Source organism: Cajanus cajan, chromosome 4 (assembly GCF_000230855.2).
Source record: "Cajanus cajan strain Asha chromosome 4, NIPB_CcT2T_4, whole genome shotgun sequence".
Classification (NCBI taxonomy): domain Eukaryota; kingdom Viridiplantae; phylum Streptophyta; class Magnoliopsida; order Fabales; family Fabaceae; genus Cajanus; species Cajanus cajan.
Window position 1 is genome coordinate 63,867,263 of NC_138520.1, and position 72,089 is coordinate 63,939,351.

At 30.6% G+C, this 72,089-nt stretch overlaps 3 protein-coding genes across 3 annotated transcripts; 1 reads left to right on the forward strand and 2 right to left on the reverse strand.

Moving 5' to 3' along the window:
* Positions 1–11,866: 11,866 nt before the first annotated feature.
* On the reverse strand, positions 11,867–17,267 carry LOC109815711 (sulfoquinovosyl transferase SQD2). Its single transcript, XM_020380504.3, has 11 exons — positions 16,683–17,267; positions 15,774–15,840; positions 15,507–15,577; positions 14,130–14,247; positions 13,943–14,016; positions 13,731–13,786; positions 13,569–13,652; positions 13,343–13,430; positions 13,175–13,252; positions 12,953–13,009; positions 11,867–12,628 (listed from the first exon to the last, which is right to left on the reverse strand). The coding sequence occupies exons 1-11, from the start codon at positions 17,027–17,029 to the stop codon at positions 12,133–12,135; spliced, it is 1,536 nt and encodes a 511-aa protein (XP_020236093.1). The 5' UTR covers positions 17,030–17,267; the 3' UTR covers positions 11,867–12,132.
* Positions 17,268–31,685: 14,418 nt separating this feature from the next.
* LOC109815703 (uncharacterized) lies at positions 31,686–32,069 on the forward strand. The gene has a single exon (XM_020380494.1). It carries the CDS (start codon positions 31,686–31,688, stop codon positions 32,067–32,069), a length of 384 nt encoding a protein of 127 aa, XP_020236083.1.
* A 9,992-nt stretch (positions 32,070–42,061) lies between these two features.
* On the reverse strand, positions 42,062–47,639 carry LOC109815704 (proton-dependent oligopeptide transport (POT) family protein). The gene is made up of 4 exons (XM_083072785.1): positions 47,174–47,639; positions 46,855–47,069; positions 45,265–45,821; positions 42,062–44,322 (listed from the first exon to the last, which is right to left on the reverse strand). Exons 1-4 carry the CDS (start codon positions 47,217–47,219, stop codon positions 43,428–43,430), a joined length of 1,713 nt encoding a protein of 570 aa, XP_082928911.1. The 5' UTR covers positions 47,220–47,639; the 3' UTR covers positions 42,062–43,427.
* Positions 47,640–72,089: the final 24,450 nt, after the last annotated feature.

A 72,089-nucleotide genomic window follows, 5' to 3' on the forward strand; every position in this document is an offset into this window, starting at 1 on the left:
TGCAATCAATGTGTAAAGAAATGAGGGAGAACTTTAAAAAATCAAGAATTGTGAGGAGTGATGATCACAACTTCCAAGCTAATATAACCCAAAACTTTGATGATGATGTCTATCGGGCAACTACCAAGGAAGTTGCTAAATCAAAATAGGTAATGAATTATATTGTCTCAAAACACATTTGTATAAACCAAATGTTGTTTCACACTTTAAAAACTAATGATAAGTTTGGTTAGTTCAAGTTAGAAAATAGTGAAAAATTGAATGTTAAAGGCATTGGGATTGTGAGAATGAACCTTTTATTGTGTCCAATATAATTTTAGAAGAAATAACATTAGAAGGTCATAAATATGTTAGTTCAAAATGGGAATGCAAAATGTACAAAAGGAGACACTTGATATTACAAGGGAAAACGAATGAGAAAAACTTTTATTACTTGGAAGGACAAATTTTGAGAAGACAAATGTTTTGATCAACTAGTTATTTAGAAATTTTAATTAAGGGAGGATTTGTTAAGAAAATAATTCAAATTTCAAATACTCTGAGTGTGTGAAAATTCAAAGAGTTATTTAAAGAATTTGTAATCTTTAAGATATTTATAGTTTTCAAATTTTATATTACAATTTTGTTTTATGTATAAAATCAAGAAATAAAATCATGGTATGTATTCTGTTTAAGATCATTAGATATGTGAATAATCTTATTATGTGAGGAGAAGCTTTTTCATTGTACATATAGTCATGGATTTTGTTGCCAGGGAAAACTCATATATCACTTTACTTTAAAAATATATTTTGAGACATTATTTCAAAGAACTTTGAGGACATTCTTAATCATAAAAATAGGGATAAGCAGTTAAATTAAAAAATTAATCAAAATTGCTAATACAGATGGTAATGTGTGAAGAAGACTCGTGAAGAACCAAGAATTTTCAAAGGTTTCAATGATTTCTTTTATTATAAGTTCTACTTGGATCAGTCTAGTCTTCATTTGTTGCACTTGAGACTAACAAAGGTGCACACAGCCTACCTACGAATTAAACTAAAAAAAAAGGGCCTAATAATAGCTTACACGCAAACGAATGAAAGTTTCTTTCTAAAAGTCAATAATTAGAGAATTGGTGCCAAAGAAGTAGCCAAGGCAAGGGATGTATAGACATCTTGAGTTTCTCCCTCCAACAATTCCAAAACAAACAAACATGTTTGATTCAAAATGACTTCATACTACAGCATGATGTTTTGGCATCATAATAAAGCTCATTCATGTAGTTTGATGCTAAGGAACCCTAGAATTGAGGCTAATCTTTGTTCAAGAGGAATTAGAACCATGATACTTGTACGGTATAAATCATTGATTCTCACTTTCTCAGCACCCGTTTTTAATGAGATTCTTAGATTTTATGATTTATGACTTTTTGCTGTTAAAATGTTTCTATAAATGGCTTGAAATTGAGCTTGATTATTATGAAGGTTACACCCCCTTTCATGTTTTGTGGCAACGAAATTCAGATTAAAAAAAATTAAACGGATTGTTTTATATTAAGATACTCCGACAATATTGAAACTAGATTAAGTTCATCATAAATTGTTAAGATGAAAAGCATAAAATTGGGCATATATATATATATATATATATATATATATATATATATATATATACTTTTTTTTATTGCAAAACATACAATAGTTACTATTCACACTCCCATATTTCTATTTAAACATTTCACCTTATAATTTTTTTCTTACAAAAATATCTTTACAACACAATGGTAAAATATGCCCGTTCTTTATTTTAATCACATATGCAATAAAAACATGAGTTTATGTTGTGACACGAGTGTTGTTCAATGTTGAAGCATTGTCCTAAGAGATTAGGAATTTAAAATTTTAAATAGTAATCTAGGGCTTTTTGACCCCACTAAATTAAAAAAAAATAAAAAATACATGAAATAAATTTAAAAAAAAATTATTTACTGAAATAGGTGATTTTGGACACATAAGCAGACACGTGGCATAGAAAACGCATAGGGGTAGGCGTTTGTCAGAAAAAGTCTCCCCCAGGCGCCTTATGTTGCTGATGTGGCAGCGTAGACACTTGGAGAAGAAAGAGCAGAGGGGAGGCGTTTTTCAGAAAGAGCCTCCCCCTAAACGCCTTCTATTTACTTAATGTCACGTGGCAAGTTTGAAAAGAAAGAGTAGGAGGAAAGGCGCCATCTGTTGCAGATGTTACACGTATACGTTGCAATGCGCCTCTCCCCCAGGCGCTATGTATTTTATAAATTCGTATATAAGTCATTTATAAGAGTATTTGGTCATATAAAAATATATTAATATTTTTATATATTTTAATTTTTTAAATAATACCCGTGTTCAAAAATAAAGTTTCTTATTTCAATACTAAATATATTACAAGAAATTAATCTTTTACATTTTCAATAAAAATATATTCTAAAAAATCGCACAGAAACTTTGTATAGTAGTTCAAAAATTAAAGCTACCACGTTGTTCGATAATTACTTAATTTTAAAATTATTTAAAAAAATTAATTACTTTTTATCACAATTTAAATTATTATCATAAATTTAAAATATAATTTACATTATAAAAATATTTACTTTTACAACTTAGTTATAATATAATATATATTTAAAAAAATTTATTTATTATAAATTTTAGTTTTATAAAATAAAAAAATTATTATATTTCTTACCCAAGCTATAAATTATATATATATATATATATATATATATATATATATATATATAATTTTAGAATTGTACTGGGCAATTATATCGCATAAATTCAAAAACTCATTGTCCTAACTTATGTTGATAAGTGTTCGGTTACCTTCAAAAGAACTTAAAATGCTTGATCATTACAATTTACAAGTCATTAAACTGTTAAGAGAATTAAAAAAAATATCATTATTTCACTTCAATGTGTAGTAACATATATTTTTATTAGTATAAATATATCATTCCTTTCCAATTGAAAAGGAGAAAAAGATTATTATATGCTTGTTATACACTTCGTCCGATTACTCTAGACGTACTTATCCTCAGCAAGAATAAACCATTATTTTTGTCTCTGGAAATAATAAATATTATTATATTAGTCTTTAAAATTTTAAAGTATCAAACAAATATCCAGAATATCATATAAGTCTTTGAACTTAATTAACTTATTATTATTTTAGTACTTGAATATATATTTTCATTGTTCATCAATATATGGAAGTAGATATCGTATTAATATTTTTAGGCGCTAATTGCCACTTATCAATGAATTACTATGTATTTTATTAATAAATTTTTAAACACAAAATGCATGAAGTACAAAACGAAACCGTGGAGGAAAAGATTCCTTCGCTTCTCTTCTCTTCTCGTGTTGGGCGTTCACATCACTTCCTTCTCTGCAAGCCAAGAATATATACTCTTGCATCGCATCGCCTATTTCTTCTTCCCTTGCTTCTGTTCCGAGATCTGCGCATTATTCCAGGAATTTGTTTGCTGTATTGTAAGGACGTGAGAGGTTCAGCTTGATGCTTGAATAACAATAAAACGGTGACGTATGATTGCTGTATTCTTCATAGTTCAAACAGAGAGGTTGCGCACCAGGTGTTTGATCAAATGACACTTTGAACAAAGTCTTTCTGTCTTATCGGTTTTGGTGTTGGAATCTTTTGCAGTTTTTCCTCATATTTGTTTCCTCAAGCTCTGGACATGCAGGATGCCATTCTAGGATGTAAGGGAGAGGCTGCGCACCATATGTTTGATCAAATGTCTTACTAAACAAGGCTTTTCTGTCTTAATCGGAGTGGTTATGGTTGCGTGATTCAGATTGCAGAACGGGAAAATGATCACGAAAAGGTCTCTAAGGGGAATGGAGGGAGCTCACGAAAATTTTGGAGGACACTTAAGAAAGATTCTGAATAATTCTACATCGTTTTTCTTCACCAATGTGGCAGATAATCAAGAGATCTCGGTGCTGTGGAAAATTTTCCAAAAATGGGGAAAGGTAGTAGATGTGTTTATTCCCAAAAAACGGGATAATTATGGACGAAGGTTTGGGTTTGTACGATTCTCTGGTGTCTACGATGTGAAAGGTTTGGAGAGGAGTCTTAATTCTATTGTCATTGGAGCACGGAGGCTAAAGGTCAACCTCACTCGTCATTCTCGAAATGTGAGGAGTAACAGTCATGTTGGTACGCGGATGCAAGTTAGTAGACAATGTGACTCTGGCAGGGAAATGCGTAGCCATAGTGACTCATATGCGGACAAATTAAAAGGACAAACCAGGTTCAACGCTAGGGATTCAAAGGGAAATACGGTGGTATCCGCTAAGAGGGGTACTGAATGGGTGAGGAAAAAGGAGCCTTGGGCTCATCTTCATTTCTCGGTGGATGATAAGGTAATAGAGGATTGTCAGCGATCTTTGGTGGGTCGGCGCCATCGTCATATCCAGTTAGATACGATACGTCAAGAGCTATTACAAGAGGGTCTCCTGGATATTAAGGTGACAACGATGGGTGATGATATGGTTTTAGTAGAATCTGATGCTTGTGTTAATCTTAAGGATACAGTGTCACTATATAAACAACTTTGGGAGAGGTGGTTTTATGAGATAATTGAATGGCATCCGAGGATGGTCTGTGTACGACGTCAAACATGGGTACGTTGTTATGGCATTCCCCTTCATGCATGGTCAGAGAAATTTTTCATTAAAATGGTATCTTCAATGGGGGATTTCATCCAAGTAGACGATGATACACGACAGAGAAGGCGTCTTGATTATGCCCGAATTCAAATGAGTACGACGTATAAGGCATTGATCAATGAGGAAACACGGGTATTGGTGAATGATTTAGGTTTCTCAGTGCGCTTGGTGGAGGAACATGGAGGACAATTTCTGACAACAGAATGGTCCAGTGATGATAGCAACTCTGAGGATGCTTCCGTCGATCAGTCACTTAATTTGGAGGATGTGGAAAATTATTCCTCTGAGGATGATAGAGGAATAGAGGAACAACCACCAGAGATGATGGACAAAGCAAGTAGCAGCGGTGAGGTCTCATTGGGAATTGCCAATGATGATTATGGTCAGAATGGCATTGAGGGGGTTACGAAAAGGGTGGAACACATAGTGGAAGGGGTCAACGAAACTGCTATGGAAGATGGTAAAAGTACTGAGTCGGCCATGGAAGGTAATAACGTAATTGTAGGGGTTAGTAACAAAGGCACTAAGAATAATCATTGTGGGGCAGTGGGGAATAAGAAGAATCATATGGTGAGACCGATGAGGGAGGTATGCGTTGACCAACATGTCGCAGTAGTTGATAATGGTTTGATTACCAATATGAGCAGGGTGATTCGTGAAAAAGAAGATGTGTCTAGTAGAGGGGGTGTTGTGGAGTGTCATGAGCCAACTATAAGAAATAATGTGAGACACGCACTAACCAGAGCCAGAAAGAAAATGCAGATCCAAGGAGCACCTCAAGATTCATCATCATTGCCAAAAAGTTCTTTGGCTCCAGAGACTAGTGTAGGTGGGGGAAACTCTAAGGTGGTCCATTCAAATGATATTAATGGGGCCAATTCAGCTGCTAATGCAGAACGATGTTGTGATGAAGCCATGGCAAATCGTATTCTATCTATTTGCAAGAGTATTGGAATGGAGGTGCGTGGAAATGAAGATGAAGTGCGACAGAAGATTATATCCATGGAGCAGAGGGATCGTATGGCATCGGTTGATATAAGGGGAGCCTCATATATGCAATGAAAGTTGGTACATTCAATTGTCGGGGATTAGGGGGTAAAGTGAAAAGTCATCGCATATCAGAGCTTATTCGATCTGAGGAGCTAGATTTTATTGCTATACAGGAGACTAAATTGGAGATGTGTGATACTGCTCGTTGTGCTCAATTATGGGGATCTACAAAGTTTGAGTGGTTTGCTTCCCCTTCTCACGGTAGGAGTGGAGGTCTACTTTCAATTTGGAACTCTGATAGAGGTAAATTATTATTTTCGTTTTCTGGTTCTGGTTTTCATGGTGTTTGCTTGGAATGGGGTGTGGATGCGTATAAGTGTGTAGTGGTCAATGTATACTCTTCTTGTCACCTTGTGGATAAGCGGCGGTTATGGGGAGATATAATAATGTCTAAGAGAGGTTTTGGGAGTTGTTTATGGTGTATAGTGGGGGATTTCAATACGGTGAGAAGACTAGAAGAGAGAAAAGGGGGGTTTGGTGACCATGGTGCACGGGATATGGAGGAATTCAATTCATTTATAACTGAGATGGAGTTGATTGATGTACCACTGGTTGGCAAGCGATTTACTTGGTTTAGGAGTGATGGATCTATAATGAGCAGGTTGGATAGGGTGTTGGTATCAGAAAGTTGGAGTGCTCACTGGGGTGCAGGATTTGTGAAGGTGATCCCGCGAGATGTATCTGATCATTGTCCTTTGATTTTGAACCATAAGGTGCTAAATTGGGGTCCTAAACCGTTTCGCTTTAATAATTGTTGGCTTTCTCATTGTGGTATTGAGGGTGTGGTAAGGTCTGCATGGGAGAAACAGGTCCAAGGTCCGTGGGCTGCTCAAAGATTACGATCAAAGCTCTTGAATGTTAAAAATGCTCTAAAGAAGTGGAATATTGAGGTGTTTGGTAATGTGGATATCATGATAAAAAGTCTGACAAATGAATTAAAGGAGCTTGACGCGAAGAACGAGGAACAGGTTCTTATACAATCAGAAAGAAATAGGCAAAAGGAGTTAGTAGCTGGGATTTGGAGTGCTCGGAGAAATAAGTTAACCTTGCTAGCTCAAAAGGCAAGAATTCGTTGGGGTAAATATGGTGATCAAAATTCCAAATACTTTCATGCTTGTATCAGGGGAAGACAACGACGTAACCAGATTGTAGCCTTGAAGATGGGTGAGCGTATGGTAGAGGAGGTCCATGAGATCAAACAAGTAGTGTGGTCATATTTTGATGAGCACTTCAAAGCAAGAAGTTGGCTTAGACCACGATTGTCACTTGCTGGTTTTCCGGTGGTGTCTAATGAACAAAATGCAAGGTTAGTGGGTGACTTTACTGAGGAGGAGGTAAGTTGTTTAATTAGGGAGAGTGACGGTGACAAAAGCCCAGGGCCTGATGGGTTCAATTTTGCTTTTTTAAAGAGATTTTGGCCTCTTATGAAGGTGGATGTGATGGACTTGCTTGCTGAGTTTCATACTAACTTGAAGATTCCAAAGGCTCTTCTGTCTTATTTTGTGGCTCTGGTCCCTAAGGTTTCTTGTCCTCAAGGTTTGACAGACTTCCGTCCTATCTCCCTGCTGGGGTGCTTGTATAAAATTATCTCTAAGGTATTGGTGAATAGATTGCGTGGTATTCTTCCATCAATCATCTCAGAGAATCAGTCTGCTTTTATTCCTGGTAGACACCTGTTGGATAGTTTTTTAGTTGCTTCTGAGGCTATTGACTATGCTCATAAATATAAGAAGCAAATTTTTGTTATGAAGATTGACTATGAGAAGGCATATGACTCCGTGGAATGGGACTATCTGTTGTTCATGATCCAAGGGTGTGGTTTTCACGAGAGATGGGTCCGATGGATGGAAGCTTGTGTATGTGGGGGAAGCCTATCAACCCTTGTGAATGGGAGTCCTACAGCAGAAGTATCTTTGGGTAGAGGATTAAAGCAGGGGGATCCGTTGGCACCATCTTTGTTCTTAATTGCTGCGGAAGGCCTCAGACTATTGATGAGTAGGGCTTCAGAAATGAATTTGTTTAAGGGTTTACACATAGGCGATGAAGGTCCTCCGGTTTCTCTTTTACAGTTTGCGGATGATACTCTGATTATTGGAGAAGCTACTATGCAGAATCTATGGTGCTTAAAAGCAATCTTGCGTGGTTTCGAATTAATTTCAGGCATGAAAATTAATTTCCATAAGAGCTGCGTGGTCGGTATTCATTCTGGGGCAGATTTTACTAATTTGGCGGCTGCTTTCTTACATTGCAAAGTGGGTCAACTACCTTTCAAGCATTTGGGCTTACCTCTTGGTGCTAATCCTAGGAAGTTGTATACTTGGAAGCCAATGCTTGATAGCCTTCGAAAGCGTCTATCCTCTTGGAAGTATAAGCATTTATCCATTGGAGGGAGAGTGACCTTAATTAATTCGGTTTTGAATGCTATTCCAATTCATTTTCTCTCATTTTTTAAAGCTCCAAACTTGGTTATTAAGGAAATTGTGGCTATCCAACGTGATTTCTTGTGGAGAGGTGTCAAGGATGGCTCAAAGATTCCTTGGGTTAAATGGGAAACAGTGTGTAAGTCTAAGGTGGAGGGTGGACTAGGTATAAAAGATGTTAGATTGTTCAATTGGGCACTCCTAGGGAAATGGGTGTGGAGGTGCATGCAATCTCCGGGTATGTTGTGGGCAAAAGTTCTCCATCATAGGTATGGTCGTATTGAGTCTTTTTCAAATTGCTCAAATGTGGATAGGAAGGCATCTTGGTGGTGGAAGGATATAGTGTGGGTGCTACATCAAGGGAATTATTGGTTGGACGAAAAGATTGAACGTTGTATTGGTGATGGTACTATGACCCGATTTTGGGAGGATAAGTGGATAGGTGGTTTGCGCTTGTTGGAAGTATTTCCTCGGTTGTTCTCCTTTGCCTTAGACCCATTGTCAGTGGTGGCAGATAATGGAACTTGGGAGGGATCTACATGGGTGTGGCAGGTTAAGTGAAGAAGAGAACCTTTTGTCCATGAAGGTAGGAGTGTGAATATCTTGTTGGATATGCTTAAGGGCTTGCAAGTTATCTCGTCAAGGCAAGATTATTGGAGATGGATTTATGACAAGGACGGTGTATTCTCGGTGAAAAGTGCGTACCTTTGGCTACAAAGATCGGTAGGTGGAGAACTCAGAAACTCTTCGGATTTTCAACTAGTTATAAAAAGACTTTGGAAATGTAAGGCTCCGATCAAGTGTTTGGTCTTTTGTTGGCAAGTGCTATTGAATGCGTTCCCGTGCAAATCATTGTTACAAGTACGTGGTGTGGAGTTGGAAAATAATCTCTGTTCTTTTTGCTCTCTGTTTGTAGAAAATCCTCTTCATCTCTTTCTAATGTGTCCGATGGCTTTCAACACTTGGTTAGCTATTGCTAAGTGGTTGGAGGTTACGGTGGTGTTCCCCAATTCTATAACTTCTCATTATTTATATTGGACGAATCTTGGCATATATGAAAAACATTCTCAATTATTGCGAGTAGTCTGGGTTTCTGTCATTTGGTCCCTATGGCTTCATCGAAATGTTATTATCTTTCAGCAAGGTACTATAGATGCCAAGGAAGTGTTGGATAATATTAAATTGCGTTCATGGAAGTGGATAAATTGTTCTATCCCTGTTTGTTCTGTTAGTTACTCAACTTGGTATAATAACCCAACATTGTATTTCTTATAGTTTCTATTTTAGATTTTAGACTAATCTTGTATCTCTATCTCTTGTAACGGGTTGGAGTACCCCTTGTACTCCTTTTAATATTAATCTCTTTTGCTTATCAAAAAAAAAAGATGGCTCCCCTACCTGTTCTTTCATTTCAAACGTGCTACGTGGCAATATACAAATAGAAGGCGCTATACAAATAGAAGGCACAAATAGAAGACGTCTAGGGGAGGCTCTTTCTGGAAAACGTCTGCCCCCTCTACTCTGTCTTTTCCAACTGCATTGGCTGCCACATCGTCAACAGAAGGTGTTTGAGGGGAGGCTTTTTCTGAAAAACGCCCACCCCCATGCGTTTTCTATGCCACGTGTCTGCGTATGTGTCCAAAATCACATATTTCAGTAAATAGTTTTTTATTTATTTATTTCATGTATTTTTATTTTTTTTAATTTAGTGGGGTCAAAAAGCCAGTAATCTAGGGTGTGAATAGTAACTACCGCTGAATAACTCTTCTTAGATGGGCTGGATAGATAGTATTCGTGGGCTAGGTTTAATGTAATTCAACATCTTTTGGTTCATGATATATAAACTTCCTTTTTTCTATAAGTACACCTCCTTCTTTTAAAAAAATAATTAAAATTTTAAAATATTATTAATTTTTTATTTTTTATTTTTAATTTTACATTTACAACATTTAATTTAGTACTTTTTTTTCACATATCTTTCCTCCTTTTTTCAATTTTTACATGCACCCTCTTACCTTTCCTTCACCTCACCTATTTTGGTAGCATGTGAAAACTAAAAAAAAAAGTGTGTGAAAAAGAAGAAGAAAGTAGCAAATTGAAAGTTAAATGTGTAAAATTAAAAATTTAAAAAAAACTACAATATTTTATAATTTAAAAAAAAAATAAAAGAGGTGTACTTATAAAAAAAAAGAAGTGTATATATCATGAGCCACATCTTTTAGTTGCACTCCTTATTTTTACTGATACATTCCCTTTTAGGAGACTTTTTAAAATTAAAAAAAAAAGTATTTAATCCTTATATGTAAAATACAAGATTTTTTTAATGAGAATTTTTAAGAATTCTTTAACTTCATATCTAATTTAGTTTTTATTTATTATTATTATATATAAATTAAATTTTAATATTTTCAAAATAAATTATAAATAAATAAAAATAACATTGTGTTATAATATAAATTATTATTATAAATCTAAAATATAATTTGTATACTTAAAAATATTTATTTATTTATTTAAATTTTAAATATAATTTATATATTTAAGCATAGTATTTATTTATAAACATAAATTATTTTAAATTTTAGTTATATATAATAAATATTTAACTTGTACATTACATATGCTAAAATACTAGTATACACTCTTTCTAATAAAAAAATTGTCTGCCATTCACTTTTTTTTTTTTTTTTTTTTTTTGTCATTGAATGAAAATAAGTTTCCATTCTGATTTTATGCAAATTTGTGTGTAATGTTAATGTGTTCATACATCAAGGCACTCCTTATTACTTAAATAGAATAAGGGGTTTTTATATAGTCTAGTTTATTTTTTTAATTAGTTTTTTGATATAAAAAAATTAACTTGTTTGATAAATAGACTTAGACTTTATATTGATTAAGCCATTTTTATCCGTAGTACTTATGTTGTATATCTCTATCCCGACTATTCGAGATGCTCAACAATACTGTTAAATTGTAAGCTATTGGAAATTTAGAATGATATTAACTTTTATTTATTTATGATCTTTTACGTCACATGTTCTATGAAAGATTTTTAATACATCAAATCTTTGTTTATTTTTTTGGGGTAAGAGAATTATTTGTTTTAATTTCTCTTCTTATTTATTTTAATTTCTCTACTTCTACCCGTAATAAATATTGATATTTATTCATTTTTTTCTTTTATTTTCGTCAGACAAGATTAAAGTTATTCTACCTATTTTTTTTATTATAGATAATTTTCACAAATAACAGTAAACACATGATTTAGACCACTAGGATTAGCCTAATGATTAAGTGAGGAAGAGTTGGAGTAGATAGAAGCATGAGGATCTAGGTTCAATCCTCATTGCGACTATCTTTTTAATCTTTCCTATATTTACAAAAAAAAAATATGATTAAGATACTGTATATGGAACGGTCCAGAACACCATAATAGAAAAGTAAAATTCATTTGTCACTTATGATCATATTATAAAATCTGTTTGGGTAAGTTTATTTATAAGTACTTGTAAAAGAAAAAAATAATTTTTTTTTTCATAAATTAAAACTAATTTATATGTAAGTTTAAAAATAAGTTTTGAAAAAATTAATACAAAAAGTTTCTATAAATTAGAAAATCTTTTTGCATTTTCTTTTTATTTATTTATTCTTAAAAGTGTTTGTAAAGAAGTTTAACCAAACAAATTCATAATATGAACTGATTGCCATTCAAATATTTAATTTGATAGAACATGGACATGAAAGATTGAACCTAATGATCTTGATCTTCTTTATAATGACACAAAAATAGGGTGCAACCCACCATATTGTATGTTCCCTTACATTCAAACACATGAATGCATTACCCTCAATCAATTGTGATCAACCACAATTTTATCTCATACAAGCCTTCTCTGAAGCCAAAGCAATCAAGCATAGGAACCAACCCATGCTTGCAAGGTGAAGTTGCATCACCTGTAGTTGACTTGTGGTGATGGAAAAACACGTTTAGCCAGCCATTGCAAGGGTCTCAAAAGTTGAGCTCTTTTCTTGCGCCAGAACCAAATGGCAGCATTGTATTGTTCATTGCGAATCTTCCTGGTGGCTGCCTTCCAATCATACTTCTCCATCTCTTCGCGTGCAGCTTTTCCCATGGCTTCTCTCAACACTTTGTTGAGCAAAAGGGGCCTTAGTTTACTCAAGCAATCTTCAAGATCTCCTGGAGTGTACAGATAACTAGTTTTACCATCTTGATCTTCAGGGATTATATCGGGAATACCGCCGGCACGTGCTGCCACCACAGGTATCCCAGAAGACATGGCCTCCAAGACTACAAGACCAAGTGTCTCTGACTCTGAAGGCATCACAAATACGTCTCCACTGGCATATGCTTGGGAAAGTTCTTCCCCTCCTAACATTCCAGTGAATACTGCAGGCATACCTTCAAACATTTTCTCTAGCTCCTCCCTGATAGTTAGCAACAAATATTATTGAGAGAAAAAAAATTATATACTGACATTTTAAAATAGTTTTACATGGTCATTCAATCACAAACTATTATGTATGGTAACTTGTTGACTTTTACCATATTTATCTTAAAAATCATACCAATAGTAATTTTTGATTGATTGGTTGAACATGTAAAAGTATTTTACATTTAGTGTATAATCATTAAATCCTATTAAAGTTTTTATATTTAACATTGCTTTGTCTAGAGGTGAAGTTGCATGACATGTAGACTAGAAACACCAGAAATTTTCTTTTTGGAGAAGGGGTGTTAGAATTAGTCACCTGTATGGCCCATCACCAATGAAAGCAATTCGGGCTTCAGGAAGCCTTTCCATGAGGCTGCAAAATCAATTAGTGCTCTTTCAGCATTGGTACATCAATAACCAACAAGAAGCAGTTTTTGCTGCTCTTACAGTTTATATTCTGGATTTTTATGATTGAATGGAAAATCATGAATTCTAATACTTCTCCAAGTAATGCAAATTTCACAATGAAGTTCACTACCTTTTGAGGAAATCTAAACTCTTCTCTACTCCAAGCCGTCCAACATGAACTATCAAGGGTTTCTCAGGTTCACCATTGCTGTATGACAGATGTTTAAGAATATATAAGATGAAATGCCTTTATTACCAAAACTCAAAACATATGAAAAAAATGAGACAATGTCCAAACCTTAGTCTTAATCGCATTTCATGGGATCGGTATTGAGGGTGGAATTTTTCAGAATCAACACCCTTGTTCCAAAGACGAATCTTGTTAGCTGGATACCACCATGAGAAATAACTCGGGTCAAAATTTTGCTGCATTGTAATTCGTAGGCATGCTAAGAAACACCAATTTTCGGATACTTTCCAATTAAGCATAGCTAAAAGACTAGATAAGGGGATTTTATGTTCACCTGCTGTGACCCTAGCAGCTTGGAGATCCCTTGCAATGGCAGCTGATGGTACCAGAGTCAGATCAGCTTCTCTGTGAAGAAATTCTACATGAACCACAAAAATTTATGTTATGTTCACCAATGAGTCCAAATTGGAAAGAGTATGCAAGAAAGTGCACATACTTATGACCAACCACATAGGTTTCACCAGCCAGCTAAAGGTATATCTTGGAATGTACCTGGAAACTAAACAAGATCAGCCATAAGCAATACATTATTTAACATAGAGAAGTTCTGACATCATAGCATCACATCAGAATAATTGTAAGCAGAAGTGACATGCAATATAAAATGGTAAATATATTCGGAAAATCTGTAACTTGGATAAAACTTACACAGGTACATGCGTGTGATAGGACATGACAATAGGAACACACAAAAGCTTTGCAATGATAAGAGCACCAAAAACCTGAAATTAGGTCAGCATTATATATGCAATGTGACAAATAAGTATTTACACTACACCATTCATAATAACCCCAAAATTTAACAATTGAGGAGATAGGGGAATTGCAGACCAACCATTATGCCTGGTGATGATGCATGTATGATGTCAGGCTTAAACCGGGCTACCTCTGAAATTATTCTTGGACTAAGTGCCAAAGAGAGGGGTACCTTCTGATACCAAGGGCAGGGAAAGCTGCATTTCTCATTTGTTTTAGTCATGAAAGAAAATTGTTAGTATAAAGCAGGGTCATGCTAGTTGTTGAATAATATGTTGATAGTGTAAAAAGGCTAACAAAATCTTGCAATCACAGAAATTAGGTTGATTTTGAATCTTTTAATTATGTCGTAAACTCTAAATAATTATATATATATATATGTGTGTGTTTCTTTTCCGTGTCCTTTTCACATGGTATCTAGAGCCTAATGAGAAGCAATCCAAATGCATGTGTGCTTGATGGATTCATTATTCACAGGTGAAAATTCCACTAAACACTGTTATAACTCCAGTTTTTGGTCTTCCTTTGCCATGTCATCTATACAGCCAAGGTTGTAAAAATCAAGATCATAACCAGGAGTGGGAGGGGAGCGAAAGATTGTAAATCATGTGATTAGAACATGGATCATAAGATCTTACCAAAAATATAAAAGTGAATTTAAAATAAAAAGTATGATAATATAGTCAATAAATACATGCAATAATTATTGTATTAATGTAATAAAAAGTATGATAATATAGTCAACAAATACACTAAAATTTAGGAATTCATATATTTGTTCCATAGTTATTGTATTATTAATATCTCAATGCTTAATCCATATTTGATACTGATTTTGGAAAGAAAACAAAGGAGAGAAAGAGAACGGACACAAAAGCTAAGGATCCAAGAGAGGTTGCATTTCAAATGAAAGCCCAGAAAAAAACTCCAGGGTAAAAATGGTTGGAGAATATGTAAAAAACGGGCTAAGCAAATCTTGTAATTAAGGTAATTACTTAATTAGGATATTGTGATTATAGCATTAACTCAATATAATAGAGCCTCCTCCACTTTGTAATTCAAATGCACATGTTTCATCATATGTATTCAAATAACCATTCCCTTATAGAGCATTTCAAACTGAATCGATATCAAAATGTCCAAATGTCTTCCCATTCTATATTGATATCAAAATATTAAAAATCCTAAAGCGATGAAAATAGGAATGCCATAAATACTTACTAGTGAAATTTAGAGTAAGTGCACAAATATATACTGGCAGAATATGAGGTAAGAGAATGACAGTTAACGAATATATGCAATGAATGAAAATAAGATAATTAATCTATGACAGAAAGACACCAAATTTATGATCGAAAAACCAAGACTTTAGAATTACAAGCAGAGCAAAGGGTTGAGTTGAGGAAGTGAAAAATGAGCTAATTACTAAAAGAGATGAATGTTAGCATTTAGCAACCTCCAAGATCCGATTAATTTAGCTCCATGAAATTCCTGGGGCACTCCTTCATGTGTTGTCACAACCATCACCTAATACAGACAAATACACATAACTAGTTAGTATGCAATGTAAAAGAAAAAATAAATGTTTAAACACCATAATTGTAATGAACAGAAGTTATTTGTTCCAAATTTTCTGAATTTTTGAGATAATGTACAAAAGCACCAAATATAAAGGAATATGAACATGTGCATACATAGAAACAAAAGACGTAAAATAAGTTACCTCATCTCCCATTTCACGAAGGCATCTAATAAAGTTCTGAAACCGGTTTTTGTATCCTGAGACATATCTGCAAAATAGACATCACTTTGAAAAAAAAATCGTTTTAATTCTTATGCAGCTAACACCACACATCCTCCTCTGAAGAATCACACAAGAATAATGCAGAGTACAGTTCAACCTCATTTTGGATTGTAATGAAAACAAAAGCTAGAAACCTTGGTAGAGTAATTAATCATTATGTTTCCTAAAATCAATGCCTGTTTAATGGTTACCTACATATTCTCAAGCCATACAAAACATTGTGATTAGAGCAACTTCAGGATTGAAACAATTGTAGAGAACTCAAAAAACGGCAACATTACGGCTACAAGCTGCCATTTAAAACCATTTCTATGTCATTCGACATTAAACTATACACTAACTCATTCAATTCATCAAATACGACAAAGTCAATGCTAAAGGCACACCAACAAGTTGATTCATTGAGCAAGCATGGCATTTGCCTTGTTACAGCATATTTGGATAAATTTTTCCAAAAGCACTTCTAGAAAGAAAAAAAAAATCAAAATAAGTTTCTGTTAAAACTAGTTTATGCCTAAATTAAAAATATGATTTTGGAAAAACTAATCGGAGAAAACTTTTATAATTAGCTTATGGAAAAATTTATTTCATTTTTTACTTCCTATTTTTGTCTCCTAGAAGTAAATTTGGGAGAAGTTTATCTAGACTCTTGCTAAGGTTCTAAAGTTGACTTCATGACATTACATACTACACACAATGAAGAGCAAACCAAGAAGCAAGACAAAATGCAAAGGGGTTTAAACATCAAACACCCCACATTCAATGAAGCATCGGACACAAAGCACAACCAATAGCAAATCAAAAGCAACAACAACAAGGGGGACTCACGCAAAGGGAGAAGGCTCAACAAAGAGAGCAATTCTTCTAGGCCTTGAATTGTTCTCATTCTCGGAGCCAAGCAAAGCACCCTCGTTCTCCCCCTCTCCACGAGAATCAACCTCTGCCATGGTCACCTTTCCAGCCTCAAGCACCAAACTTTTTCCACCCCTTAGAGCTTTTGACCCCTGCAAAGAGCACAACCGTGCTCCTCTGCATGAAAGAGTAATGGGGTTTGCTCCTGACGTGTGGAAACGTTGAAATCTAGCAGGGTGTGAAGAAGAAGAAGGAGGGGTAGTGGGAGATGAACAAAAGGGAGGAGAGAGTGAGGGATTTATAGTGATTGCAATGGCTTTCATGGTGTTATAACAAGCTTTTGAATTCGGATAGAATAATATGGTTCAGTGGCTGTGTCGGAAGAGAGAGAAGAATCCAACGAAGTTGGAAAGGAATCTATGGATGGAAGATATGTGAGTTACAATTTACTACAAATTATGTACTTTTTTGTTTGAGACAAATTCTTTCCTTAACCAAGAAACCATTCACTGGAAGAAGTTATAGCTGGTTATTCCTCATGGAGGTAACGCTTTGAGCATGTTTTGTGTGCAGATTTTTTTTTCTTCTTCATATCATTGATAATTTTTACACATTCTTTATCCTATCACATCGCGTCTTTCTTGACATAGGTTAAAATTAGAATATGAGCGTATTACCATTCAAATAAAAGATAAGATGATTGAGTTATTTTATGATATTTATTTGAGAATATATTTTATAAAAGTTATTTTTTTATTAGGTTATTATAAAAATATATTTTATAATAATGAAATATTGTTTATTTTAGATTTAAGTTTTTACAATTTTATGTTTGATCATTATCTAAAAAGTTTATATAATATTAGAGTATGTGTGTGTTTTATAAGTTGTTATTTTTTCTTTTATTTTATTGATACGAGATTTGTTTGTATCTCAATATAAAATTACCATTATTTTTTAATAAAAGAATGAAATATAACATATTTATGTGTAAACACTAAAATTTAACAATTAATAGATGTTAATTTGATAAAAGAACCAAAATTAACTGTATTTTTAAAATTAGAGTGATTGAATGTATCTATCTTAAAATAGAGGAACCAAATTTACGAATTGACGAAAATGGAAGGACCAAATGTGCAATTTAGTCAATATTTTTTTTAACTAATTTAATACATGGAATTGATTCTTTATATTTATTTATATCAAAATAATTCATATTTAAACTAAAAAAGCTTATAAAAAATATATAATTTACCATTAAGTTTCCAAAATTTTTAGTTCTCATTATACTTATTTTTCACCTTTTTTTTAATATATTTTCTTATTTTTTTGTTTGTTTCAATTGAATTCCAAAATTTTTATACAAGGGAATCTAATCTGATAAAGTTCATATCTTGGATTAATATAAAAAAATTTAAAATTGCAACAAAAATTGCAAACATTTTTGTGAAAGGACAATATTGATTCAAACTTAAATGTTTAATGACCATCATTTGTGTGGCATAGATTCACTATTTCCACTCTCAAACAAAATATCATCCTCTTACTAGATATTAACTATTAAGAGACATATATAGTGCGTGTTTGAAACCAAATTCAGAACGTGGATTATCATTTTCTTTTCAGATATAATAGAAGTAATAAAAGTAATTTCTTCATCAATTAATGTGATTCTTGTTTGGATGTGAATCTCGGACATGCATCCAAATACGCCCATAGTAAGAGTATCATTTTTAGGATTTGTTTCCTTATTTTTAAAATAAAATAATATTAATATTTAATTTTGTATGACAATTTTTCTCTATAAATAGAGATCTTATGAATAAAATTAGATTATACTCTTTTAATAAAAACTATATTTTTACAAAATATAAATATAAAATAATCCATCATTAGTATCTAGAGCTAAGGTTATGACTTGTGGAAATGAAAACAGAAACAAACTTTTCACAAATTTCTTCACCTATTTTTTATGGAGAAAGTTATGATCTTTGAGCGGTGAGAATGGAGGCATAACTAGAAGCTTTAGATCCTTGAGAAGCCATAGAAGAAGATTATGATGTCTCCGCATTGTCAGACAATCCTACCATGGCCCAAATGAAAATTTACAAGGAAAAGAAAATCAAGAAGAAAAAGGCAAAAAGTTGTCGCTTTGCTTGTGTTTAACAAAATGTTTTCACCAGGTTCATGACTCTCAAATCTGTAAAAATAATTTGGAATTATCTAAAGGAAGAATATGCTGGAGATGAAATGATTCAAAGCATGCAAGTATTGAATTTAATGAGAGAATTTAAGTTACAAATAATGAAGGAGACTAAGAAAATCAAACAATACTCAGACAAATTATTTGGCATTGCTAATAAGGTACAATTACTATGAACACAATTTCTTGATTCTAGAATTGTTGAAAATTTTTTACTAACTATACCTGAAAGATATGAAGCTTCAATAGCGACTTTGGAGAACACAAAGGATATGAGTAAGATCACTTTGGTAGAGGTGTTACATGCATTGCAAGATTAGAACAAAGGAGGTTTATGAGATAAGAAGGAATTGTGGAGGGTGTATATTTAGCCAAATGGAAGAGCAACAATGGTGGCAAAAACAAGAAGAAATTGTTCCAAGAGAGCAATCAAAATGATAACACTCAAATTTTTCTTCCATGTCTTTAGTTATTGCAAAAAGACTAATCATCCATAACAAAGATGTTGGTGGAGACTTGATTCAAAATATAATAAGTGCGGACAATTAGGACACCTAAAATATGTATGTAAATTTCATGAGCAACAAGAAGAAGCCAACATTGCTGAAGATCAATAAGAAGAGGAAGAAGAACAACTACTCTCAATGTCATGCTTATGACCAAAAAGCCCTCAAAAGCCTGGATTATTAATAGGAATACAATTGTTATTAAAAGCTATTCAGGTTTCAAATTAATATCTAGTATTTTATACGTTCCTGATATTAATCAAAATTTGTTGAGTGTTATTTAGTTGGTATGAAAAGGCTATAAAGTGTTATTTGAAGATAAAAATTGTGTGATTAAAGATATAAATAACAAAGAAGTGTTTAATGTTCATATAAAAGACAAGAGTTTTGCTTTTAAATTTGGAGAAGGAGGAGTCAATTATAATGAAGATACAAGTGAAGAGTACACAAATGCACTTCTTCAAAAGAAGTTTGATGATCAAGAGGAGAATGAAAATGATGAAAAACCACTTTCAAAAGAGAAGTTCGAGACAAATGCTAAAGTGATCCCACTCAAGAAGGATTGCAACAAAAATCACAAAAAAAAGAAACAGATCAAAAAGAGAAAAAATAGATTTTAAAATTCAAATTTAAATTAGGTGATAAAAATATTCGATCAAGGAAGAATGTTGAGAATATGCCTAAATATCTTTAGGAGAATAAATTAATTTTTAATAAAAATCTTTTATTTATGTTTCAAATATTTAGATTTAATATATTTTGATTATTTTAATATTTATTTCCTTATTTTTTTGAATAAGATAATATTAATATTTGATTTTATATGACATTTTTTTCCTATAAATAGAAATCTCATGAATAAAATTAGATTTTACTCTTTTGATAAAAATTATATCTTTACAAAATACAAATATAAAATAATCCATCATAAATCATGTCTTGTGTGCAAATAGTGGTATATGTTCTATTGTGCCTACGAAAAGAGTGAAACTTTTTCTCTTAAAATGAAAGAACAAACTCTCTTATTTGAAATAAGAATATATTATTTGTATAAAAACTCATGATTTTGTAAAGTTTGGTAGCAAAGTTGTTGGCTTGTTAAATCCTACCGATTGAAACGATACGAAATCCATTTAATAACATCTCACCATAATTTCCGTCGAATATCATCTTTATTTTTTAATTTTTAATTTAGCATTTAAAATCCTACCATTTATTTGAGAAACCATTTTTATATCAACTTGCTGCTCTGTGATACAATTTTACTGAGTGAAATTTGGCAAAATCACGTTTTATGAAAAAAAAAAAAAAAAAAAGAGTGTGATTTTGTCAGATTTCTTATACTTAATTAATTTTGCATCATCATGCAACATTGATATAAAAATGCATAGCTGTATCACATTAACAATAAAGATAGTTGATAGTGGAGCATAATCTAGTTTGATGATTAAAGACTAGTATGGCACAAATTCTAAATATTTTAATGGCAGACATTTTCTCGGGGAATCTAACTATTAATTTAATGATAAATATTAGTAGGAGCAGAATCTAACTTTGGAACTTTCCGTGTTTAATGAACCAAGTTAGGAACAGAATATAGTTTACAAGAGTTTCTGATTTGAAGAATTTATTGTTCTCGTTGAAAACTTTTTGGGGAAACTTTATAAGTAATAAACTTAGTAATCCAGAATCCATTTCAATTCGTTCGTATACTTCATGACAATATTCTGCTATATCTTGTTGCCAAACACAATTCTGGTACGTAGAGGTGAGCTTAGTGGACTACATTCTGGCACTGAAAAGATCATGCATTGTATAGAGTTCGGAAGCTTTGACAGGATCAGATTTGAAAGGGCACCTCAAAGCGTTCAAGATACATAATTTTTGCTTTGAGGAAACCTAAAACCACGCTCCATCTTTTATAGTAGCCTATAAGCATTTTGCATCATCAATCTTAATTCTCAAAGTGAACTTCTATTTCTTGACATAAACATCTTAACAATCAAATTAGAATTTTCATCTTTAAGCACCACAAACAACAATCTTTCTCAATAAATTTTTCTAAACTCAAGATATCAACACCTATTTATTAAATACAAACAATGATTTTGCACGAGAGTATTTTTAGAGATTTATCTTTAATAAGCGTGTTTTTAAAGATTTACTTAATTATTATCTAATTTGATCTTTCTTTATTATAATTATTTATGAATTAAATTTTAATATTTAAAAATAAATTATCAATAAATAAGAAAATCTTGTACTAGAATCTAAATTATTTATTATAAATTTAAAATATAGTTTATAAATTTAAAATATATGAAATATAATAAACACTTGATTAATTTGTAAATCTCAACTTTTCAAGGAAATTAACATAGTACTTTTCTCTTGGATTAGAACCACGAGAGAATCACCAAAGGAAATATTTTCTTTTTCCTTTTTTCAAGCACCACAAATTTTCTTTAATCACATATGATTACTTGTTTCATTATCAAGATAACATAAGCACTTATCATTTTTAAGTGTTGACAATAATACTGGCTCTCATTTTCTTCTCTAACACCAACAAAATTGGCCATTTCTTCAACATTAGTTCTACACTCGGTAAAAAAAATGACCATACTTTTAGTACTTATAACATTTAATATTATATTTATCATACCTCCTTTTATTTGTTCTAACAAAATTGCATTCTCCTCGACTTCTAGTGGTTTGATAAATCGTTTCATTATTAAAATTGTTACGATATCTTCTCTTCCTCCTCTTCTTCCTCTTCCTTGGCCACATCCATGTTCTTTTTTATGACCACATCCTCTTTGACTTTTTACCCTCCATTTTCTTTCAAAGAAGCCTTGGCCATCAGGATTTGCTCTAATAACTCATCATGTGTATTCTTTTGAACCTTTTATTGGAGTAGTCACAACAATAACTTATTGGAGCAACAAAAGATCAGATTTTGTTGTTTTTCATTTTCTATTTAGTCTGTCAGTTTGTTTTCTGTTCTAACTTTTCTATTTTTTTTTTGTTTTTTGTCATGACCTTTCTTTTTGGATTTTATACCCATATATATATATATATATATATATATATATATATATATATATATATTTCTTTGCATCTTACTAGAATAATCTTTTTTCAATAAAGTTTTGCTTATCTTTCTTGAGTTCTAATAATATGGTATCAAATTTACTCTTATGCCTCCACAACAATTTTTGTTGATTTCTTTTGCCACATGCAGGCTACAACCAATTCTACCGTTGATCAAAGTCAAATACTTACCATCCCCTACTACCTACATCTTGGAGAAAAGCCATGGGTGATTCTTGTCCTACAGGCTTTAGTAATGACAATTTCCACTCATATGGAGTCGTGCCACGAAATGCACTCTTCTCATCAAGAATAAACATAAATTTGTGAATGGCACCATCTCACCACCTACCAAGAAAAATCCTCTATATGATGTTTGGGAACACTATAACACAATTGTTATCTCCTAGATCAATCGTAGTTTGACGACACATATTGCAGACAAAGCACGATCTATATAGATAAAGATTGCATTATTTGGCTAGATCTTGAAGAATGATATTCCAAGGGTAACCACTTTTGTGCATCTGACATTCTTCAAGAAGTGAATTCTATTAAACAAAGTGATAGAATAATTTCCACCTTTTTCACCAATTTGAAAGCTTTATGGGAAGAACTTGAATCTTTAAGATCAACCCTTGTTTGCATATGTAATTCTTTGTGTTCTTGCAACTTGACCAAAAATATGAAACAATATAAAGATAATGAATGTTAGATGCTTTTTGGAAGGCCTTAGTGACAATTTCCATATACTGTTAAGGCCCAACTTCTTCTTTTTGATCCCCTTCCCCCTATATAAACAAGGTTTTTGCTATGATTTCACAACAAGAATGCAAGACATTTTGTTCCAATATTGGAGACTCATCAACCTTAAGTGCAAAAAACACCAACACTTCTTAGACTCCTTTTAATCATAATAAAAACTATTAGTGACAAGGAAAAACTCTAAATCAAGTCACAAGGGTTTTGGTCGATCTAACAATAACAAATAATGTACATTTTGTGGGTGGCCTTTACATATCGTGGACACATGTTATTACAAGCATGGCTTACCCTTGGCTATCGAACAAAGAATTATGAGACTTGTATCGATACCATTATTTCAGTGTCTGTCAATTGTGATAATTAATTTAGCCATGTAATTTCTAATCCAAGACCATCCCTTCAACTCACTACCACAAATTATCAACATCTTTTCACCTTGTTGTAAGTTTCCACACTATTAAGGCCCAACTTCTTTTTCTTGATCCCCTTCCCCCTATAAACAAGGTTTTTGCTATGATTATCCCAACAAGAATGCAAGATTTTTTATTCCAATATTAAAGACTCATCAACCTTAAGTGTGAAATTAAACACCAACACTTCTTAGACTCCTTCCAATCATAATAAAGACTATTAGGAACGAGGAAAAAATTCTAATTCTAGTGGCAAAGGTTTTGGTCGATCTAACAATAACAAACAATGTACATTTTGTGGGTGGCCTTTTCATATCGTGGGCACATGCTATTACAAGCATGGCTTCCCCCTGGCTATCAAACAAAGAATTATGAGACTTTTGTTGATACCATTGTTTTAGTGCTTGTCAATTGTGATTAACCTTCCAATCCAAGACCATCTCCTTCAACTCACCACTGCAGATTATCAACATCTTTTCACCTTGTTGCAAGAATCCAAAAGCCAAGCTACAAATTCCAAAACCTCACAGAGTAAGTTTGAAAACAATGATGTTTTTGCCAAGCACATGATCTGTAATGCTACTTAATCAACTACTGTCACATTCCCATCTATTAATTAGATTCTTAATACTAGGTCAACAGTTCATGCATGTCCTCACAAATCTCTATTTTCCACTTCTCAACCTATATCCTTTATATCAATAAAGTTACCTAGTGGAAATAAAGTTTCTTCTTACAAATCCGGTACCATAATTGTTTTTTTGAATTTATTACTCTCTTTAATTTTGTGCATGTATCGAAATTCCATTTTAATTTAATTTTTATTTATAATCTTTCACACTTTTATGTTGTATATTGATTTTTTTCTTCTGCTCATTGTATTATTCAAGATCTCCACTCATAGAATATGATTGGAATTCCTAAAGTTCACAATGACTTACATATTTCTTCACCAATATATCACTACATCACCTTCTATTCATTATATTGTAAATGCTCATACTAATACAACTTTGATATTTGGCACCATAGACTAGGCTATCGTTCATATACCATTAGTCATCAAATTTGTAACAAATTTCCCTATATCAAAATAAATAAAAATTTGATTTGTGATGCATGTCATTTACCTAAGCAAGCTAAGATTCCATTTAACAACATCACAACTAAAACTAGCAATCCCTTTGAATTAGTTCCCGTGGATATTTGTGGTCCTCTCAATGTTATTTCTTTTTAATATTTTCAATATTTTCTAACTATTGTTGATGATCTCATAAGACATACTTGAATCTATCTTTATAAATCCAAAGTTGATACTAGGAATTGTATTTTAAAATTCATTCAACATGTTTCCAATGACCATAATTCACTACTAGAAAAGTGTCATTTTTTTACAAATTTTCCTGCAAAAAAATATTCGTAAAAAGTTTTTGCAAAATTTCCTGCAAAAAAATATTTGCAGAAATTTTTTACGAATTTTCTTACAAAAAAATATTCGCAGAAATTTTTTGCCAATTTTCCTGCAAAAAATAATTTACAGATATTTCTTACAAATTTTGCTACAATTTTAATAATCATGGGGGAAAAATTTTCATGGAAAAAATTTGCAGAAAATATTGTAAGAATTTTATTTTTTTTCTTGCAGATTTTCTTGCAAAAATAAATTCGCAAGTAATGTTTACTAAATGGTAGAAAAAATTTGCAGGTAACTTTTCCTGCGGATTTTCTTGCAAATTTTAATTCACAGGAAAAATAAAAAAAATATTTAAATTCATAAGTTTAATATTTAAAAAAATCTCCAAGTCCAACATCAATTGAAAATAAAACAATTAAAGAGTATATAAGTTGGGGCAACACTTACCTTACAAGTTGAATTGTATGGTTGAGTGTTAGACTTATAATCTACAATCTTAGAATTTAAAAGATTATGTATGAGACATGAAAATAAAAGATTATGAATTCTTAAAATATATAATTTATAGTATTATTTTTTGCAGGAAAATTTCTTGCAAATTTTTTTTTGCAAGAAACTTTCCTGCGAATTTTTTTCGCAAGAAATTTCGCAGGAAATTTTCCTGCGAATTTTAAAATTCGCAAAAATATATTATCCACGAAAGTATTACCTGCAAATAAAATTTCGCAGAAAAATTTGTAGGAACAACGTTTCCTGCAAATTTTTATGAAAAATTCGTAGGAAAAGTCGCATGTAATAAGAGAAATTCTAGTAGTGATTGCATAATTAAAACCATCCGCTTTGATAATGGACAAGAATTTAACATCCCGAGATTTTATGATAATCATGAAATTTTTCATCAAACTTCTTGCATGCCACAACAAAATTCTAAGGTCGAAAGAAAATTAACATCAACATCTTTTAAACATCACTCATGCTCTTCTTTTTCATTATAATTTGCCAAAAGTTTTTTGGTCTTATGTTGTTTATCATGTTGTACACATAATAAATTACCAATTATTGTTCCTCAGCATAAATTACCCTCGTTCTTTAAATGTTTTGCTAATGCTTCAACTATTAGTCAATACAAAACTATGCTTGATAGCTATGTTAGAAAGTGTATTTTTCTAGGCTATAAGTTAAGTACTAAAGAATATATTTTATTTGACTTAGTTTCTTGTTCTGCTTTTATTTGTAGATATACTATTTTTATGAAAATGTTTTTCCATACCATGTCCCTAATTCTCCTACATATGTGTGTGTGTTACACACACTCATGGCAACTTGTTCCTTGATGTACCAAATGTTCCCTCTATCAACAATAACCTCGAACCTATTGATTTATCAACTAATAATTAACATGTTTTGCCTAATAATAACTCTGAACTAGAAATACAACTTAGGAGATCTACTCTTATCAAAACCACAACTAAATATTTGCATGATTTTCATTGGAAGATTGTTAACTCTAAAACATGTGATGATCAATCTACCACATCTTATCCTTTATCATATTTCAATTATCATGCTTTTTCTCCTTCACATAGACATTATACTTCAACTATGTACACCTTGGACAAACCTAAAACCTACAAACAAGCCATAAAATTTGCAACTTGGATTAAGGCAATGCAAATTGAAATTAATACTCTTAACCAAAATAATACTTAGGATCTCATTCCTTTACCTGAAGGTAAGAAATAAATTGGATGTAAATGGGTCTATAAGGTGAAACTAAAAATTGGTTGTTCCCTTGAATGACACAAAGCTATACTTGTAACATGTGGGTTCACTCAAATAAAAGGCATCAACTACTTTGACACTTTTCACTTGTTGCAAAGGTCACCGTCATTTGACTAATTTTGGCTATTGTTGCAGTAAATTAATGGATCTTACACCAACTTGATGTCCATAATGCTTTTATTCATGGACATCTTGATGAAGAAGTTTACATGGAGCTCCCCTCAAGTATCACTCATACTCAACCAAATCAAGTTTATAAGAAATCACTTTATGGTTTAAAATAATCAAGTAGACAATGGTTTGCTAGACTTTCTTCCTCTTTATTTACATACAGATTTATTCAATCTTCCTCTAACCATTCCTTATTTTTTAAATATCATAAACCACTCCTTTACTGCAATATGTTAAGTATGTGGAGTTTGAAGGATTTATTGGGCTTGGCCCATTTGCTTTATTTATTATTTTTTTTTTATAAATAATCATGTAATTGTAAACCTAATTATGAAATAGAAAATACCATCTAGTGCAGCCGTGGACGTAGGTTATTTTGATTGAACCACGTAAATCTTTGTGTCTTGTTAATTTACTTTCTCTCTTGAAATTGTGCGTGTGAGTGCGTTTGCGATTCCCAACACAATATTGGTTTATGTGGATGATTTGATTCATGCAAGAAACAACCTACAAGAAATCAATGATACCAAGAACTTTCTTAACCAACAATTCATAATTCATGACCTTGATAATCTAAAATATTTTATCGGGTTTGAGATTGCTTGTTCTCATAAGGAATACATGTTTTTCAAAAAAAAATATGCACTGGAAATAGTTTCTAACATGGTTTTTTTTATGCTAAAATTTTCAGCACTCGTAAGACTAAAGATACCAAGCTTCACAAGAATGAGGGCCAACCATTAGATGATCCAGCTGCTTACAAACGTCTCATAAGCAAACTTTCATATCTTACCAATACAAGACTAGATCTTAGTTATTCAGTTCAACAATTAAGCCAATATATAAGTTGTTCAACTACTTCTCACCATCAAGTTGCCATCCAAACTACCCCCTGCTCACGGTCTTTTCTACTCCACGCATTCTAAACTTCAACCAAAAGCCTTCTCGGATTCTGATTGGGCAGGTTGTGTGGATACTAGAAGATCCACTATTGGATATTGTATTTTTCTTTATGAATCTCTAATATCCTAGTGTTCAAAGAAGCAAACCATTGTCTCAAGATCCTCTTCCAAAGCTTAGTATCATGTCCTAGCTTCTACCACCTATGAAATTCAGTGGCTTACCTACATCCTAAAAGAACTTCAACTCATTTTTATTTCACCGACCCTTTTTTATTGTGACAATTAGTCACATCAATACATTGCCACTAATCCTACTTTCCATGAGCGAACTAAACATATTGAGATTGATTGCTACATTGTATGTGAGAAACTTTAATCTAAACTACTTGTAGATATTTTAACCAAGCCCCTTGACTTTGGTTCCTTTCATAATCTATTATCCAAGTTAAAAGTGTCAAGTATCAACTCTTCAGCTTCTGGGGGGAGGGGTATTGGAGAAAGAAGTCATAACAACAACTTATTAGAGCATAAGAAAAGATTCGATTTTGCTATTTTTCATTTTCTATTTAGCTTGTTAGTTTGTTTTCTACATGTTTTCTATTATAACCTTTCTTTTTGGACTCTATACATGCATACATACATACATACATACATACATACATACATACATACATACATATATATATATATATATATATATATATATATATATATATATATATATATAAGGAGAGTTCAAACGACACCAGTGTAACTTTTACTAAGTGTTACACTGCTCAATAACTTTATATTAAATGTGAATTTTGTAAATCCAACCGTTAGATTGAAAGTTCTTTACTTTTAGATCATATATACAAAATTTTATATTAATCTAAGATGATTTGATACTTCATTCTTATAAAACAAAATTGACGTAATATATTTATTTCAAAATATACTAAAATATACTAAAATATGAACACTTTGATTACCTTCAAGTTGTTGTTCAATTTTACAAAATTTGATATACACATATAAAGTGATATAAATTTTCAATCTAACGGTTGAATTTACAAAATTCACATTTAATATAAAGTTAATGAGCAGTGTAACACTTACTAAAAGTTACACCGGTGTCGTTTAAACCTTTCTCTATATATATATATATATATATATATATATCTTAGAAGAATATTCTCTCTTTTCAATGAAGTTATGTTTTTCTTGGATTCTGATTATACCTTTCTTTATATGCTTAAAGTGAACCCATCAATTGGTCCACAATCATTGTTTGTAAATCCTTTGACTCATCAATTGCACAATCCAGAAAATCAAATTTATCAAATTTTGTTGTTAGAAAACAAAGAATTTTCTCAACCACACAAACATCTTCCATTTTTTTATCCATAATGCTTTGGATTTACAACCATCATCGTCGTACTACAAAAATCCAAAATTGATGGACTCCTTCCTACACACAATCGAAACTCTCCACGTAATTTCCTTAGTTTTCTTAGTCTTAGTTTTGAATTATTTTCTAACATGATGTACTCTAGTAAGAGATAAAAAAAGGAGAGAAAAGTGATAGATTAATAGGTATATGAAATACCAATATTGATTGATATAAATGATAGCAATTGTGTCTTTAACCAAGTTATTTAAAATTTGAATCCTAGTTTTGATATGAAATTAAATGAGTTGGGAGAGAAATATTTAATTTGTATATGCTAACAATTCTTAACAAAAATTAATTACCGTTATCAATAATTGATATTTTATATCAATAATATAGTTATAAAAATAATATATAATATAATAAAAAAAAAGATAAAAAATAAATATGAAGATGCCAATGAAATATTTAAAATATTTAAATTTTTAAATACCATTACTCAAAATAAAAACTTAACAAAGTGATGTGTATAGTCAACTCAACTGTTAGCCATAGTTACAAAACAATAGAAATTAATGAAAAAAAATATACTCTATTTTACGAAGTAATTTAAAAAGATCTGAAAACATCATAATAATAATAATAATAAATAAATAAATAAATAAATAAATATAAATAAACAAACTTTCCTACCTCCTTTTTATTTATTTATTTATTTTCTCTCTCATCATTTTATGCATCATTTTGTCTTGTAATGAACAAGTCCTGCAAAAGCTCTGACACCAAATGAGTGCATTCAGAGAAATATGCTTAGGTTAGAACTTATTAAGATCCCAAATTAGCAATTGACACATATATGTATATATTATATTATTAAGTGTTGATTTGCGTGTGTAAAGAGTCCTACGAATTTATCATGCATCCACCTAGTCTACCTAGCAAACAAAATTGCCGGAGGCACCATTTTCCTCTCTATGAATTTCCAAGTACAACAAGAAGCTTAGATAAAGTTGCCACTTATGAGAAGAGATATGGTTAACTACTTCATTCCCTAATATCCACGCCAACCAACCACATAATATTCAAACAGATTCCCTCTCCATCTCTTTATTCTCTCGTTGCAGAAGATTTATGTGCAATGATATGATATCTCGATTTCGGATTTCAGAAACAGAACCAAAGGGGTATAAAAAAGCAGCACTTGGCCCTGCAATGCCACCTAAAAAGCAACGTTGATTAAGCAGTTCCCTATCCTCACTGTCTCTGTTACCTCCTTTTTCAGCACAAACACTGTTCCACTCTTTGTCTCTCTCTCAAGTCTTCACTGTTCCACCTCCACTTTGTCTTTTGACCAAACCCTTTATTGTTTCTTTCCACCTTCTTGGTCCCTGAGAATTTCTGTCACAATCTTCCTTCTGCTCATGCTTTGTCTCAACCATGTATTACCTTAGTAATGGTAAATCTCCCCCATTAATGTGAACTACTGTTAATTCAACATTAGCTCCATGTGTGCATGTCTCATGCACGTATATCAATTGACCTGAGCCTTAGGTAGAGACTTGATTGATCTTGGCTGATGTTGAGCTCTTTTTAAATATAATAATTCACCTCTTTACCTTTTATGTTACTCCAAACAATACATTTAAGTTTTGGACCTAACATACTATATTTAACACCTTTTATATTATCGAAAACTAAATTTTATCCTAGAACTTCACAAACTACTTTTTATTGAGTTTCTCTTTTCAATCATACTTTTTTTCTATCTAGAAAATTCGAATATGAAATTTTGTATGAAGAGACCGAACTTAGTTCCATTATGACTTTGATGGTTAATTTTAACCCTTAGGAATGAAATTTTCTCTTTCTGCTCTGTATTTTTGCTGTCACCCAATAAATTACTCAACTATGTTTCATTAGAGAAATTCTTAGGGAAACTGAATGTAATACAATTCTTATACCAGACGCGAACTATTTGATCTGATATTATTTAGTTTGACTATATATTTAATTTTTTAATACTGCTGATTGTTAGTGTATAAATAATGGAAAAGAGATTATATGACTGCTCTTATAACCAACGTGTCACACTAACATACTTAAGTTAACTAGGACATAGGATTTATTTTAATTCTAGACTTCTAGTATCTCTTCTTTTCACTTTTACTAGGTAACTTGTTTCCTTGAATAATTGATTGATCTATATATAGACCTATCAAATGTCCACTCTCACAAACATTCCCACTCTGCTTCTCCCCTTCTCTCTTTTGAATCCGTTTCTCTCCTTGCCCTAAACATACATAAAACATTTAACACAACAATCTTTTGTGCCCTCAAGAGTCTCCTATAGTTGTTAACATGTCAAGAAAGAGCAAAAGGGTGTGCCTTAGTCCTGATGTCAACGACAAACCAACCATCTTTCTAAAACACGGAGTTGGTGGTGGCAACGACAACGGTGGTAGAGTTTCAAGAAAGAGGGAGAGGATCATCAGAGCATGTTCTTTTAGATTGCCTAGAGACACAAACATGACTCCTGTGAGGTTGCTTCTGCGGCTAGGAGCAAAGGTGGCAAGTGCTATAAGAAATGTTTCTGTGAGAAGGAGATCCTCTAGGAAGGTTTCTTCATCCACTTTGGTCAGGTCACGTTCATTATCAGACCTCACTGATTCACATCGAGCTGAAACTGTAGAGGATTGCATTGAGTTCTTACATTCCTCTTCATCTAGGGAGAGACCAAGTTGAGTTTTTTCTCTGTGAGAATTTTCTTAGTTCTCTACGTCTACTACTTGCATGAGAATTACTCAGATGTGTTAAGTGCAAAAGGGTATGGTTCATAGTTTACTGATTTCAATTAACATGTTTCAAGTGTAAGGAAAGAGAGGTTGATGTTGATCCTTTGTGCGCTATGTTTGCTATGAGTAGTGTAGAGGTTCTGATGTTAAGGTTAGCAAGCTCAAATCATAGTTTGAACTGTTTATTGTAGCGTTCCATTCATAACAATACATTGTTGGCCTTCTGATTCGCCATATTTATTTCTTGGCCGTTAATTGATTAATCAGCTTTTGCTCTTGATGGAAAAAACGTAAAAAAAAAACAAATTCACACATTTCTTCATAATATCTTGAATGAGCTTCGGGATAGAACTTTTGTTTTTGAACCGCTAAACTTTTATCATAAACCTCGCAGATTATGGCATAATCAAATTCCTTTCTTAACAGTTAACAGTGTGGATCAAGGTAATTAGCTATGTAGTTTTTATTTGTCACTGATAAGAAAAGGGATAAATACACCCAAATTTTTTTTTTAAAAAAATGAATCAATTGCTTGTGATCTTATACCAAAAAATTGCCTATTATTACCTTTTCTAAAATGTTATGGAGCCACATGTACAAATCCAAATGCATCATGTGAAAAACACAATGTATGTGAATCTCCCCTGAATCTTAAGCTTCACTTTGCGTGTTTTCATATACATCCCGCTCCACCAAGAAGGTTAGACTTAAACATATGCAATTAATAGATAGTTGAATTTTTCTAAAGTACTCTAATTAAGGTATGATTTCTAGCGATATAAAAAGACTTTGTAAAGGGAAATCGCACCTACTTTGATAATCTCTCTACTTTAAAAGGCATTAATACTTAATGCGTGCCACAATTTTTTAGTGGGTTCAAAGAATATAACTAACCTAATGTAAAACAAGTAAGGTATAATTTGAAGTTGGTAGGCACAAGATACTTTCTAAACAGAATACACTCTTTGATAATGTTGAGTGAGTAATTACAATTAATTAGGCCACCGGATATTTCAATTGGTACAGAGCCTAAGATGAAGTTATTAGCCACTCAAGTTGCTGAGCATTGTTGTTATGACATGTACATGAGTGCCCCACATGGCTGACAGAGGAGCATTCTCGTGTAGCCATGCCTCTTCTATTCTGTCCAACATTTGAAAAGCCACTGTCAACCATATCCAGCAAATCAGCAAATATATCCCTATTGATATCAACTTTACAACAACCCTTTGACCAGAATATGAGAAATCCGACCCAAATTCTCTATTCCCCAAAAAGAATCCAACAACTATGCAATACAAGTCATACTCCTTAGTGCAGTTAGTTGCTAAATATGAACCATGATGTAATGTAATGTAATGCACGGCTTTTTGAACAAAGTAGGGCTGCATGGAAAGTTATTTACGTAAATGGGGCTGTTTAAAAATTATTTACGCCTTTAGGGCTGTTTACAACAGTGTCGCTATGGGCCATAGCGACACCACTGCCACGTGACATTTTTTAAACTCCAGAGAAGCCATGAGAGCCATATTGAGGAAGTTGGTCCAGCCTATAGCGACACCAGTAGCTACAATGAAGTCGCTGTAGCCCACAGCGACTCATATTCGAAATTTAAAAAAAACTAAAATCCAAAAAATATAATTTATTTAAAAAGAAAATTTATAAAATAGTTATTAAAATTTATATGATAATGTAAAAATAAAAAAATTACAAAAAAAATATACTACATAATTTAAAATATTAAAACGTAAAATACAGTTGGTGTCGCTATGGGCTATAGCGCCACTGTGTCGCTATAGCCCATAGCGACACTATTATATATATATAAAAATAAATATATTTATATTAAATAAAGAAAATAATAGAAAAATAAGTTTATAAAATAGTATAATTTATATGATAATATATAAATATAGAAATATTTTTAAAAAAATAAGATAATAATTTAAAAAAAAGAAACACTGGTGTCGCTATGGGCTATAGCGCCACTGTGTCGCTATAGCCCACAGCGACACTATTATATACAGAAAAAAATAAATATATTTATATTAAAAAAAGAAAATAATGGAAAAATAAGTTTATAAAATAGTATAATTTATATGATAATATATAAATATAGAAATGTTTTTAAAAAAATAAGATAATAATTAAAAAAAAAAATATACATAGAAAAATAAAGAAATTACACAAAAATTAATTTTACAATTACAAATTATTATTCAACTGCTAATATAAAATAAATAAATTATAAAATAAAATAAGTAAATAATTTAAAAAAAAAAACAAATTAAATAGTGTCGCTGTGGCCTATAGCGACACAGTGTCGCTATAGGCCATAGCGCCACTTAAAAAAAAACATTAAATAATAAAGGAAAAAAAAATATATACACAAACCTAATTACAGAAAAATTAAGTTTACAATTACAATATTATTTAACTGCTAATATAAAATAAACAAATGGTAAAATAAAATAAGTAAATAATTTAAAAAAAAAAACAAATTAAATAGTGTCGCTGTGGCCTATAGCGACACAGTGTCGCTATAGGCCATAGCGCCACTTAAAAAAAAATTAAATAATAAAGGAAAAAAATATATATACACAAACCTAATTACAGAAAAATTAAGTTTACAATTACAATATTATTTAACTGCTAATATAAAAATAAACAAATGGTAAAATAAAATAAGTAAATAATTAAAAAAAAAAACAAATTAAATAGTGTCGCTGTGGCCTATAGCGACACAGTATCGCTATAGGCCATAACGCCACTTAAAAAAATAAATAAATGCATTATTTAATTTGTCATAAAATAATAAACAAAAAAAATATATATACATAAAACTAATAAGAGAAAAATTAACTTTATAATTACAAATTAACATTTTTAACTGGTATTATAAAAATAATTTTAAAATAAAGAAAATAATAACTAAAAAAAAACACAAATTAGTAGTGTCGCCATAGCGCCACTTGTAAAATAATTATATATATATATTTATTTTTTATGATTACGTTTTTAAATAAATATTTTTTATTTTTATAAATATATAAGTTCACTTCATTATTTTTAAATTTAGAAATTATTTTACTTTTTTTTGTTTTTTTTCTTAAATGGTGTCGCTATGGGCTACACAATTTTTAATGGCGTACAAACTGTGTCGCCTCAGCCCATAGCGACACTGTTTTGGCTCATTCGAGCCCACCCCACACAAAAAAAAAAAACACGTGGCATTGGTGTCACTATGGCCCATAGCGACACCGTTGTAAACAGCCCTAAAGGCGTAAATAGTTTTCAAACAGCACCATTTACGTAAATAACTTCCCATACAACCCTACTTTGGTCAAAAAACTGTAATGCACCACTAGGAGGTGGGTGCGTTACACTCAAACTGCACAAACCATGGCATGACTTTTTTGGAACAAAATATAAAAAAGTAATGTACACTATTAGATGCGGAAGAAACATTCAAATTAGTTATTGAATTTGAAACACCATGCGAAAGTTGTTAAACTCAAAAATTTACATAAACTTGTAAAATTTTTGTAAATTCAACTTGTAGGCTCCGGTATAAAGTCGTCAGAGTTTACTTATTATAAAAATAACATTAAAAAACTCATTAATGACATATATGCATAATATAATATACTTAAAATCCTAAACATTTCAATTCCATAAAAAGGTTGAAATACTAAACTACAGTAATAAAGTGTTATAGTACATTAGTATTGAATAGGATTAAACTATATAAATAATCAAATTATTTAAAAAAGAGTTGATTTTTTCAAATCATTTAAATCATAATAAAATACTAATATTATAAAGTCAATGAGAGAAAAAATTACATTTGATCACAAATTCGTTTCTTGATTAGAAACTTTGTAAGAATTTACATTACTTTAAAAAAATTATTCGAAAAAGAGTTTAATATAAAATTAACTAGAGTTTAATATAAAATTAACTTGTTTTATTTACTTAGGATCATAAACTCATAAGAGTTTACGGTTAGCTCGAGAGTTTGGCAATTTTAGATGTTATCAAATTAATCTTTGAAACTCATAAGAGTTTACGTGAAACTAATAGTTTAGCTGACTGTTTGACAGATTTCTTTATTAGATCTATAGCTAATTTTTCTGTTATGTTGAAACCTCCGATGTTTTGTCATCTTTTTCTAAGGCAGTGTGAATCTCTGATTTAGTTGGTTTTTTCCGTGTTCAGCAGATCCTATTTAACAAAAAAAAAAATATCAATCTTTGAAATATATTTTTTTAAATATAAAGTTCAAATTTGTAACCATTCTAGTTTAAAACTCTAAAAAAATGTGTGGCTAAAATAATAACATTAATATATATATATATATATATATATATATATATATTCTTTTTGACAAACTTTTAGTTTCAAAGATTAATATATCAACAACTTCCAAAATTAGGAATAAGTTTACTCGTTACACCGAAAAAGTAAAATTAGTAAAATTTGGTTCTTACAAAGTCTAGTGCAGTGGTTCCGAAGCCCTATGTAAAAGAGAACAAAAGAATTGACCCAACAATTGTTTCCTTGTGACAATTTTACCTTTTCTTTTTCTGCCTTGCTTTTGTGCAAAAGAATTTCACTAAAGCAAGAGTAACATCACGATCATAATCCTGTGTGACAGTTGTAATCTTGGACGGTTATCTGTTAAACAATTTGTGTACTACAAAAAATTGTAACAAAAGAGACTGGCTAGGCGCGCAGGCAATGATGATGAATGATAAAAGAAAAGGGTTAATTGTTAATGTTCACACGTTTGGTAATAATTATTATCCACTAAACATATCATGGTAAGAAGAAAACCAAAGTTCTAGATGGCATTATGAATAAACAGTGCATGGCATGATCAAGAATCCAATGAAAGATTTTGAGGTTATTGGGTTCCTCAACTTGAAGCTTTTTTGAACTACATAATGTATGTTGGGGGCAGCAAGGGTGGCGCGTGACCCTTGCTCTTGGTATATTCCCCAGCAATTTTAGGTAGTGTGGATTTGAGCCATTAGAATCGTGCCCACCCTGATCCCCGCATAGTAGAAATGGGATTACACATATTACACAGTCACTAGTCACTTCTGAAAACCTTCAAATTCACATGAATTGTTATAGTTACTTGATATTAATAACATAGACTAAGGCCATTATAATAAGAATGCATGGTCTACTATACATTAGTGCTGGGTCCCAAGACCAATAGTATTCTGACACATCAATTTGCATATTTAAAATGTTTAGTTTATTAATTCAGAAGTTTGAATAATTTCAAAATATTGGTCGAAATTGTTTATTATTTTTTATTAAAACTATCAATTTAGTCCTTAAATGTGTATATAATAGTTTAAATTTAGTCTGCTAACGGAAGGAAATTAAAAAAAAAAATCTTGAAAGTTTTTTATGTCATTCATATTGATTTCCATGACACTAGTTTAACAACTCCGATCATTAAAATCTTATTTTGGTGAGAGTACCTACTTAAGGAGATTCTTTAATGTTAAAGGTGAAATTTCTATAATGGATTTATGTTGTTTCTTTCGACAAAGTATTAAGTTAAATTAGATATTATTGAACTTCGACTAACTATTAAGTAGGATGATGATGTTTAGTTTAAAGATCTACAACATATTATTGACTTCATACTAGATAGTCATGGAGTGTCATCTCATATCTATCATTTTTATGAATAAGAAAATTATTGATCTTTTGGTGGATGAATATTACTATATACCTATATATATATATAGACAACCAAAAGGTTAGGGTGGAGTATCTTGATAGACTATCCATTATTTATAAACACTATATATATTACTTTTATCCTAAATATTATATGATACAATTACTACACTAGGTTATTCTTTTCTAGAATTCAGCCTTCCCATGTTCGCTCCTTGCTCTTCAATGTCCCAAACGCCATCAACCACACCCAAACAATGTCGTCCCTTCTTACCCCAACTGTGTCGTGATCCACATCACAAGCTCCCATCTCGACCTTGACTATAAAACAAAACGTTGGAAATTAAGGCACATTCTCTAAACTCTAAAGTTGAAAACAAGAATTGATGTTGGAAAGATTATTTACTTTTTAAAATTAATTTTAAGCACAAAATTAAGGTAAAGAAATAGTGATGTGGTCAATGGGTCGAGATTATTATTTCCTCTCCCAACTCTCACAACTGCCTGTCTTCTTAATCTGTCTCTCTCATAGTTGATGTCGACAACCATTAACCATTATGGAAAACTCAATATTAAAGAAGGTAGTGTTCTATTATTGAAGCTTCTCAAAGAAGTATGGATGAATGGTCAAGAAAACTCCACAACAGACAACAACCATTGGGTTGTTCGAGGAAGATCTTCTAAGCGCAAAAAATATTGTAATGTCGATGTTTGAGTTTGATTTATGTTTTCTAAATTCTTCAAGATTGAAGGATCAAAAGGGTGGTTGCATGGTTTGTTTCTGAGCTTTGGGGAAATCACCCCAAATGCCACAAGTTTCTCACAAAATAATGCCAAAACCCAAAAGCTTGTAAGTTGTAATTTGGTTGTTACCAATCTCGCATTCCAAATCATTTAAGAGCACACATATGCCATTGCTCATAAGCATGGGTCAATTAAGTATGGTACAATTAATGGAGTTAGAGTCCGAAAGGTGATAATTGAGTCTTTGACCATGAATGAGATAGACTAGGGAAAGGGGTTGTGGAGAGAGAAGGGGAATAATTGAGTGTGGAGGTAGTAGAGTATAAATATGCACATCAAATGAATCTAAGTGCACCATAAACCACATACAATGATAGTACCATAGCCTTTGTCTATAACAACATTGCTTCATATGATAACTTTCTTTTGGTCTTTATTTTTTGGTAGACACTTTTATCCTTGAATCCATATCAAGCTATATAATGATATACTTTTATTTTAGTTTCATAATCTTTAAAACCCACTCTTCATGAGTATCCCACTAATTTACATGGTTATCCACGTAAAATCTCAATATTTTTCTTTTCTTCTTGTCTTTCAATCATCTTTTCCTAAAAACATTATTCTTTCATGCCTATTTCCCCATGTGTCATTAAGAACACTAACATGATACGTTAAATGTGAAGTAGTATCCTAGTTGTCATTAACACACCATGAACTAATTAAAATGAAATCAATAGGGACTAAACAAGGACTAAAAATTAAAATATTTAATTTTTTTTCTTTATTTCTTGGTTGAACCATCAATTTGGTTTTGAATGTGTATGGTGGTTCAACTTTGGTTCCTAAATATGTACGTGGTTCAACTTTGGTTCCTAAATATGTATGGTGGTTTCACTTTGGTTGTTGAATGTGTATGACTATTTCATTTTGGTCTTCTTTCCATCTTTTACCTTTCTCTCATCTTACCTTCATATTCTTTTTTTCTTCTTCTCTCCCTCTTATATTTTTCCTTTCTATCTCTTCACCTTAAATACTATTTAAGTTTGATTAGAAGGCTACATGAGCTCATGATTCTTGAACAATAAATGAGATTCACAAGACATCCTTATAAAGAAAATTCAGTTATAATGGATTGCCTATAATCATTAAAGATATGTCTATCCCAAGTAAGAAGATACGTATCCAGAGTCTTTGATAATAAATATTTAAGTTAAATATTTCTTCTTAGGTAAAATATCTTGAAGACCTGGTTAAGAAGATTAGCGTTTTAAGCTAACTATTATAAGACTTTAATTAAAACAAAGCTTCTCATAAGACTTGTATTTAATACCTAGTTCAGAAGACATAAAGTGAAGTCTTACTCAAAAGACACCTCATCTATAAAAAAGTTGATAGGACTAGAAAAAGTAAAGTTCAGTGATATTGGCATCTAACTTAAAAAATAAGCAAGCCACAACGAATATTTTTATAAATGACTATAAAGGGTAGACATATGTCTCATTTTGAAACAAGTATACAAATATGTTGCAATAGTTTTGGGTAAGCACAATTAGTTACATTCTTGCTTCATATTTTTAATTTTCTAGAGGCTTCCACTTCATATTTGTATACTTGGTTTGTAAGAACACAAAGATCCATTATTATAAACACTTTCCCTACCCAAAACTAAGTATGCAATGGTGTAGGAAATGAGAAAGAAAGCACAAGTGTTGTGTGGTCTTATAGTAAGTGGTTGTGGGACTATTTTCTCAACAAATTGTTGAGTGTGGAAATCTCAACAAGTGGTTGAGTGTTTGCTACTAACAATATGCGGTTGAGTTCTTGAACAACAGCTAGTTGTATTTTAGTCAAAATCCCACAAGGTTGTGTGGGGATTGGATGTAGCCTAGTTGGGGTAAACCAGTATAAATTTTGTGTTCAATTTCTCTCACTTTATCTCTTTACTTGCTTGATTAACTATTGCATTCATTATTAAACTACTACATATTTTAAATCACAAACAAGTAAACTCAGAAACTATTTTAGACTAAGTCCTAACACTTAAAAGACTTACTAGATTTTCAAAAAGAGCAAATTTTTAAATAAATAACAATTCAACCTCTGATCCGTTGATACCCATGCAACAAAGTAAGAAGAAAGAAAAAGAAATGAAAGAGAAAGAGAAGAGAGGAAAGGGAGTAAAAGAAAATAAAATAGGGGGAAAAGAATGAAGAAGATGAGAGATAAAAGAAAAGGAAAGGAAGGGAAAACAAGGAAAGTTAAGAGAAATGGAATAATAAGGGAAGGAATGGGTGAAAAAGAGAAGTTTAAGAGAAAAAAGGAAGAGAGAAAAATGAAGAAAAGATAGAGAGGCAAAATGGAAAAGGGAGAGAAGACAAAAAATATATATAGAAGGTAGAAAGATGAGTAAGTGATGGTTTAACTGAAAAATAAAGAGAAAAATACTTAAGTATTTCATTTTAGTTTCTATTGACTTCATTTTAGTCCTTGATATAACTAGGATAATACTTGACACTTATACCACATCGGTTCTTTGTGGACTTACTTAACAACTATCTACCTAGGGACAAATGTTAATAACTTTTAGGATTTTTTTTTAAATTTTCTTCTATTTGAGGACTAAATTGAAACCAATACATACAAAATGATATATAGAGGAACTACTTAAGCTTTTAGTTTTGGAAACCATGTATGTATATACTTACATTTGTATATTTTCTATACTCTAACATCTTTGTGCATATGTACACACAAATATATAAATCTTACCTTATGATAGTTCAACCTATAATTGTTGCATCATGGTTGGGTATTTTTGATGAGTTTTATCCCATTAATACATAAACATGTTGACAAAACTCACCTTTTTGTCTAAGTACACACTTAATAAGTGCTCTAGAATTTAATTGGAAAAGAGTTAGAAAAAGGTGGCATATTTGAAGAAAGTATGCTCTAAAATAAAGCCAACATGCCCTTGCTAAATAAAGAGCTTGGTTATGTTGAAGAAACACACTATGTTATTAAATAAAAAACATGATCATGCAAAAAGAGCACACCTATGCTGAATAAAGAGCATGGTCATGCTGAGGGAGCACATTTTTGCTAAAATATAACACTACCGTGTTAAAAGAGTATGCCAATGTTGAAATTTAGTGGTGGTGATATATAAGGGTTGCAAGTTTTAAAACTATAAATTGAAATGAGGGTGTAAGTATTTGTAACTTTATTTTACTTCTTTTTTGTAATAATCTAATATTTTTCTAAGAGCTGTGAGAGAGAAGAAGATTCTGGAAGAAAAGATAGACTTAATGATAAAGGAATTACTTGTAGTGGTTTTTCCTTTTCACATTTTTAATGTCTTTCATTGTAATTTTGTTCTTTTTCTTTGCCATGCAACTAAATTACAAGTTAGGTTGTAGGTTGAGCCTTTGATATGCAAGTTTATTTTAATTTGAACTATTTATTTTAATTAATAATTACAATAAGTCTAAATCTTTATAAGAAGTCTCACATTGAGTACATGAAGAGAACCCGAACCCAAAAGCTAGTCCATTAGGTTGGTGAATCTTAAGGTTTAAATACCACATTAAACTTCATATTATACTTAATGTGAGACTCTTAACAATCTTAGTATTGTCATAGTTAATTAATAGCACATGAACAATAATTATTGATTAATGAGATCACAATTGAGATAATTGAGTTTAGAAACTTGCATGACCACACTAGCTTGTTTTCTATGCTTCCAATTAGGTTAATTAATATAATAAACCTCGTTGTTATTCATGATTCTTCTGGTATATATGGATTGCCATATGACCGATTTAAGATTTGTATAAGCTAAAAAATTCTAATTTTCGTGATCAAAAGTGATCAGCAACTTGAGAGGTATAGTTGACAATCAAAATTGGGTTCAATTAAATTAGATTGAGGGAATTAAGGACAATTAAAGTCACAATTCTAGGTTTCTTAATCCTTAGATCACTATTAAATCTTAACCTATTTAAATTAAGATTATCCTTTATCGAAACAATATTTTTCATTGAAAATTAGGTTGTCCAAATAATCAAGAATTTATGTTAGACTAGTAATTATCGTTTAACCCTTTAAATTTGATATTTGAATTCTAATCCATTATTATTGCTGAAATGGAGTACGTAAATTAAGAACAATATTTAAGATTCGCAAATACAAAAATGTAGTTATTTCACAATACCTTTTTGATATATTTTAGTTACAATTGTTTTGAAATTATTACTTGACAAAATAGAATAAAAACTATGAATTAAAATGTGGAATACTTTATTTGAATTAAAAATATAATTGAAATACTAACATCCGTATTAGTTATACATATATCAGCATTAAATATAGAACAAAAGGAGATGGGAAAAGATTGACTGTCCATGATTGGCACCATGGTTTTAAATTGCGGACCGCAACACGTGTTGCGGCCACAATATTACTGTTGCGGCCTTGTCCGCAACGGCATTGGACCGCAATTGCGATGATACTGGAAATCACACATTTTTCCGCAACGTAACGGTGTTGCGTCCTCAACACATCTGCAATGTACCGCAATACATCCGCAATACGATAAATTGATACTATAATTTTAAAATAAATTAAATTATTCATTAAAATAATAGAATATTTAAAAAAAAGGAATTAAAATGTATAAATCCTTAAAAATAAAATATATATTGATAATTATAAATTTTTTATATTTAGTGAAAATAATTAATAATCTCACACCGCAACAGCCGCAATCCGCATCGCAATACCCGCAACCGCAGTAACTGCAACCGCGACCGCAACCGCGACCTCAACCGCAATTTAAAACTATGATTGACACAAACTAATTAAAGCAGTCCAAACATTTGGTATCCTCAGTAACTGTCCCCTCTTCTGGAGGTTCAATTTCTGACTTCGTTGAATCTCTATACAAAAATTGCAGAGCCACCAAAGCATATAACACTAAATTTATGGAACTTAACGCAGCCAAGAACCAATAATAATTGTCTAGACGACTTTTGTTTAACGTGTCCTGAAACCAACTTGGATTCCCTCCAATTTCACTCACCTTGCCTACTGCATAAACTGTGACAACACTCCCCATGATTCCTGCTCCAGTTACACCAAGTGAGATAGCCAACAAGTAATCACTCAGTGACTCAGGAACTTGATCATTGAAGAAACGTGTAGAACAGTAATTAGATATTCCATTAAGGCCACTGAGGAAAACATATTGAGGAATAAGCCAAAACATGGTCATAGGAATCTTGTCTTTGTCTTTGGTTTTATCCATTAATCCATGACTTTTAACAACATCTAATCTCCTCCTCTCAACTGCAGCTGCAGTTATGCAACACAATATGGAGCATAGCATCGCCACGGCCATTCCAATTGGAGCCACATATTTTCTTCGGTTATCACGTACCTTATCTCTCACTCTCACTAAGCCACAGAGAAAGGAGAACAAAGACTCAACCAATTTGTGAAACACCAGAAGTGTGAAAAGAGGGAGCTTCAATTTTCCTAGATAAGGGTTCATTCGGTTTCCTTGCTCCATAAAGTAAGTGCTTCCAATGGAAGTAACAACCCCACACATTGCGAAATTCATCCACAACGGTATCATGAGAAAAATGACCTTAGCTTCTTCTACTTCAGTTACACTGCAGAGTTTCCATCTGTTAAGTTTTTGTTCTTCTAGGGTTGTGTTGGGAACTATAATGGCAGCCCTGTCTAGGCACCTGCATTCAGATACGTACATGATGAGAAAAATATATAGGCACACGGTTAAGGTGTTGCATGCATGCAGAAATAGACAGATTTTTATTTATTTATTTATTTTTATCAATGATGAGAAATACTCTTCGTTCCTTTATATATCAATGAATATATGTGGCAAGCTGGGTTTTGAACAATTTTTTTTTTACTAATTAAGACTTAATATATAGGGCAAGCTAAGTAAATTTGATTTAATAAATATATCAAAATAATTAAACATATAATTAAATTATAAAATTAAAATGAAATTAAAATACAACATACTGTGAGTGTGCCAGTGAAAATAGAAATTTGATGTTAAGTGCGTAGAGATAGATATATTATGTAACATAAAAACCCATATATTTGATATCTTAAGGTTTTCTTTAAGTTAGATGTAAGAAGAGATCTCCTTTCTTAACTGAAAAATATGGAAAATATATCACTTAATTACCACAATTTAGCGATGCATCCAATACTGATTATATATGTTGTCTCATGACCCATGCAAAAACGTACCAACACACCCAAGAGCTAGAGCTATTTTAATTTAATCAAATCAACTAACCGTTTTTATTTTAAAATTACCTTAGCGTTTAATTGAAAAAATCCTTCAAAAATTCACTTGCTTGGTTAATTCATGACGTATTGAATGAAATTCTACTTGATATTTTACTATTTTCCAGCAATTATAATTAAAGTATATTTTATAATATAAATTTAAAAATAAAGAATAACTAATTTCTAACACTTGTTAAAATAAATTTTAGATTAGCCTCATAAATAGAAAGAGAAAGGTGATATACTTCTAGAAGAGAACCCCAAATGATCCATACATATAAATACAAATTCACTTTTGATGAATCTCTTTACATAATTCATAAAAGGGGGAAAAATAACGAAAAGATGCAGGCAACGAAAACTACCTGAGGCGATTAGAATGAGACATAGCGGGAACTACATTTTCATGATAAAGCTCATTTGCATCTCTTGGTAGGGTTAAGGATCTTTTGGAACAAGATGCCACCATGACTCTAAAGAACGTTGTGATAGGGCTTCCACTTGGAGTGCCCTTTCTATAAGAACCAATCCCTGTCAAGTAAAAAAGCGTAGATACGGTGACAAAGATAGTGGCAACGCCAAAACGAAGTGCCCATGATTTCACGAATTGAATTGCAAAACCACCAACATGCGAGAGGACAAAAGTGGTGATGCCACCAATAAATTTATAAGACTTTATCATGAGTCTGTAATCACAAATAATTACAGCCATAATCTTTACTCCCTCTTTGATGTTATTCCACAGCTCTTGATAAGTGACTTTCTTGTCAATTTGGGACTCCAATGACCTTTGGTAAGAAGCTGCATGCCCGGCATATCCAATGGCTAGGAGGGGCAAGGAAGTATAGTATAGGCTCTTTTGGGTGTTGCTTAACTCCTTGGAAAGTATTGGTGCTGAAGAAAGTGCTAATAAGATCATTCCCTATAACATGGCATGGGCATTGTATATTGTTAAAAATATTCATCCAATTAATTGTTATAAGAAGTTCTGATAGAAAATTAAAACAAAAATGAATATTTGATTTAATAATTTTTCTTCATTTAGGGTGTTAACCCCCTCCCCAACCCATATGTTAGGTCATTTTTTAAATTTTTTAAAAAATACATTTATTGATCTTGCATCCTAGCTAATATTATAAAATAAAAAAAAGTAAATCTTGAAAATAAATATATCTTAATAAAAAGGGATAATATATCTTTTGTACTTATATAATATAAAAATTTGAATTTGAAAATTTGAGTTTTGACCCAACAAATTTTGATATTACTTTTTTTCAAAATTTTCTTATTTCAGTGGTAAAGTTGAAAGTCATTGCTAGTTCAAAATATTCACGTTTTCACTTCCTGTCCAAGCTGAAAGCAAACTCTTAAACTTTTTTCTTTGTTTGAGTTGATAAAAATAAAGAATTAAAATCTAAATCAAATATATAAGAAGAAAACATTTTAATTTTGACGTTGTTAGCTTACAAAGAGTGAAAAATTCATCTCTGTTTAGGACATGCAACGGGTCAAAATAAGAGATAAATCTCCATCAGTGCCCTCACTATGGAATAAATGATACATTTAATGCATGTTTCTTCTTTTCTTCCATTTATATGCTGAATTAACTTACTATGCCAAGTGAGAATTTTGCTCTCACTCTTGTCAACTAAAAAGGAAATAATTTTAAAAATAAAAAAGTTAGCGGACTATAAATTAAGGTATTGCATTTTAATTTTAACAATTGCACCTTTTTCTCATAATAACAGCTGAAAATATTAATAATTCATATTTTAAGATTTTCTACCCCTCAAACAATCACGTCTTAAACCGAGAAGGGACACAACTCAATTGGTCTTTCCTTTGGCAATGCAGTTGAGATTACAGAGATTCATTGGAATGATTTTAAAGTTGCAAAACTGCACTGCCAAACGAAATAAAATGTAGTAATTTGTGGTTTTGATAATAGCACATACTATGCAATTTAGAATAGCTGAAATGAGGAAGACGTGGTGGAAACCCAGAACAGCATCCACGAGGAAGACCATTCCAACGAGAAGCATGTCACGTGCACCCACGAATATATTAATGATGGCAGTGGCATGTGTCAAGTTAAGGTTCCAAACATCAGTTAAATATGTTACCATCACCTCTAGAACGTATATTGCAAAAAGATCTGCATTGTTTACAGCTGTAGACAAGAAAATGACATTGTCTTTTAAGTTTTGCCCTAATTATTATAAAAATAGGAGTGGAAACAAAAATCAATTAATGTTATATTAATCAAATCAATACCAAGCATTCTGAAGAAGGATTCCATGTTGACCTTTTGTCCCTGCATGAAATTCGAAGTTTAAACTATATATAAAGTAAGATATGGTTGTAAATATAAACAGTAAGTAATTAAGGATGACCCAAGTAATTTTATTTCTTGAAATAGAAAATGTTAAAGAAAGAAGATACTTACAATTGGAAGTATTCGTGAAAGTTTTCAGCAAATTGACACAAGAATGAAAATAGTTTTATACATGCTTGTTAAGAATCAACCTTGGAGTAAAGAGAGAAAAAGGGGCTGGGAGGGGACCCTATTGCAACTTTTCAGAAAGAGATTCTTAATTAGTACTAAAAGTTTATAAAGATATATATATGCCTTGCTACCAGCAGGGGTTTTGCATATTGAATACCTTTAAGAGATCATTTTTCTGGTTTATTTAGTTCTAATTTGTCTATCCTAATGAGATTTAACGCAGCGACTGTGTAACTTCTTTTTTTATTGATCAAATGTTTTAGCATATAACTTCACATTAATTTCAATCTAACTCTAAAGTTTGACCAAAAGGAAAGACGATGTTAATTGGTCAGCAGCATATCGATCCCTTACACAAACTTTAAGCTATCGGAGGAACAACACTATAATATATATATATATATATATATATATATATATATATACTGGAAAAATCACATCGACCACGTGAAAGGGTACATGACACACCCTCTCAGCCATCGAGACAGCCGAGACAAAAGGTGTTTTCCAAAGTGCAATAGTCTCAGGCATATCAGCCATCGAGACGGTCGGGATGCAAGGACTTCTACATCACATGGTTTAACATAGGCTCTCGGACGTGTCGGCGGTCGAGATGGCTGAACCTACAAGGCCCTTTGTGCCCAAAACGTTGAAGTCCTGGCCATATTAGTAACCTAACTAGTTAACCAAATAACGTCTCGGCCCGGTCGGAGGTCGAGACCCGAAGACAGCTTTGTACAAGACGCCCACACTTAGGCGACCCTTTACCTCTCGGCTCGGCCAATGGCCGAGACGAATAAATACTGTAGTTAGGACAACAATCATGATTAACAAGGACAAACACACGATTAAGGCATAATCGGTCATTTAGCACCGTATTACCTAATTTGGCAAATGTTAGAAGAGGCTGATGGGGTTTTTCGCAAACACACCACTTGGCAAGTGAACCAAGTTTCGAAGTAGTATTCAAATATCGTCCTCGGAGATTTGAGTGTTTAGTAATTCTTGCTCTAATGATTCAAATGAGAATTTTGTTATAATTGCAAATGAGTGAAAACAAATTAGAACAACACAATAAAATAAACGTAGTAAGAACAATGATTAAGAAACAAGGATTGGTTCAGGAGCACTTGCTAACTCGTAGATCTTCTTATAATAAATGCAATTCTAATTTCATTATCACTACTAGAAAAATTAAAATTAGAGAGGGAACAAATCCCTCACTAATTTTGATAAAATCCGTCACAAATCAATTAGTGACGGAATTTGTGACGGAAATGATTTCGTCACAAAATTTGGCGTCACAAAATATTTAGTGACGGATTATTTTCTCCGTCACAATTAGTGACGGAATTAAGGCATCACAAACAGTATAATTTCCGTCACTAATTTCTAATAATAAATGTTTAGAAATTAATAAAAATCCGTCGCAATTTGTGAGGGATTAAATCCCTCGCAATTTGTGAGGGATTAAATCCCTCGCAATTTGTGAGGGATTAAATCCGTCACAAACTGTGATGACTTTAATTAAGTAGAATCCGTCACAATTTGCGACGCCAAAATTCCGTCACAATTTGCGACGGATTTTATCCGTCACTAACTGGGATGAATCCCTCACTAACTGTTTATGACTAAATTTGAGGAAACCATTGTTTTTAAGAGTCTGGTAATCGATTACCTATACATGTAATCGATTACCAGACAATTGAAAAATCATATGTTCGAAATTTACTTATTTAAAGGGTTCTCTGGTAATCGATTACCTATACATGTAATCGATTACCAGACAATTGAAAAATCATATGTTCGAAATTTACTTATTTAAAAGGGTTCTCTGGTAATCGATTACCCATTTATTGTAATCGATTACCAGAACAATGGGCATGATAAATGAGTAATTCCAATGCATTCACCCTTAATCAATGACTAACAGTTAAAAATTAAGCATTGATATTAATTGATAAGTCATTCTAGAAAATTATTATCACTAAAGGTGTAGTCCATCCTAATTAAAACATTTTAAAACCAATAATAACTTCTAGTACTCACTAAAACATTTTCTTTAGCACAAACACTAATAACAACTAAATGCTGGAAGTAACAGTTTCTGTCACATTTCAATAACTAAAATAAGAGAAGATTCTATTCCACAAATAATCCTTAAATCAATCATAACAGCACCCATTGAATGAAGATCTAGTCTATAAATCCATAATCCAATTTACCCTTCTGTACTGTTTCATAGATAATTTCAAACAATAATTGTGACAATATAGTAGTATATAGCCATATTCCATCTGACATGTAATTAAAAATATTAACAAACAAGTATTCTATAATTCTATTATCCAAATCCAGTTCCTTTTACACAACACAGATCTACATAATTCCAAAATCTCAACTTCTATAGAGGTAGCAAAGTTAAATAATCAAAGACCCGTTCATTTTCAACAAAGTGACCCCTCTCCCTCGTGCCACACCCCACTAGCAAAGCCAAAAATTAAATGACACATTCAATCGGACATATTCTGAGAAAGCATACCACATGTTGCATCCAGCTCCAGCTGAGTTGTGGTTCCTCCTGCAGCAAAAGGTTGCTCCAACATGCCAGCACCAGCTTCACATGTTTGAGACCTAAGAGTAGCTGGAATAGCTTCATCCAAGCCATCACCAAACTGATTAAATAATGTTTCCACTAAGAAAATTCTAAAATGAAATCAGGAAAGAACTATAAGAATATTATACACAAAAAGGATATTTATGAACACATGAAAGTTTAAAGATAATTACTTAGTCTATATAGCATATTTACTATAGCAGATTACTTATATAGCAGATTTACAACATATTTAGTTTATATAATTATTTATAAAAATGAAAGTAAATGAACTAGATAATTGATTTCATTCCACTGAAACAAAAAACTAAATAGAATTAGGTAATGTATTAAACTCTTTTTATTTAATAAAAATTGTCTTTTTTGAAAATCATCATTCAAATCAATCATCCAAACAAAAGCTAGACTAATTATTCATCAAATACAAAGCCTTCTCAAAATATAAAGGGTCTTTAAATATCAATATTGCACCAAATTATTCAACGAACACAAGCCCTGTATCACACAGCAGATTATCACCATAAGAACAACAGATTATCTATTAATCTATTCAAAGAGATGACTACAAACTTTCACATTGGAGTGAGGGAAATTCAGACATACACTTTGAAGAACTACCACTATGAGGCAGAGAAGGCATTGATATCACATCTCCAGCCGTATGAGTTGAGGGTGTTGATGGTGCTGAACTTGGTGATGGACCTGGAACACCAGCCATTCTAGTTCTGAAAAAAAGAATTAGAGAAAAATTTGGAATCATAAACAAGATTCAGGCATTGACATTTGGCATGTGAAATACCGAACTTTATTAGTTCTTTCAAGCTCAACTCTAGGATATCATATCGGAAGGAAAACCTTACCCGTTCATTTGCTACCTGGTTAGCACATTCAAGTGACATCAGTTGGTGCTTTCCTAAATTTTCCTGCCAATGGCAGAAAGAAATTATGTTTAACAGAATTACAAGAATAGCAAAATGAAAAAGCATAATTAATTAAGTAAGAAAACTAAAAAACAGAATGAAGAAATGTAATTTAAAATATAACAAAAAAGAATAGAATTAAAAATTATAATTTAAAAGGAAACAATAAAAATAGTAATATAAAATATAATTAAAAATACAACAGAATTTATAAAAGAAACAGAATTAAGAGTTATAGAATTAAAAATAACAATTTTAAAAAAGAATTAGAAAATAAAAAATAATTTTAAAACAGAATTAGAAAATAAAAAAGAATTTTAAAACACCCTATGAAACTATAGAGGTTTAGATGCTCTGTTCATGGCCAAAAATACTGCAGAAAATCAAGCAAAAGAGAAGAATGGAGGCAGCACCACTCACATAATTGTGTTTGACACTGTAGGATTGAAAGTTAATTGGGCTGTAGAGGTCCTGTTTGTTGCGTTGAACATGATGTTTTGAAGTTCAAACATCCAAAACATTGACGTGGAACATTTGGTGAAAACAGAATTGAGACAAGCGAGAGGCCTGGATCACTCAAATATCCAGGGATTTCTTTGTATAGATACACTTAATCAATAAATAAATTCTGTTTGTCTTCCATTTTTTATGCAATTTCTATCGCGTTCTTTAAACAGGTTGTCTTTGGGCCGAGGAATTTTATCCCATACTTGAGAATCTGGGATATTTGACATAGGTAGGAACTTTTGACAATTTTTTTTCATTGATAGAAGAACTGTGATTTGAAATTAAAGTCCATAACTGCAATTTTCACCACAATGTTGTGGTTTAAGATACCCTGCAACTGCAATTTGGCTGCATAAGCCATATTTTACCTATGATTATGTATTTATAAACATGAGAGAGCCATTAAAATATGTGCTTTGTCTAGGTGAACTATCGCAGACCTGCCAAGACTACTAGAGCTTCATGCAATCAAGAAAGACTAAATTTAATTTGTATCATAAATCTTTCACAAATTAAATTTGTATCATATTTGGAAGAAGCTAACACGAGAATTTCCACAAATTAGCTTAAACTTAAAACAAATTTTAGTTTTTAGAGAAGTTCATTTCATGTAATGTTCTTATTTTCTTCTCCTAGAAATACTTATGGAGAAATTTATCTAACCAGACTGCAAGTATAATTGACTAAAACACCATTCCCAACCACAACTCAACTTTCTCAACACCAATTCTTTCAAAGTCGAATTCCATAAAAAGCTAAAAATTATCAGATAAACCAAACACATTCCATTGAGAGAAAGCGACAGTAAACCAAATCGACAGCAGAAGTGAAACACCACCACCCACCCACCATTAGCATCGAGCAAGACACAATTCACAAAAAAATGCTCCTTCATATATAAATAATAAAACCTTACTTTCTAATATATGAATCCCCTTTCTCACAAATGTCCACAGCTTTGGCCTTAGGTTTACATTCTGAAATAACTAACTTCAAGGCCTCTGCAAAATCATAAACAGACAAACAATAAAAGGTGAAAAAAAATGAAATCATCAATAAAACCAAAAATGCAAATAAAAAAAAAAGGTGTACTTCATCAAGATTCCAGAAAAAAAATTCATCCAAGATACGAAATTAAAAATAAAAATTCTTGAGAAAATAAAGACATTAAGAGGGTGAGAAACACATTGTTAGCGATCTCAGCCGCAGTCTTGTATTTGGTGACAACTTCATGAGAAGAGAGATCCAACTCCTTCTCCTCCCTTTCATCGTCCGACATGGTGGCAACTCCTAAAAATCTGACTTCTGAAACCCTAAATAAGATGGGTCGATAATTGAAGAAACCAATAACAAAAAATCAAATCTTTATCCAATTGGGTGTCCTGAAAGAGAACAAAAAATGAAGAAAAACAAAGAAGACCCATGTAAAAAGTTAGAAATTTGATGAATTCTGAAGTAAGACTTACTGTGAAGAGGTTAGAGATGAGGCGAATGAGTGATGAAGAAAAGGGTTTAAAGAATGAGATAGAAAAAGGGTAAGTGTTGTACAGCCAAGAGGTGGCTCGAAGTAACTAGGGTTACAACCACAGCGGCAGCTTTGCAGTACAACCACCGCAAGAGAACGACCACTTCCCCTTCCGGTTCGGGTTCCCGTTCGGCCTACCCCGTTCCGAGCCGCTCCGGCTCCCAGCAACCGCGTTTGATGCTCTCCGGTGGTAAGGAGGATTTGGGCGCGCTGGCCATGTTGGAGGACAGTGTGAAGAAGTTGAAAAGCCCCAAAACCTTCCACAAGAACCAGCTGCAGGAGTACGGCCACACCTGGCTCCTCCGCCTCCCGCTTCGAATTCGTCTCCGTCTTTGCCCTGATGGAGTGAGAATGGAGGAATTAGAATTTTCAAAAAGAGAGAGTTAAAATTAGGAAGAGAGAAAAGAGGGGTAAAATTTTTGTTTTGGCGCTCTCTCCACTCACCAAAATGGGTCCGTTAAAATAATAATAATCATTGATATATTTTTTTAAAGTAATTACTCACAACTATTATTTTAATTTATTTTTTATTTATTTTTTAAAAATTAAGAGGTATCAAGTGTTTCCTTTTTTTTACTAGCCTAAATAAATGTTTTTATTTTACTTTAGTTTCTAACATATACAATAACTTATTATATAATATCTTAAATAAGTTATTTCTTAAAATATATCCTTATTTATCGGATGTTTAATAATAATATAATTTGTTAAAATCTTTAATATTAATATGATTCGTTGAATCTCTAATTAAAACTTACATGGTTTAAAATCCAAAAAAAATTAATAGTGGAGGTTAAAAATGGACATCAAGTGTAAATTAAAATCACTAGAAATTATAGAGTTAACGACGCTAACTTAATTGGATAGAAAAGATTATATTATATTAGTTTTAAAAATCAACGATTATTAATAATAATAAAATACCAAATCCAAACAAATAAATAAATTAAGAGATGAAGTAAGTGATTAAGTCTTAATTTTAATTCAAGATAGCATTTTAACAAATATAAAAAAAAATATAATTATATTTTTCATTCAAAATACTTTTATATTATCATCTATCATCAATAAAATATTTTAATTTGCTCTTAAATATGTCACTTATTATTCCTTATAAAACAAAAAATATATAGAAATTATCACAAAGTGAAATTTCTTTATAGCGTTCTAGAAGCAAAGCGATTAAAAATAATATTACTAACATCAATATGTTTCAACATTTTTTTATCCATATATAGATAAAATTGTTAAAGCTAGCTACTATCAACGTTGATGATTTAAAATATAATTCAATAAATAGATTTTATTAATTTTCTTGTAACGTTGATGATTTCAAATAAATTTTATTAATTTTATATTTAAAATATTAGTCGATCCTTTTAAACACTTTTTTAAGCCTTACACAATCTTTAGTTTTCTCTTAACTATATGAATCTAAGTTTAATTTAATCACATATATATATATATATATATATATATATATATATATATATATATATATAAGTGATTTGTAATGTACGAATTTTTATTATTTATATATACTTTATTTTAGTTATATCATTATCTATAACAATAAATAAAGGGAATACATGAGTTTGGTTTCCATTATTTTTAAGACATTTATATCCTTTTTTAACTGCATATGCTTTTACTTAATTGTATGACTATCTTGGGCTTAAATGGAAAATAAAAATGTTACGTTCAAAAATTACACCCCTCTCGCTACAATCTCTCTTTTGTTGAAACCACTTCTCTCACATTTAAAAAATGTAACTGCACATTTTAACTAACCCTCTCGCTAAAATCTCTCTTTTGTTCAAATCACTTCTCTCATATTTAAAAAATGTAACTACACATTTTAACTACACAATCTCTTTTGCTTTTTTCCTTCGTGTACCCACCAAATCACAATGGCACCAATGCTTGATAACAAATAGAAGTACAACACTAGCCCGTAGAAGGAGATTATTAGATTAAGAAGTTGCATACGCAGAGGAACCAGGTTAAGACTTTTTGGTCCTGTGATTCCTAAGATTTTAATTGAGTAATTTTAGATTGCAATTGTGCAATTTTAGTCCTTCAATTTTTAATTGAATAATTTTAGTCTATTAAATATCATAACTGTGTGATTTTAGTCTCTTTCATTAAAAATTTAATAATTTTACTATATATACATACATATATATATATATATATACAATATTTTAAAATTATATTATTTGTCTATTCAAATCAATGTATATTATAATTTTCATTAATATAACAAATTGTAACATCCCGAATTTTCTATTAGTATAATAGTTTATTATTACTAAATAAATAAAATTTATATATTATTATTTTTATAATATTATTGATAAATTAATATCAATAATATTATTAGTATATTTATAGATAAACTCATAATTTGATAAATATAACTTATTATATATTAATATACTTTTACAAAATTATAAGTATATTAATTATAAATATACATATCTTATCTAGTATATTTATATTTTTGTAAAATTATATTAACATATACTAAGTTATATTTATCAAATTATGAGTTTATCTATAAATATACTAAAAATATTATTGATATTAATTTATTAGCAATATTAAATTATTAATAATATATACATTTTATTTATTTAGTAATAATAAATATATATCATTTGTTACATTAATAAAAATTATAGTATATGTTAACTTAAATAAGTAAATAATTATATAATTTTAAATTATTATATATATATATATATATATATATATTAAAATTTTAAAATTATTAAATTTTTAATGGAAGACATTCAAATTGCACAATTATGATATTTGAGGACTAAAATTGTTCAATTAAAAATTAAAGAACTAAAATTGCACAATTACAATTCTTTAGGAACTAAAATTATCCAATTAAAATCTTTAGGATCAAAATTGCAAAATTACAATACTTGAGGGATCAAAAATGTAATTAAGCCAAAATTAAATTAATACTCTTTTTTTTTAATTTCACAAGTTTTTTTTAAAATATTTTTAATGAATGTCTTAATTTCTTATGCTCAAAATTGACAATTTTTTTTAATCAAATAAATTTCATAATTTTTTCAGTCCTTTAATAAAATAAAATATTTTTAATTTTATTATTTTTTTAAAAAAATATTTATAATATTTTCTTTAATTATGCATAATTCTTAAATATAAAAGTTTCATAAATAAAATTTAATATTTTGAGAGGGAACAATTCATCACAAATTTTTTCAAAAAATATTTTAACCTATTTGTGACGGAATTTTGAGAGGGAAAAATCCGTCACTAAATTTGTTTATATTTAGTGACGAAATTTGTGATGGATTTTTTAGAGACGCAGTTCATTCCGTCACAAAATCCGTCACAAACATTTTTTTTATTTAGCGATGAAATTTGTGACGGATTTTTAGAGACGGAAATTTTTCCGTCACAAAATCCGTCACAAATGTTTTTTTTTTCTTCAGTGACGAACTTTGTGACGGATTTTTAGAGAAGGAATATATTCCGTCACAAAATCCGTCACAAAATTCAATAAATTCTAGTCCGTCACAAAACTTAAAATTCCCTCACAAAATGCGTCACTATTAGCGATGCTATTTTTTCCGTCACAAAATTCGTCACAAATATTAATTTTTCTAGTAGTGTATTTCCACGTTCATTAAGTAATTCAACAAGATTCCTCAAGGTTGAATCCTAAAGTCATTAAGCTCAAAACATGATTCCTCTATGTTTTAAGTTTAACACTTCGCATTAAGAACAATGACTTGAACAATGTGACTAACCAAATCAAGTCTATTCCTAGAACAAGAAATGATTAGGTGCAAGATTCAGTTCGGGTTTTCGAAAACGTTTTCCAACTGGATTCAAAAGCCAAAAATCATACAACGGGTGATCAAGCCGATATAAGCATTAAGGGAAGAATCAAGCACAAATAATGAGATCAAAATGCATATATTTAAGAAGAAGAGGAGTTAGTAATTACATCCAACCAATCCTTAAGGAGTTTAGCCACACATGGCCATTACAAGATCTAAGAAGTAAAAGAAGAGATTACAAAGTTGGAGATGAAAACAAGGGGTTGGGCTTCGTTCCCAAATGACCCAGCTGTCCAAGTCTTCGTTCTTGCTCTGTTTCTCCCTTCAAGTGCTTCTCAATCTATTTTTTTCTCTGTATATTCGTGATGCCCTGTTTCTCCTTTTTTCCCCTTTTATATGAGCTTCAAAACAGGGCCAAAAAGTGACTTTTACTCCCACGGCTGCAGCTGTAGATCCACGGCTATAGTTGTGGAGATTCCTTCAGGGTGAAGAAACCTCCAAAGCCATAGCTATGGTTCCACAGCTATAGCTGTGGCAACTCCTTCAAGCTTAAGGAACCTCCAGCGCTGCAGCTGTGAAGCCACAACTATGGATGTGGATCTCTGGAGTTTTTTGTTGGGTCCTGGGTGCTTCCATGGCTTTAGCTGTGAGTCCACAACTTTAGCTTCAACTCTCTGGAGCTTCAAATTGTATTTCAGATTTCCACAGCTATAGCTACAGATCCACAGTTATAGCTGCAACTTTCTGACCTCCTAATTCCTTCCCAGAATTCCACAGCTCGAGCTCTAGATCCACAGCTATAGCTTCAACTTTCTGGATTTCTAATTCCTTCCCAGATTTCCATAGCTCGAGCTCCAGATTCACAGCTATGGCTATGGATCTCTGCCTTCCCAAAAAACCTGCAAAAAATGAGGAAATTCCTTAAGATTTTGCTACTACTCCTCTACTCTTATAGTATAACTTGATTCTTTAAATTAAGGGGGTAAAATAACATATATAATATCTACAATTACCAAAAAGAGTACCAAAAGTTGAGTGCAAATCATGCATAAAAGACACTCAACAGAGGCCCACCACGCTCAAGGCCCATTACAACCAATATAAATAACTCACGTAAAATGAGGTATATATGTTACGGTTCATTAATTACTATCAATATTCGTGTTAGTCTTGACTTAAGCGTCGGAGTGCCTTTTGCAGGTACCCTCAACCTCACTGGAATATTCGCTTGAAGCTCTCGTTCGGCCTTCAGAGTACGAGAAGATTACTAGTGTGCCCTTCAGACAAGTACAATATATATATATATATATATATATATATATATATATATATATATATATATGTGTGTGCGTGTGTGTGTGTGTGTGTGGTTTACAAATTTGTTCTCTAAACAATCGCATATGAAGCATATTAAAGCAACCAGCAGGCATAGCAGAGTATCAAGGGTAAGCTATGGCTAAAACTTTTTACTAAGTCGCAGTTATTTTTCAATGCCTTATGGTGTGTTTGGATGAGAAATTTTACAAATTCAAGGAATTTTAAATTCTTGGTATTTGAATTACTTTAATTTAAATTTCTATCATTCTTAAAATATTTTGTTTGCATATGTCAATTCAAATTTCTCAAATTTTAAATTATTAAGTTGGATATCATAATTTGATTCTACCATGGTAAAATTGATTTTAAAAGTATATTTATATGTTGAAAATTTTTAAATTAGATTTTATAAAAATAAATATTAGCTAATTTTTGAATATTTAATAATTTTAAAAATTAATATTAGATAATATTTAATAATTTGAAAAGTATTTTTGAATATTCAATAATTAAAAACATGAAGAGATAAGAGATAAGATAAAATATATAAGTGAAATAAGAAGAAAAAAAATATGAGAAATTTAAAATTCTTACTTTTTTGGGAGAATTTAAAATTTTACTATTTCAAGTAATTTCACAAATGTTTGAATTTCAAATTCGTTATAAATAATGTTCTATCCAAACAAGATATTTCACTTTAAAGAATTTGAAATTCTTCACATAAATGAATTACTCCATTTAAATTCCCCTTCCAAACTCACTATTAAGGAAAACTTGCAAAATAAATCTAAAATTTGTGAATACGTGTGTGCGCGTGTTTGTGTATAAGTTTCTTCTATGGCTATCATTAATTTTTCTAAATTATGATTATGTTCAATTACACGTTTACATCTTGTAATCACAGTTGGTAGATATCAAATACAATGTTTTCGTCTTTGCATGGCAATTTTTTTTCCCTATTCTGTGAAGGGTGAATTATGAATAAACCCATGTTGAATCAAAAGTAAGAATTTTCTTTTTAACATTAGTTTAAAATATTAAATTTAACTCAACTTAACTTTTTAACTATAATTCAAATACACGCCGTGAGGTGTAAGACTACAGTACATAAATAATATTTATTGATCGTTGTGAAATAGTTGTTGGTGGTTGAGATTTTTTTGATTGTCAAAATATATATAAAGGATTTTAAAGTTTGTAACTTTTATTTTACTTATAAGTTTGGTTAAATATTGCTTATATTAGAAAAAGAAAGTTATGCATACAAATGACATGCTTGTTTGTTAGTTTAATTATAATTTTCTTTTTACTTTACACAATCGTATTGTAACACTTTCAATATTTGCAAAAATAGGTTTCTAATCAGAAATATATCATACAAGTTTTTGCACTTTTTTTTTTTTTTTATGTAATTCACTTCATTTGTTAAGTTAATCCCTTCCTTTATTTAGTTTGTCCTTCATATGTTAAGTTTGTCCCTTTGCCTGCTTATAGCTTAGTGTGATAGTTATTTTCTGCTAGTGTTACACCTATTTTTACTTATATTTTTTTAACATGGTATCAAGAGCTTAATTGATCTTTTAAGGGCTTATAAGGGAGAAAAAAGTTAGGTTTTTTGGGGGGAGAAATGTGTGATATGTTAGAGGAGTTACAAGGGAGTGAAAGAAAGAAAAGAATGTAACTGTTGAACTATTGGAGAGAGAGTTTCAAGCTAGAGATGAAAGAAAGAAAATATAACAAGGATTTTACTGACCGACTTTTCAAGGTTGCTATACTAATTAGATTACTTGGTGAGGTGCTTAGTGATCAAAGAGTTGTGGAGAAAATCCTAATATCTTTCAAAGAGATTTAAATAAAAAAAATCTTCTATTTAGAAGAAAATAAGGATATTTTTCTCAAATATTAATTATAGAGTTTGTGAATACTTTGCAAGCTACATAACAAAGATTTTTGAGAATGGAAAAAAATATTAATTGTGCTCTTATGGCACAAATCAAAGGAAAAGTCGGAAGTTACAATAGTTTCAAGAAAAAATCATTTTACAAGGAGAATTAGGGATATTAATCAGCTTGCCAAAACACAGGCTGGTTCGGACTTGTGCCCTGAGTAAAAATGGGCTAGACACCCTGACCTACCCTTCCTAAAGATGGGTTGGTAGACCAACACACCAAAAAATTAAAAAAGACAAGAAAAATTTGCATATATATTTTAAGTATCTCTTTCAACATATTTCTTTAATATTTAAACCTAAATAAATCAATGTACCTAAATAATGAAATAAATCTCAAATTATAACAAATTTGGTTTGATTTACTACATAACAAATCTTAAATTATAATAATAATTACTCTTCCAACAAATTTGTTGCAAAAAAGTTTTAAATTACATATAATAAAATAAATCAAATGCATAACATATTTGTTGTACAACATATCACAAATTATTGATAATGTTATTTTATACTTATAATTATTGGTCATTTACATTAACAAAATCAACTTTCCTTTAGATTTTAACTAGTTTAGTCCTCTTTTTAATGATGTTTTGTAATTAATTGAAATTTGGTTATTAATACTTAATTATACCACTAATCCCCATATTTTTAGATAGCATTTGATCGAGAAGTAGATTTGAAGCAACCCATGTAAGATAGGAAGACACATGGAAGTGAATAAGAAAGATCAAAGAAGCTTTCCTTGAAGATTCTATCGTGTTGAACGCCACTCTACTCATGTCAGGTGCCATCTTGCTAGATGGCTCTTGTCTCTCTAGCATTGGGCGCCAGTATGTCTACTCGTACACCTGGCACAATCTTGGTAGAGAGTCTCTGTCTTGCTAGCGCTAGGTGCTAGTCTACCAACGTTCGGTGTAATCTTGACAAAGAACTTCTGTCTCGCTTACGTCAGGCGCCAATTTACTCATGCTTAGCACTAATTTACTTATGCCAGTGTGACCTTGGTAGAAAAGATCCTTTTCTTATTCTAATGCCTGTGTCGGATGCCATTTTTATTACGTGGTACTTTTGGCTCATTTTATTCCTTTTTTATAGGGATTGGGGAAATCATTCAACATTTTTCACTTGGGAAGAGTCAGGGGTCTTTTGGGAGTGCTTTTAGGGTTTCCTTAACTACATTCAAACTTCTCCTTGCCTCTCCATTTTTCATGATTCACCTTATTTTCTTTTTTGTACTCTTTGTGACAATGTGGAACTAATTTTATCCTTGATGGGATTAAATGTAACGAACCAAATTCTCATATAACTTGTATTATATATATATATATATATATATATATATATATATATATATCTTTCTATTTCAATATTAGTATATTTTGTTTCTACTCTTAATCCTTATTGTGGAGTGATCAATCATAACTTGATATTTGATTTATTAGACATTGGAAATTATCTTTTATAATCTTGAATTGAAATAAAATACCTTATGGTACTTGTATCTAGGAATAAAACTTGACTTATTAGTTATACCTTGAACCCTTTTTATTAATGCAAATTTGTTTATTAAGTATTCAAGGGATTGATGCTTAATAAAGGAACTTAAGCTCTTTCTCATAAGGTGTTAGGGTTTGAGTAAACTAGTGGATTGACATTAACATCAAATATGATAGAATATTTAAGTGTTTTAAATGCATGAGAGTGAGGTTCGGTGAAGTCTATTTCCAATATTAACGTACCATATTATTTCTTATCTAAACCGCCTTCTGAGTGTTTGAGAAAATACCAAAAAGAACCTTATCTTTCTTTTACAAGAATGTTATTTCCTTTACTAATCAATATCAATTAATGGGATATTCTTTAGTTTAAATTAATTATTGAATATATTTATTGCGATGTATTGCACAAGTTCTTTGGGAAGAGAAACTCTTAGTTTATGTGATGTGTAATATGAGATACTCAAGTTTGCTTAGTATTCAGAATTATGAGTATCATTTTATTTCTCATTCAACGTTACTTGAGAACAAACAAGATTCTAAGTTTAGTATTTTTTTTTATAATTGTCAAATATGTGTATATTTCTAAGTAATGTTAGACAATTATTATGCATGTCATATTCTTTTGAATCTTATTTTTACGTAAAATAAGCAATAAAATTAGAATGTCATTTTACACTTATTTTACTTTTTATTAGAATTTTTTGATGTTGTTAGATACAAGAAAAACATGAGAAGAAAAAAGTGCATGAAAAAAATATATCCAAAAAGCAAGATGAATGAAGACCTATTCTAGAGTCTCACTCAGAGCGAACAACTCTGGCTGCTTGACCAAGGCTTGATTGCAAGCAAAGGAGTCATAATTAAGTTTGCTCACTTAAGTGAGTCAGGTGACAACACTATAAAGGTTCCTAATTAGTGCAATCACTAGAAGTAATTTGAAGGCTTGTTTAAGTGAACCATCTTTAAGCGAGTGAGGTTTGACATGACCTAAACTTGAAAACATAAAATACCTAAAAAAATACTGTTAAAAAGTCCAAAAATTGTAATTAATTAAGTTATTGTTTAGAAGCAAGAAAAAAATTGTTTAAGGGAGAGAAGAAGTCCAAAAGTTATAATTATATAAGTCATCACCTCAAGTTTCTTACTATCATACTATGAGGATATCAATAAAAAATGGATAATATTATATGATATGAAATACACAACATTATATTTGTATCCTTGCATGATGTATGCACGTTCGATTATTTTTTGTGTGTCCTCTCAATTATATTAGGAATGAATTTTTATTATTTACTATTGTACTGCTTTGTTGAAAATATGAACTGAATGTGATGAATCGAGTCTCTCAACCTAAAATTTGCTTCATTATAGAAAAAAGAAGATAGTAATTATATATATATATATATATATATATATATATATATATGAGGAGGACTATAATAATATCGGTATAATTTTTATTAAGTATTACACCGATAAATAACTTTATATTAAATGTGAATTTTGTATGGTTTACTCTGTCGGCATGTTTCTTTCCTTGGCTTGAAATCTTGCATTGATATTCTGCTATTGATCTGCTGAAAGCTTTCTGTGAAAAAGGCTATGAAACTCCCTTGCTATTGCTGGATGTAACGGAATCTACCTGAATGATCCTCTCGGGGATGCTTCATGTTTGATCATTTTGATCTTACTGCAATAAAAGTTATATTGCATGTTTGGATGCCGTTTAGAAGTTAGAACTTGTGTATATGATATCAGAAAAATCACGTCAAATAAGCACACAAAAGTAAAAGCCACTGATAGTAGCTTTGGCTAAGCCATGAATCTCCATTCTCGCCCAACACAAATCCAAACATGCTGTGGTTGTAGGCTCGGCTTGCCAGAGAGTCTCTAAGATTACTAAAATTTAAGCTTTAAACACCAAAACAACAAAAATATTTGTTATTAGGTTTTATAAGGTAAAAGAAAAAGAAAAAAAGACCACATATACGCAGTGACGGATCCAGAAAATTTAAGTAGTGGGGACAATATTTAAATATATAAATTTGTCAAAATATAAAATAAAATTTTTATAAAGACAAATACATATCATAATTGTTCCTTACGAGTTTTCATAATTTAAAAATATTGAATGATTTGCTCATTTTCAATACTGTCAAAAATATCTCTCTCTATATAAGTAACTAAACAATCATTTAATCATTCATTTTCATATGATTTCGCATCCGATTCTTGATGATATTCATAGCAGAAAAAGCTCTTTCAACTAATGCAGTTGTCACTAGTAGTATCAAGGCTAGCTTTAAAAGCAAATATACTAATGGATATACAACATATTTTCTTGTCTTCACAAGCTTTATAGAAAGATCACCAATTCCTTCTAACTTCATCTCTATTACTTGGATGATAATTTGAAATTTTTGACCTTAGACAAGGATCATCAGGAAGTCTTTCCAAATCACATTCTATAAATCTTTTTTTGGTTGATGGACCCAATTTAACTTCTTTTTCAACATGTATTCAAGGAGAAGATAGTTGCTCTGAAGATGATTTTCTTTTAAAATACCTTTTCATTACTATAACTAAAAGCCATATAATTTTAATTAATGTAATGTTCATAACATACAATATTTTTTATAAACATAAAAATAGAATGAGTAAATAAAAATTAAAATATTGAATTTCTCATTGAAAATAAAAAATAATTCAAATAAAGTAATGTAAAAATAATAACTTTAAATACACTAACCTCAAAGATCATTTTAAACATATAGTTTATCTATTGAAACATGAAGGAATAAAGATGGATGAAGAAGTTTGTTTGTTTTCATTTTTTATTTTTCAATTTCACTCCTTTACACTTTAAATTATGTTAGAGATAGAGGGAAATCTCAAAATATGAATAGAATTGAAAAAAGTAAAAATAAGATAAAAAAAAGATATAAAACATCAAAAAAGAAATTAATAACAACTTATGATTTTTTTTTACTTAAAATACATAAAATTAATGCATAACAACTTTTTTTTTTGAAAAATATAATTTATTGTTAATTTTTAAACATATTAAAATATATTATTTTAAATCTTTCTTCTCACACAAAAATAAGTGTAACAAGACTTAAATTCAGTTATAATTTTATAACTTTTTATTTTTTTTTATTTCTATTTTTAGATTTTAAATGAAAATAATATAATATTATATATATTAAAAAGGGAAAACGGAAAAGTTAGTGGGGGCAACTGCCCCCACACGGATACACATGGATCCGTCGTTGCATATACGAATAGAAAAGTCAGTCAAAAGAATTCAATAATATCTCTTAAAATTTATTTTAAGTCTCACTTATTGTTGAGTGACTTGAGTTGAATTCTAGAAGTTAAACATCTAACTATAAATAATATTATATCTCCTTTATTTTTTGTAAGTTGAATTTTATCATAATATTTTTTCTCAGAATTTTCAAATTATTAGATATTAAATCATGTGTTGGACTACTAGTAAGGTTAGTCTAATGGTTAGATGAGGAGAAGATAATTAGAAGTATGTGAATTTAAGTTCAATCTTCATTGTGCGTTGCACGAAATATAATATATTTTACAAAAAATAAAATTTAGATTTAATTTTATATTTAATAAATTTAATTTGTAAAGGATTTGAAATAATAAATAACAAGAGTTTAAATATACATAAGATACATATATTTGTAACAAATAGAAAGAAATTATTACGACATTTTAAATGTGAAAATCATAATTATTTTAAAAGTATTAATCATGGAAAATCAAAATTGTACGGTCTAATTAGAAAAATTACATGTATTTAGTATTACAATTATTATTGTCTACATAGTGGCTCCTACAATATGTAGATATATAAATAAAATTATTGAAAACTTTGTTTATAATTTAGAATATTACCTTAATATAGTAAATAAAAACATGAAATTATTTCATATAATGTAAATATGTATTATGTAATCTTGTCGGACAATAATTATCACTATAAAAATGTTTCATTTTAGAGTCGGCCAAAAGTCAATTTTAAATAATAAAAATCGACATAATATTGTAGGTTGTTCGTCGATTTTGTGTCGGCTAAACCATCGGTAATAATTTTATTTATTTTGATTTTTTATTATCGGTTAATCCCACACAACGTCGACACAAAATTTCGAGACTCGATCCTGGAACCTTGATGTGTTAAGTGAACTTGATAACCAACTACACCACGACACATTATGCATATATAAGATTGAAAATATTATCTTTATCTCTCTCAAAGCACATATAATGTCAAAAAAACCAACATTATTCTTAAGACGTAGCATCGACTTTTTTGACACTAAATTTAAATTGAGTTTAGTGTCAGAAAAGTCAATGTTATTCTTTAAATATAGCGTCAACTTTTCTGACACTAATTTAATTTAAATTAGCGTAAAAAAAGTCGACACTATATTTAAAGAAATAGCGTCGACTTTTCCGACACTAAACTTAATTTTTTATTTTAGCAATATGACGTTCATGGCTCTCCTCTATTCTTCCATCTCCTTCATTTGTCGCTCTCTTTTGTTGCACAGGTTCAACCACACTGCACAACGCTTGTCGTCTCTCATTTCTCACGATCACGTACTTTGACAATAGCGATGCAACCTTGTCGATATAGTGCATTCATCATCTCCTTATCGTACAATGGAACATTCGTCATTTGCTCATCACATGACAATGCAACTTTCACTACATGAAAAATCAGGGTTATCTACAAAAAGAAATATGTAGATAAGCATGAAAATTCATAGATAAGTCTTAATTATCTATGGATTATGTACAATCAAAAATTCGTAGGTAATAAGGTCGTAAATAACGTTATCTGTAGAAAATTTTCCGTAGATAACCTTATATGCAGACATATCTATGGATTAGCCACGAAAGTTGTTATCTACGAATTTTATCCGTATAGATAACATTCGAAATTTTTTTATTTAATTTTAATAAATTTATTAATGTAACAACTCTCATATTTGACCTATATCAAGGATGCTATTTCACGACACTTCACTTTTCAACGTGTTTTGTCCTTACTACACAATTTCTGGAAAACTTCCTAGAAGGTCACTCATCCCTATATTACTCCAAGTCAAGCACGCTTAATTGTGGAGTTCTGATGAGATAAGTTACCGAAAAACAGATGCATGTTGTCAGTATAAATAGTACAAATTAATTCATTTAAGTCATCATCAACTATACAATCTCATAATACTACTATAAAAATATATATAATAATTATATTACCAATAATAATAATTATATTATATTTAATTAATTAATCTTTATTTATATATATATATATAGTTACTTGTATAATTAACAATCTATTTATTTATATTCAAAATTAATATTATGATATAATTTAAATTATTTATTATAAATTTAAAAGTTTAAATAATAATTTATATATTTTAAAATGATATGGGTTATAATAACACCGGTGGAACTTTTACTAAGTATTACATCCCTCAATAACCTTATATTAAATGTGAATTTTGTAAATTCAACCGTTAGATTAAAAGTTCATATCACTTTATATGTTTATATAAAATTTAGTTAAAATTGAACAACAACTTGAAAATAATCATAGTGTTAATATTTTAGTATACTTTAAAATGTATATATTATATCAATTTTGTTTTACAAGAATGAAGTATCAAATCATCTTGAATTAATATAAAATTTTGTATATATGAGCTAAGAGTAAAAAACTTTCAATCTAACGGTTGAATTTATAAAATTCACATTTAATATAAAATTATTGTGTAGTGTAATACTTAGTAAAAGTTACACCGATGTTATTATAATCCTTCTCTTTTAAAATATTATTTTTATAAATTAAATTTTAACATTTTAAATCAATTATTAATTAACGTAATATATTTATTCATCTTAAATTTAAGATATAAATCAAAAAATGTATTTACTATTGTTTTATTTTCTAATTACATATCAACTATTAATAAAATACTAATTTAAAATCTTATATAATTATATCATAATATTTTCATATCAAATTTAAAACCAGATATTAGTATGTTATTTTTTATTATCATTAATTTATAAAAATAAAAAATTTAAAATGACAATTTTTAATAATATTTATTTTTTTACCAAATATTCTTTACATCGCTTAGAGCATAAATTTTTTTGCACTATATCCTGCCAAGGTTATCTATGAAAAATTCGTAGGTAATCTGAATTTTTTCATTACTCACTCACCATATGTTATTTACTGAAAATTTCCGTAGATAACTAAAAATTATCTACAAAAAAAATTTCGTAGGTAATATTCTGTAGATAACTAAACATTATCTACAGAAAAAATTTTGTAGGTAATATTTTGTAAATAACTAAAAATTATCTATAGAAAAAATTTTGTAGGTAATATTCCATAGATAACTAAACATTATCTACAGAAAAAAATTTATAGGTAATACTCTGTAAATAACTAAAAATTCCCTATAGAAAAAATTTCATAGATAATATTCCGTAGATAACTACTTCCTCCGTTTTTATTTCATAGTCGTTTTGTCAGAATTTGTTGTTTTTTTTTTCATTGTCATTTTATTAAAATCAATGACTTATTAATTTCTTTTTTCCATTTTTACCCTTGATAATTAATGTATATTTACTAAATAATGTGTCTATTTATTTCTAATATCTACCTATTTTTTCTCCAACCACCTATGTGAAGTTAATGTTGCATTTATAAGGGCAATATGTTTCCATGACTCTTTAACTTTAGAAAGGGTAGAAGACTCTTTACTGTTCACATGTAGTAAATAAATGTATTAATAATTAATGGAGTAGATTATGGAGTAGGTTACAGTTCACATGTGTAATTAAATAGAGTAGGTTACAGTTCACATGTGTAATCAATGCATTAATAATTAATGGAGTAGATTACAGTTCAACAGTATCAAAAATGCAAAAAAATAAAAATAAAATAAAGTGTAGAATAGGAAAGTAAGTAATAAATATTTTTAAAAACTAAAATATCAATCATTTTCTTAAGTCCCGTGAAAAACCTTAAATGATTATGAAAAAAAAATGGAGGGAGTAAACATTATCTACAAAAAAAAATTCGTAGATTTCTGTAAATAACTAAAAATTATCTATAGAAAAAATTCCATAAGTAATATTTCATAGATAACTAAACATTATCTACAAAAAAAATTTGTAGGTAATATTCTGTAAATAACTAAAAATTATCTATCGAAAAAATTCCGTAGATAACTAAACATTATTTAAAGAAAAAATTTCGTAAGTAATATTCTGTAAATAACTAAAAATTATCTACAGAAAAAATTTTGTAGGTAATATTCCGTAGATAATAACAGATTTTCTTGTACTGTTTGCTCTAATGCGTGAGTCGTTAACTATATTTTATTATTTTTATTTTGTTTATTGCTTGCTAATTTGACTAGGTGGAGGTTGCTCTATTGCTACTTGACTGTGCATGAGTTTTTTTTATTTATTTATAATTTTATGTATTATGTTATTCAGTTGCTCTAATTTTGATTTAATTTGATGAGAGTGTCTATAATCTTGAAAATTTTAATGTCTCTTTCATGGAAACTTTATAATATATTTTTACTTGTTAACAATATCTATTTAAAGCATAAATTTTATATATTGTCAATTATTTATTACTTTTTAATATAGATTGAGTCATACAAGTCAATTGGTGACTTAGTGGTTCGACCTCTAACTCACTAACCCAATACCCCGATCAAGTTGCCCATCGGGTCGAGTCTGATAACATTGCCTAGATATATGCACAAATATGTATAGGAGTAAAGAAGATTTGCTACAACAACTAAAGAAATATAATAACTATATAGGTATATACACATGTATGAAATTGAGTACTCAATACTAATCCTAAGTTATTAGTCAAACAACTCAACTATACCAGTTACATCAGAGTAGTCAAAAAAAGACTTAGCTTCATCATCGACCAACATGGCCTCAAAACTTGACATCATATCTCTAGCCTAACCTTGTCATGCTCCCATGTAAACATGATCATTATAGTCCAACCACAAGAAAACATACAAAGATAAGCTAGTATTCAAAAGAATAAACATAATACAAGTATAGAAGTAAATGCATCTATATTGTTAATATTATCATGCAAACCACTCAACAATACAACTCATGGTTACAACTTCAACCAGACAATCACAACACCTTAAGATGCCATTCAATAGCTTAGAAAGGTAAACAACAATAACATCATACACCAACAATAACGTCATTCAACAATCAAAACCACAAAGCATATGAATAACACCAAAATCAACACATCACATGTATAACATCTCAACTACATGCGTCGTCACTCATTTACCTATGAAGATCTCGTACAATAAAGGTGAGAAATCTAAGTGCCTTAACCCTATCGAACTAACATGATTTTTTTATACATGCTAGATCAATAGTCAATTTGGGTATCAATCCATAACAACATGATTTTTTAGATTTCGTCACTTAAATTAGGAAGTCTAGTACTCTTGTCAGGATAGAATAACTTGAGTGTAAGTATACCCCAACATTAGCTTGCATGCCTAAGCCTCTATGGAATTAGCCCCCCGACTACCCTCCAAATATTACATCCTTCCAGTACTCAGTTAGGCATTTTGGTCCATGATCTTGTACCTTACTAAGTTTTTATCACTTTATACATGTATGTCTTGACCTTGCCCATATATGAATCAATAATGATCCTTGTAATCAATATAGTTTGACTTAGCCTCTATACTGTGGTCAATTATAACTGATATGTCTCGACTTGACCCACATACTACATCAACTAATAAGATCTTAGAGGAGATTCAACTATCTACTTTAAGAATCAACTATTCAACAAGGGTTTTCAACAATTAGGCTCACAAAGCACCCCACCAATATCTGCACAATAGGATATCCAACTTTTAAAATAAAAAAAAAAACCATTTTCTTTAGTCTTAAGTCGATCAATACAACACACTCAAATTCCTAAATGCCTTAAGAACTCTCAGCATTATCATCTCAACAATTAATCATCTATATACATTATCTCATATCAATGTATATAGAATTACCAACATCATTCAATAACGTACAACAACTAATCATCAATATACAATATCCTAGATCAATGTATAAAGAACTAACAACATATACCAACATACAACATGTAATAGATTTAACTGATCTACACATGTTCACCATTTTCTCAACCAAACAACATATTTTCACAAGGCAAACAATGCTTGATGCTAATCGTCTTGTGCCTGACATCATTGAGATAGGGAGTTCTTTATCTTGTCCATGCTCGACACCATTCAAACAACACTCGGCATTAATGAGTTCAAAGAACCCTTGGATCAATTGTGCTTGGCATGGATAAAATACACACTTGGCCCCATTTTATAAAAAGATGACTTTCTTTCCTCACATGTAACGTCACTTGATTGGCGCTTGATGTTACTTAGATAGAGAATTATATCTTGATCATGCTAGGCACCATACAACTCAAGACCTAGCGTCGCTAAGTCAGAGATGATTCTCTCACCTCACGCTTGACGTTGTTCAACCCACGCTCGGTGTGACCAAGTCAAAGGATTTTCTTTTCCCTCACACCCAACACCACTAATCCTGCATCCAACAAGAGTGAGATAAAAGATCCTTTATTTGAGTGCACACCTGGTGCCATGAAGGTATGTCCAATGCAATCATAAAATCTTCGCATAATAGATTAACAAATTTGGCCTATCCACACTTAGAACTAAAAAAATCTAACATGCATTACAACAATCTATATGTACTTATAACAACAAACTAATATTCATTCAAACTGACAAAATACAACTATCAAATTGCTCAAATCATCTAGATCACTCTCACATGCTCAAAGCCCTAAAACTTAACAAACTCAATCATTCAATTCGAAACCAACCAACACAGTAATGTTTTAATGAAGATCAATCAACATGCAACTAAAACAATCCACAAAATTTAGGTTCTAGCTTCCTTTACTTCGAAATTGAAGAGAAAGGAAAACAGGAGAAGAGAAATTTTGAGCTATCTGAAAAGCTCAACATCTCACCAATTCTAATTATAGCTTCAACAGCTTTAAATCACCAATTAGTAATCAAAACTCTTAGGGAAAGGATCATGTGAGTACTTAGAGGTCAATAAAAGAAGGGGGATCTCACTTGCTTCAAAGCACTTCTCTTTAGCTTATCTTCCTAAGATCCCCTGAGAAATGAGTTTATGAAGCTCAATTCCTATAAAAAAAATTATATACCCTCTCTTCAAGGTAAGATTTTATTTCTACCTAGAGAAACTCCTTAAGCACATAAAAATTCCTCAAGAACTTCTAAATCCTTAGGGTCTCTCAACCACTATCAACAAACACCATAACAATTAATTATTGAAAGAAAAAAACAATAATTAATAATATATACAATGTTATAAACT

Excerpts from the sequence above, each read along its gene's own strand:
- LOC109815704 (XM_083072785.1), bottom strand. The coding sequence starts at position 47,219 with ATGCAGGGACAAAAGGTCAACATGGAATCCTTCTTCAGAATGCTTG. Across the intron at positions 47,070-47,173 it reads ATCCTTCTTCAGAATGCTTG|CTGTAAACAATGCAGATCTT; the intron begins GTATTGATTTGA and ends TCTTGTCTACAG. Across the intron at positions 44,323-45,264 it reads TCTCATTCTAATCGCCTCAG|GTGCCTAGACAGGGCTGCCA; the intron begins GTAGTTTTCGTT and ends ATCTGAATGCAG.
- LOC109815703 (XM_020380494.1), top strand. The coding sequence starts at position 31,686 with ATGTCAAGAAAGAGCAAAAGGGTGTGCCTTAGTCCTGATGTCAACGAC.
- LOC109815711 (XM_020380504.3), bottom strand. The coding sequence starts at position 17,029 with ATGAAAGCCATTGCAATCACTATAAATCCCTCACTCTCTCCTCCCTTT. Across the intron at positions 15,841-16,682 it reads GTTGAGCCTTCTCCCTTTGC|ATATGTCTCAGGATACAAAA; the intron begins GTGAGTCCCCCT and ends TCTATTTTGCAG. Across the intron at positions 15,578-15,773 it reads TTCGTGAAATGGGAGATGAG|GTGATGGTTGTGACAACACA; the intron begins GTAACTTATTTT and ends TGTCTGTATTAG.